The sequence below is a fragment of the Orbicella franksi genome, chromosome 2, assembly GCF_964199315.1.
Source record: "Orbicella franksi chromosome 2, jaOrbFran1.1, whole genome shotgun sequence".
In the NCBI taxonomy this organism is placed as follows: Eukaryota; Metazoa; Cnidaria; class Anthozoa; order Scleractinia; family Merulinidae; genus Orbicella; species Orbicella franksi.
In genome coordinates this window covers 15,767,039-15,838,149 of record NC_138146.1, presented here as the reverse complement: position 1 = coordinate 15,838,149, position 71,111 = coordinate 15,767,039, and the positions used below count along the sequence as shown (strand labels likewise).

Below are 71,111 nucleotides of genomic sequence, written 5' to 3'. Positions count from 1 at the left end.
GGAAATGGAAACCCTCTGAACCAACGGGTGGCACATCAAAATTATTTCTTCCAAAGTTGAAATCAGAAAGCATCCTGGACCCAGTGGTTATGGGTAATTAAAGGGATGTGATCCCACCCAGTCTGAATCAGGTTGAATTATGATTGTCGCATCCATAAGGAGGGGGAACTCTGTAGGTCAGTTCTCATCAGTTCTAAAAATTTGCTGACTGAAGTTACTGGAAAGCTTAGCCAGCTTCAAGGATGATAATTGCATCAAACTGGGGCTCAAGTAGTTTAGAGAAGTTAACAGCTAGAAGGGGCAGAAGTAAGGTATGGCATTCCATCTCTACCAAAATTCATGTTTTAATATTTCAAAGTTCTTGCTTTGTATTTCACTCTCCAGTCGCAGCATTCAATATTGTTCTTTATGCAACATTTCAGTATCAATTAAGTTTGCAAACTGTGTACAGTGGTATCAAAAATTTTTCTTTTGCATCAGTTGCCACCCAAGTTTTGATATTCAACATTGCATGACGGCGTTCAAAAATCAAAGTAATAACTTTGAAATCAAAACATGAATTTTGTCGGGATTGGAATGCCGTGGTAAGGGTAGTGAATGGTACATGTAATTTCAAGACTTTGTGAGACTGGAAGACTAGTATTTTTTTGCAAGCACAAGATTTTTTGAACCTTGCGAAAGAAGTTGTGAAAAAATATGAGATCATGAGGCTTGTGCTATTTAGCTAAAACTTATTTGAGTTGCATAAGTTTGGAAGGACTCAATCCACTTTGCACGACACACCTGGGGCTGATACAGGATTTTAGAGACAGGGTCCAGAAATTTTTGAAATTTGAGGTCCTCAGAAATGGTATATCCACCAATCTGAGGCAAAGTCAGTCAATGTCGCATTTTCTATAATTTAGGGGGTAGCATCACCAATTTCCTCAATATATATCAAAAACTCATTTGCAAATGCCCATCAACATTTCAAAGCAAGTGAAAAATATTTTACCTCCCATTATTGTGCTTGATGGGGGTACCCTCCAGTTCTATTTTCAAACCTGAGCCCAGTTGTCTGAAAGATGATTAAAGCTAAACTGTTCCCATTAGAAAGAGTAACACGTTTCAGAACAAAAAAGGAAATTGATAATTATTTCTGCTTCAGATTAAAACAGCTACAAAACAGTGGCCTTTGGGTTGCACGTAATGCCCCTTTAGTAATTGATCTGCTCGCTACAGACAAATCATGATATTTTGTTCAACCTCATCCAATAATTCTCAACTGTTTTCAATACCATTTTAAAGGACAGTACAAGGGTGTTTGGGCATGATTGTTATGCAAGGAACAAAATTTGCAAAATGGACAACTCTCTATGTCAATCCAAAAATAACTCTTTATTATTGAGCCCATTATTTGACTGGTACATAACTTCCGACAAGCGAATTCATCATGTGAATCACAGAGCAGTAAGTTAATCTCCCTGCGCCACGTTGTATTCACTCGTTAAAAGGTATTTTAAACATTTTCCAGTTAATTTTACAAACTAGGTTTCATCTAAAAAATCACTCTTGAATGAGTGAAGTAAAAGTCCTCCGTAACTGCTTTATTAAGTGTTAACAATGCGCCGGTCAGTGTGATGTATAGTATAGATGTTATATTTGGTTAAGTATGTCGCGTTGAAAGGAGCAAGATGAGTTTTTTACTGTGTCTTCTTCTCCTCTTTAGGGGCATCAGCGGTTTTGTCTTCCGCCTTCTTTACTTCAGGCTTCTTGGCGGCCTTGTCATCTTCTTCATCGTCATCATCATCGTCATCGTCGTCATCATCGTCGTCATCATCATCTGCTTTCTTGGTGGCATCATCCTTCTTCTCTTCTTCCTTGTCTTCCTCTTTCTTCACTTCTTTCTTCTCGTCTTCCTTCTTGCCTCCCTCGCTGCTGTCCTCGCTATCATCCTCATCATCGCCATCGTCTTCATCATCCTCATCGTCTTCGTCATCCTCATCGTCACCATCATCTTCATCGTCTTCATCATCTTCGTCATCTAGATCGTCACTCAACTCATCTTCATCGTCATCCTTATCCTTGTCTTCCTTCTTGTCCTCCTCGTCTTCTTTGTCGGCTTCTTTGTCTTCCTCCTTGTCGCTGTCTTTTTCCTCAGTTTCTTTGTCGTTGACTTTCTCGTCCTCCTTCTTCTCGGGGGCATCGGGGTTGTCCTCCTTGGTTTCATCGTTTTCTTTGGGGATTTTGTCCCTCTTCTCTTCATCGGTATCATCCATATCGTCTCCCTCGCTGCTGTCTTCACCATCATCTTCATCATCCTCGTCATCTTCATCGTCTTCATCGTCAGCATCGTCCGTAACGTCGTCATCGAAGTCGCCAGTGTCTTTTTCGTCTTCCTTCTTTTCCTCTGCGAGATGAAAAAAAAAAAAAAAACCGTAAGTAGCATTTACTTACTGACATATATTTTATTTGTATTAGCGGGGGAATCCTTTATAGGGAAATATTGGGCTAATTTAATTTTTTGGGAAGTTTTGATGGCTTGCGAGCCTAACATTCCGCCGTGGGAACTGAACAAGTTGAACTGATCCCGTATTGGCGCGTTTGCGGGTCTGTTAAGAAATCCGTCCTTCTCAAACCTGCGCGAAAATATGAAGAACATTCAAGAAACTTCGAACCGCTTTCTTGGAAATTTAAGTTAGTTAGAATGCTTACAACTTATTTGCGACATCGACATTACCGCTACAGTACAGATCAGAGGTAAACGACTACAGCACACACAAAACATACGTGAACTGAGCCAGACAGACGGAAGGCTCATGTACTTGACAACTCTATTAATTAAATAAAAGTCCCACATTCCAAAGAATAACGACTCAGCGACCTCCGAAAATAATTGACCAACGTACTTATTATTGACCGGTGGTACGTACATTCCGTAGCTTGAGATTTTAAAACGTAAACTTAGTTGAAAAAAAGAAAATCGAGTCTTTCCTATAACGTTTGCTGGCAATACTATCGTTTTTGTGCCTTTTGAAAGGTGATAGCCGGCTTGAGATCGTTCTCATGTAAAGGAATGAGGACAGTTTCTAGGCATGCGTGGATGACCTGAGCCTAGAATGGATTTGCGCATGCACAAAAAAAATAATTGTATAGGTTGACGTAGGCTCGACGACGCCGAGGATGACGCCTAGTGAAAAATGAATTTATATTTTACAAGCGAAGTTCGCGATTGTCTAGATCTGTTCGGTACACCAATGGCTCTAAAAACGTGCTTAAGCTAAATATGCAACGACGGCGTTCAATTCCAAATGGAAATACGAAAAATTAGCCGTCGTCGTCCACGTTCCGTAGACGACGCACAACTTGGACATTTCAGGTTGTTGTTTTGCAGAGGACGGCAAAGAAATGTACAAATGAAGATTTATAACGCACATGCCCAGCCACTGTACTGCTCATTAAATCTTTTGTTCAGTGACGTTCCGTTGCCGTTGCCGTCGTGGTTTTGTAAACTCCCTAGTGACCAAATGACCTTTTTTTTAGCCGTCAACATAAAAACGACAAACTTACAGTTTCAAATGCAAAATCAACCGTAAATCTCGTTTTATCGGAAAACAAGAACACCCCAGTCATTGCTTCGTTTCCGAAACGCATATCGAAAAAATACAGGCAGAGTTGAATTGGAAACGTATACGTGAGGGTGACGTTAATGTTATTGTTTCCACCCGCAGTTTGTTATCACTTTTTGACAACAGACCGCGTTGGCTGGTAACCCTGTTAAATTAGTGAAATGCTTGTAAACTTTATGGCAGGTTAATCTTCTTAATCAGTAGAGCGTTAGCTGACCACCTGTTCCCATCTCGTAAACTGTAGTGACATTAAACGCCAAGTTTTGAAAATGAACTGATACTATATGTGAAACAACTAGCAGGTAATTTTTTTAAGCGGGAACGAATGCCTCCCTTATCAATTACTTGACTTTAGGAGTTAAACGCGAAAATCCGAAAAAAATGAGAGAATTGATAACAGTCAGCTTCTTTGTTAGATTAGTCGTGATTTTCAAAAACAAGATGAGGTTATGTAATTCTGTTAAATTGAAACTGACGTTAAGGCGTTAAGATTTCTAAAATGTTTTTTGTTTCGGTAATTGAGGTATTTCTGTTACGATCTGTTCCTTCAATTAGAGCCGGTGTAACACCAATGTGACGCCATGAAATTCAAAACAACATTGTATTTAAAGGGAAAACTCTGTTACTTAACTTGCTTGTTTTATTCAAGTCTCTTGATTTGATTATTTTTGTGAAAACAAACAAGCACTATTTGCCATGGATTGCGGTTTTGCTAGTACATGTTTCAAAACAGTGTCAATTTTGTGTCGTCAATATTGAACGATAAATCTCCTGATATCATTTTAAATAAAATATTCTTTCAAGAGAAGTAATTTATAAATATTTCATGTTTCTCGTTATTCAGTTTCTAGAAAAGTTCCTTTGTTTCGTTGAAGCGTTTCTGTGGTCTACGACTTCAGAGAATCAGAAAGGATAAAATTTCACTTTTGTATGAACGTTTGCTTCTTATTAAAAGTACGCAGTTGCCCATAGCTGGCACTTAATATGCTACCGTTTAAAAAACCTTGGTTCTTGCGATTACTTCAATCTTGGGTGAAAGATATAGGGGTGGAGCTTAGCACGTTTTCTGGGTCTGCAGTTAAATGTTGTTTATCATATCTTTGAAAGAATGAAAAGCCAGACTCGCAATTTACGATTTAAACTCCATCTTTCGTGAAACGTTTAGGCTTACCGTCTCTTTGCTCGAAAAAGGAAAGCGAGGTAATTCAGATTAAAAGAAAGAACCAACTTTGTTTTACCTGGGGCTGGGGCTCCTTGTGTCAAGGCGATGCCAAGAATCAGGCACAAAAGAAAGAGGTATTTCATTGTTGTTTGGTGGTAAGTCTTCGGACTAGTGGATCTAAAAAGAAGAAGGTAGTAAACAACATTGACTAACAAAGTCTAGACAGAAATTCTACAACGTTAGTGAAAACCTCTACTTAGGACTTTAACCTAATTCAATTTTATTGCTATCCTTGACCTATGGAATATGTTTCTTCTTATGTTTTTACACTGTATCCACGATGTGACAAAGAGGAGATACTACAACATTCTATTATGACGTGGCTACATAATGAAAATGTTAAAGAAATTTTGACCTTCAAAGTACCGAATTAACTCCATGATATACTGATTTCGTTAACTTTTTGTTGACGTGAAAACGTGTTGGGTTCTACCTGGTTAGTTATCAAATTCAGCACAAGTCTTCCCATTCTGTAGAAATTGAAAATTCTTAATTGAAGAAAGTAACTATCCATAACTATAGTCTTGTCTTCTCTGAATAGCTTCGAGGGAATTTCTATCCTTGAATATATTTGATTGATTCTTCCTCGAACATGCGTGTGTGTCGTGATTATAAATCTAATCGAAAACGATCAAAGTGGTAAGTTGCTATAAATGGGATTGCATACAACCGAAAATAGTTCTATGAAGGGCCATTCTCCGTTATAAATCTTATTCAAGTGACCTAAACAGGATTACAATGATTCACACCTACCTAATTTCTCAAGCGTTGCTGGCTACCTCTCTGGTCGAGAACTCTTGTGAAGTGGATCAAAGATGATCTAACCGATTTTAGTGGTGCGAATTGATTAACTATTAACAACGAACAGTGATGGTGATTACGTTTCGCGTTAGCTAGTTTAAAGCAGGTTATTTACAATTCACATCCATAACACGGCATTCACGTTTGTGGCGTGATATCGCACGCTAGTCCGTGACTGGTTAAAGAAAACAGTTTGTTTAAATTATTAACCAATCAAATGAGCCCAGAGGTAAACATCAACTAATGAAACCGTTAGATAGATTTGTTTTCGTACCACGTTAGGTGTTTTAGTTTACTTCATAGCCTCACCAGCAATGTTTTACATACTCGAAAGCTGGTTGTCTGGGTAGTGTGATCCAATCAGTGGGCCAGTGCCCGCTTTGGCTTCCAAAACAATTGTTTCCAACCATTTTGGGAACTACACGTTGTGATTAACCCTGCAGGTGTTCTGTGATCAGTTAACATTTTTGTTATCAAATTGAATGCAATTTTTTACTTTCATAGACCATAGACCTAAACATACGAAGCCGTATGCGTTTTTCTTTAGTATATTCCGGCGACTAACAAACGACAAATGCAACCGATTGGTTAACAGGAAAAAGTCACATAGACTCTCTTAGTTGTACCAGTCCGTTTGCTAGTTTGCTTTTATAATTCGTCGCGTTAGCCAGTTTCAATCAATCGAATCGACAACGTGTTAACTTGATATACTTTGATAGCACAGGAAGCTCTCTGTATCAGTCAACTGATATAACGTAATCTTTTAAACCTCAGGCTTTTAAAACGAATTTAAGGGTAATATGTTTAATGTCACTGAGAGTCGAAACTTTGTGTCCGCGGATATTCACATCTTCTGGCTCTGTCACTGGAGCATTCGCCTTCATTGAAGAAGTTAGTTTATATGCTGGTTTTATTACTGCGATATTTGCATTCGAAAACTTGATAACAGACAGCACTCAAGTTAACGTGCAGTGGTAGTCGACAATGAACCTCCTCAGTACTCCCTAAAGGTGCGCTACCCTCGGTCAATGATGAGGGCCTCCCAAGGGGAATAGCATGTTCCCCTGTTCCCTTGAAAATTTCACCTTTTTCCCCCTGTTTCCTATTAACAAATTACATTGTTCCTTAATTTGTTTTGTCAAACTTCTCTTTAACAATAGAGAGATCGTTTTTTCCTTCAAATGAATCTCCAAAATATGCCTTGTTCCATTGAAATACGTGATCAAGTTCTCTTGATGTGAAGTTTTATATGAAATAATTCATATTAGAACTGCGGTTGTAGATGAAAGTGAAGAATGATCATCGCAGTAAATTTTTCAATTTAAGCCACTGGAAAGAAGAAGCCTGACAAAATAATGATTCTTCTAAATAATGATTCATTCTTCACATTCATCTACAACCGCAGTTCTAATATGAATTGTTTCATATAAAACTTCACATCATTTCACTCCTCACGGGAAGATATGAACTCAATTAGTTGACCTCGCTCCCAATGTGTGGCTTCATCGCTCAGTTGGTAGAGCATCGCACCGGTATTCGCGGAGGTCACGGGTTCGAATCCCGTTGAAGCCCTGACTTTTTTCAGGCTTCTTCCTTCCAATCGCTTAAATTGGAAAATTTACTGCGATGATCATTCTTCACTTTCATCATGTTCTCTTATTGCCCAAAACCCCTGTGAGGCCTGAGTGATCGCATCAGATACGCTTACTAAGTGGAGTAGCGGAGCCGCCCTCAGGCTTTTCCTTTAGCTTAGTCCCCACTCCTTTAACTAGTGATTTTTGACTTTCCCTGTGTTCTTGCCCTCTAATTAAACCGATGAACGAGTCATTGCTCTCCATGACAGATGCAATTAGTTTGACTGCAGGCTGCAGCAGTAGTTATGAACAGCAATATGCGCAGTTGGTGCCAAGCAATCGCGGATGCAAAAATGCATGACCGAATAATTTTACTATACGATAAAAGTCATGGGATTTATGTACGTTATGTTCGTGCGTTAATTTGTTAGCAGTGAAATATGCACATTTTGAAGCAAATCCGACATTAGATATAACAGACAGTGTAGAAGACATTACGTTTTGATTCAAGTTTTTCACTTATTGTTTTTTGCATGTCTCTGACTGTTCTCTCCAACTCGTTCCCAGTCAAAACATTCTGCAGTAAATATGCCTGTGCTCTCAACAAGCATATGAATTGCGTTTCTTTTGCCATTTTAAAGGCCGTTGCAAATGAAAACAACGTGACAACGAGAAGCAAACCTTTAAGGTTATGTTACACGAGCCTAACTTTAACGCTGGTTTTTAATCCATGTTACACGAGACAACGTTTGACGCAACTTTGCTGCAGCAACGGTCAGCGACGGTATACGGTATGTTACACGAGACGATTTTTAACGCAACTTGCAAAATTCTTTTGCAGGTTTTTGAATCGCGTTCAAAAACTTGCAACATGTTGCCCCAACGAGATGTTGCGTTAAAGATCGACTCTAAAAATCGGGTCGTGTAACATTACTTTAAAAGTATTGTCTAAATGTTGGTGGCCCGATGAAAGCCATCCGAACGATTTCTCAAAGTCCCGTTAGCGTTCTTTCTTAACTATCAAACATAAGATATTTAGTGCCTACCAGATGACACAAACGTACTTTTCGAAAAGGCCGATTGACCAAGGAGAGCAAAGTAGTAAAAAACCATTTTTTTAACTGTTTTCTACCGCTTTTGTGGTATAGCTTCGCATTAGACTAATTCTATGGTCTATTTCATCGTATTTTAGTTTAGTTCAGTATATTATTTATTTACTTTATAGCTCCATACGATTAGGATCTTTGCTATCTTTGCTGAGTTATTATTATAAACATTCTGAATAAACGACTTGCATCAAAATTAAAATCTTTGATCTTTCCTCTCTGCGGTACATCAATGAATGAGTTGCCTGTAATCGGATACCCGTGTTTGCGCAAACAACTCTGGGATCGCCAGGGGGCAAACATTGCAAGTCGCTGGAAGGAAATGTATGGCAAAAAGTTCTTTCGACGCCCAAAAACATGGTTCTGGGGAGAGATCAACGCTTTTTCGCCGTTTTTTTTATCGCGAATGGATTTTGGCAGTGTTGATACATGGAAAATGTAAGTTTTTGTTTGAATAACCGTGAAATAAGTGATGAAATTTATCGATAAACTCCCTTTGCTTGCGTGAGGTTTATTGTGAAATACATTGAAGAGAATATTGAAAATTTCAATACACGCCTGATCTCGAGAGGCTACCCGGAGCAAATGATAGAAAAGACCCTCCGAGAAGTTAAATATAAAGACAGAAAAGAAGCTCTGAAACAGAAATCGAAAATTGCAGAAGGAACTACTACCCTTTGTGTCGGGCAATTTCACTCAACCGTCAATACCAAACTTTGGAAAGCATAATCACGCACAAATGGAACTTTTAAATACAAATACTCAGAGATAATTTTCTTATTTGCATGATCAAGAACAAATCAGCGGGCGATAATGAATTTTTGAACATATGATCATAAAATGCTGGAGTTTGTGTTTCAGACACGGAACTTAATTCTTTTGTCTTCTAAACTTATTTAGTGACCATAGTTTTGATTGAAATCTAACGTAAAGATGCGCTTTGTTTTTATGGCCCCCTAAATGTGAACTGATTTAAATATTTCATCCTTAGTTCGTAAAGTTTTTTCTTAGGTCTTGCATACTTTTGAAGCATTTGTTATGTAGAAACAGTCTGTTCGTAGATGCCGCAGACTAGCGCATGCGCTAGGATTGTATGAAAGATTGCCGACAAGCAGTGAGCACGTGCGAGCCTACCACTGGAGTACAATATCGTGATTAAACAACCTCTTCTTACGATGCTAAATCCTATCAAGATTCTGAATACAAAATCTCACCTCCCTGACTTTTCCAACCTCTTTATTTTGTCAGCGCGAAACTGAGAACACGGGCTAAAAGAACTGCGAGTGAATAGAGTAAACAGAGCTAGGGCACGTGTCAGAGAGTTTTTTTTCCTTATGCTTGTAAGGAGTTATGTAACGAATGAGCGCCATGTACCTGACCATGAACATGAAGAAGCACCCTACAGGAAGAACTTTAATCTCTCCTGTTATCACCAAAGCTTGGACTTGATATAACCAGATCAATTAACACCTAGTTGTAGAAAAGTACACTTATTAATGTACATTCAGTGCAGGCGAATTGTTATATTAGGATTCGTTTCGTTACGCCGCCCAACCCCCCAATAAACTTGTATTAAGTAAGTAACAGAATAACATTATTTCGTGTATATATTTATTTATCATTTGTTATGTACGTAAACTAATTGACTATTTGATTACGAAGGAAAAAAAAGAAATAAACAAATGGCGAGGAAATCCAATAAAAACATTCTGTAGGTGTACCAAGAAATCCCTTTCATTATTCAAATTCGAGAAGTTCATGAAAATATATGGGATCTCCTGTTATCTGGCGAAAACCGACTCTTTTTTGACAAATTGAGAACGTGGATTAAGAGGTGCTATTAGGGGTTTATGCTAGCTCTTTTGTCGTAGCTTTTTTCTCTTAGATAGTGAACTTAGGTGTTCAAAACACTGAAAACATTCTCTCACGTACGTGAATTGGGTGACAACGTTAGTGACTAATAAATGAGATAAGTTTTTGGCGTTAAGCCTTCTTCCACCTTGTAGACAAGTGAGAATTTTTGGGGGGAGATTTTTACGTCGTTGTACTATTAATCCTAAGGAGACTTACTCACTGTAATCATTTCTATTTTTATTTAATTTTTGTTTCATTTCCATCAAAATGTAATTTTATATATTTTTTGTTAATACAAAAACAGTTCATTACGTACACGTACAAGAGGACCACACAAATATATCCTAAAGCTTTAGGAGAGAAAAGTACTTTGCGATAAAACATTAAATTAAGACAAATTTTCAAGGTTGTATTTTAATGAATAGCTTACTGATAAACTCGTGAAGGGAGATGGCCTTGCTATTTAATTTGTTTGAGTAAATATAATGGCGTATAAATAAGGTGGTGTAGTTAAATTTTCGTATCATTTTTTTGACTTGGGAACATGAAGTGGCATGGTAGATAGCCAGATATCCTCTGGTAGGAGAAATTTGGTGCACATTCGCTTGCATGGTTGAACCAGTTCAAGAGGTTTTTGAGTAAACAGCTAAATGCATAAGTGAGATATTGTTTGTTGCTGATAAGTACGAAGGGGTCTCTTGGAATAACACTTATGTTCTATGATGTTACTCAATATAATAGAGCAAAGGTCGGCGATTGCAGATACTTATGCGGCGTTTTACAATTGTCAGCTGGAGAGGTCGAACATAGTCGTCTTGGGTTCTTGTTCTACATTTTCCATTTGTCATTGTTTTAACTTGGCAGTCAATTTGATTCTGCGTCTTTTTCAAAACAACGAAGCGTCCAGCATTTGCTCCGACTAGCAAATGTAGCATACTGTTGATTACAACTGTGGACTATGGGTGGGCGGCCGATTCATTTAATCGTGTAACAAAATGCAGCAGACTAGTTTATCAGTGTGGCACACTGTTGATAACAACTTTAAACTGTGGGTGAGTTGGCGCATCATCTAATCGTTTAACAAAAAACAGCCGACTTCCGCTACTAGGTATGCATATAGGAAATCAACTGCATGTCCACGGAACTCTGAATCGAAGGAAGTACACCGGTATGGCAAAACTTATGTCTGCATATAATTTCGCCATTTCTTCAACATCAGAATGAAATTCTGACACTATAATTCTTTCAAAATTGCATAAAACTTAACAAAACTGCACTTGCCTTTTTCAGTTATACTTTTCGCGGAATTTATGCCTACGCAATACATAACCTACCTGTCGAAGAACGGAAATTCATTTTAAAAACTGAGCTAATATCCTAAAATGAGATATATCGAGATATATGAATGGCTTGAGCTCCATTGGTTATAGCAGACAGTTCCATGCTTAATTATCATCTAAAATTGAGAAATTTGGAAGGTTGGTGATTGTTTTATTAATTTTTACGCCTACTTAACGACACTTGGTGTTCGAGTTTTAGAAAACAAATTATGCACTAAAAGCTTTCAAATAACATTTTCAGATGTAGCTCTGTTGTGATTGGTGCAGCTGCTTTGATAGACAGCGGTCGTGTAGGATGCTATCTCGTTGGGTGTTTAGAAGCTTTGACAGGTTAAAAGGTGAATTGAAATTGTCGACTATTCGGCCTGTCATCGTTTGAAAAAGTCAGTTTAACACCTGCAATAGGTTTAGCCTTGATATTTTTTTTTTTTGCCAACCAAACATTTCAAGTTCAACAGAAGTGAAGTGTATTTCTGTCAGTGGTTGTTGGAAATGTGTTTGGTAAGTAAGTAAGTACGACCTAATAAATTATGCTTTCAGTTTTGTCCTTGTCGAAGATATAACATCAGATAGCGAGCTTCCAATTGGTATGGGAAAAAACTCCCCGAGGCAAATGACTTTTACAGGAATGAAATTCATTACTTCTATCTGCTCAACTCCATCAATATGGCTCGCATATTTGAATTGCTTTATCTAAGTCGGTATAAACAAAATTTAAAACGAGGACATCTGGAGAAAAATCTCAAAAGGACTAGTTGTTTTATGTTAATTTTCTAAATTGACTCTGCCACATTTCACGGGGAGTTTTTTATTTTACGCGAACAAAATCAGGTCTTAATTGCACCAGCGTGAACACAGATATAGTATACATATATGTTTCCCATGTCAACCCTGATGTCACTGTTTTGTAATTTTAGATGGAAAGCGCATTTATCGGTTTTACTGGCTACGCAGTCAATATCGAAAATCGCAATCAGTGTAAAACAGAAACTAATTTGATTTCTCTCGGAAAGTGAAGTTTATTCATGCGACAAACGTTCATGTTTACTTTGCGCTCGCAAAATTGATAAACGATAAATTGGAAAAAGTGTTGCTATCATAAGATGTCGGTTTCTTTACGTTCTAAAGCTATCACAACAAAATATTAGAAAATTTGTAGATACTTTCTTTGACGTAGAATGAAACCGCACTTAGTCTGTAAATTGCGCGTTTGTCTTTATTTACTTTTCATCTGCATGCAAGCGGTAACTAAAGACCAGTGCAAACCTTTCTTATTCGTGGATAGTTTGGGCTGCGCGACACTATTTAGTGATTTATAAATAGGGTAGTAATTCTTTAATCTCGTGATGAAATTGAGAAATTGAGAAATTTCGAACCCAGTGAACAAGTAATTATATTTTGGGGCAAACGAGCTCGTTAAAAAACCAGATGGTCATCGTATATGGTAGTGATTTGTTCACTGTTTTGAACTTCCTCAACTGCGTGCGGAAACCTATCACTGAAACAATATCAATACACTGTCAAACAGACACAGTTCACGAGAGTATGGAAAATCATAAATTAGATCGACCTCTTTTGGTACTGCATCAAATTCTCAGAGCTGCATGAAGTGAAATTTCACAGTTACTGAGAAGAACTAGTAATTTTTGCTTGAGGGTGAAAATTTTGAAAACCAAACAGCTACAGACCCCATAGCTGATGGAAATAATTAACAACCTCTTCTACGTGATGTGTACTATTTCATTTTCGAGAATGCAAAGAAAAGCAAACAACTGGCAAAGGAAACAAATTATTCCTGACGCCTTACTTAAGGTGACGTCACAAGGTACAAAGCCAGCATTCCTGGTTTCTGGTTAAAGTGCTTAAGTGAATCAGATGGTCTGTGACATTAACTATTTACTCGCTACAATACCACATTTAAAGTTATTGTGACTGTTGTTGACAGTTGGCAGCGTTTTGACCGATTCGTACAGCTATTAAAGCGCCCTTAATGACCAAAAGAGCCTGCTTTCTTCCCAATCTCAAATCGAATTGACAGATTGAAGAGTGGTATTTACGTGCAGTCGCCGCTAAATTCAGACTGAATTTTTCCTGCGAAAACGTTGAAAGTCTTTTAAAGCTGACGCTTTTGGGTGAGTTGCGTTTTGATTCTGTTTTGGCGTAATATTTACTGACACAAGTTGGGGGTTTTGTAATATTAATCCAAAATTTCCAAATAAGAATCGCGCGGTCGAGTTGAGTAATAGGGAATATAATTTTAGTATTTGTGTAGTATTTCAACGATTTATTTTAGATGAATTTAGTTTTAATTGTCTTGGCTTCATAGTCACTCAGATCAGTTGGGATTTTTATGATATTAATGCAAAATTTCCAAATGACCATCACTCGCTCGAATCGAGTACACGAACAGGAAGTGTCTTTTTTGTGGTTGTGAAGTATTTCAACTTTGTAGATGTCGAACAATACCAAATATATTTGAATTTTCGTTTTTCAGTCAGTATATCAAAATGCCACTCCCGTCAATAAAATTTTGCGCGATTTTTTTGGTGATTTTTCAAAGGAGAACGATACTTAGTTTGTTCCTAGCATATTGGCACATGAAGCCAAAACATTTTAATATAATCCGCCCGTAATTTTTAGATTTGATGGTCACTGCATAGCTTGTAAAAGTATTTTTTGAAAATTTAGGTCCTTATTCGTTCAAGTATATCACTTTTACTGACTGCCAATCAATAAAGAAACTACGTATCATAAATTAGTTTAAAAAAAGAAGATGATTTCAAATTGGTTTTCGTGCATGCGGAAATTGTATCTTATCTATGTAAATATCATTTATCTTCCTAATGGCTCACAAACGAAAATATATTAAATGTTAACAGCAGTTCTCCATTCGTCAATTTGTTTTCTTTGCCAAGGTTGAATGGCACTGTGTGAAATATAAAAGAACATTAATTTAGAATTTTAAGGGCCGTATTGTTCGCCTATATCCCTTGTACCGTTAAACTCCAGTCGATAAATGTAGTACGTATAACGATCATACAAAATTGAAAAGTTCCTGAACCTTTCGAAATGGGTTTACGTGCAGAAATTATATTTTATTTATATAAATAGCATAAACAACATTTATCAAATTTACGCTCACGAATTAAACGATAATGGCTACTTTGCAATTAGAATTCGTCGGTTCTCTTTGCGTGCAAATGAGGGCTTTAAAACTGTCTGTGAAAGTTTTGGTTGCGACAGTATTTTTCTCATAGCTACACAGCAGAATATTACAAATGGCTTCACCAGAAAAGCGGTTGTTGTCTGGAAGGAAACAAATTCGATTGTTCAGGATCAACCTCTCCAAGACAAATATTAAAAAAACAATGATTAACTGGTTTATAAATGGAGCATTATATATTTAATTTTTTCACAAAACTGAGACATTTTGAATCAACCTAAAGCATAAGAAGTCGTGAAATAACCAGATGTTTATAGTTCATTCGTCCGTAACTCACGGCCTTTTGGGCGAAACTCAATCAACAGAGCCTGCCTCAAGGCTAATAACGCACTGAAATGCAACTGCGTTTCTTCGTTCAGTTTAAAATCATCTAATGAATGACTTGATTGACGACTAGATTCTCTTAACAAACATTGAAAAAAAAGATATCACAATGTGTAAGAGGAATTTATGTGTCGGGCTTGAAATTGACAGGCCTTAAATAAAGCTATTGACCCTTTAATTATTTGTGCAGATGCAAACAATCTCTTCCCCACGGTCTTTTTTTATCTATTTTGTTTTCAAGCAATTAGATAGAAAGTTCTGGGGAAAGCACAACTCCTGCATGAGGCGTTTAAGGGCACACGAGAGAAAAAATAAGTCACTAAAACATAACTCTAAGTGCATGGAGAATCCCAATTTCGAGATTTCTGTTGAACAGAGTTTGAATTTGGAAAAGGCATCATTTGCAGCGGAAGAGAGCTGTTTTAGTTGGGCTCTTAAGAAGATATTTGGCGGACGGATCAAGGGACGATGGGTTTTAATTAGACTGATGCTTTCCCCAAAGGCTCTCAGGATAACTTATTTTTCTTGGCCAGCAGCATCTTATATGTAGTTTTCGAACGGCAAACGGGAAAGTAGTGCCATTTACGCCGGAAGAAAGCTTCTCTTTCATTGGACGTTTGAGATGATTTGCGCGACAGATGAATCAGTGGATGATGATGGTTAATGATACTGCTTATTAAGGCTGATATTTTCCCAAAAAAGCTCGAAGGTTACCAATTGCAAGAAAACGAAGATTAAGTCAACATTCATTTTAATCCGTCAAGTTTTGACCATGATTTTTTCGCTCTCGAGAACAACTAAAGTCAAAAACAGTGACAGAAGAGAAACATAGATTAACTCAGAACGTTTAAATCGTGTGAAGATCAGTTACTGGTGAGTACTTTTACGCGAGTTGGGTGTTTGATTTCTGCTTGGCATCAACAAAGATTTGGGGGAAGTTACAGTGTTCTTGTAAATGCATAATGAACGTTCACTCATAGTAGTAAGCTACTCGCTTGGTGTTTGAAGCAACGCTTGACTTCTGAATAGGGTCGTAGTATTCTGGTGGTAAATCATGCAGAAAGCGTCCGTGCAGCCAGTTCCCTTACGTATCAGTAACCAACTATAAATAGAGTTGTTAGTGCATGTCTTATTACTTACAACAGGCGAGATGATGTGGGGAAAAACAAACGAACGAACGAAGCCCTTGCCCTTAATTTTAAATATAAAAGAACGATTAAATGGTTTGACCGTCAACTCGATATTAAACTGCTGACAGTCAGTTTTTCTCACGAAATCAGGCAGGGATTATGAGGTGAGACATGTCAGACTAGACACGTTTGGGACGAGAACCCCACGAGGGGTACGAGTGGATGGGGACTCAGTTATAACAAGTACAGTATCAATGTTTAGCTGCGTATTAAGATAACTGCTCCAGATTTTACTAACATCCCACAGGAAGCACTCTTAAACTCTTATCAACAATGTGTGCATACCAAGAGCGTTTTCTTTGATTGAGCACTCATAAAAAGAAGAGCGTCACTGTTTTTTTTTTGGTTATTCACCTTGAATTCTCAGGGTTAAAAGAAAGCACTCTCAACACCAAAACATGCATCAAGAATTCCGAGTAGAGAGTGTGCATTTGATAAAATGTGTCAGGTTTTACTAAAAGCGTGCTTGAAGTGATGGTATTCAATAAAAAGTAGTACTCAAGTTTAGTGTTTGATGAATCTAGTTTTCACTGGTGCATCAACAGAAGCCGAAACCGACACACGCAGACCCAGAAAGATGCTGATATATAGCGCCTTTCGTTAAGAAAATGTTTTAACGAAAGACGCTACTTAACAATACCTCACAGCGTTTGCGTATGTTGCATATGCTTATGCTTGAGCGCTAGCAGGGAACCAGCCTTTAGTCTTGGAGGTTCTTATGTTATTGTCAGTTTGATTCAAGCTGTAGGTTTACAATTGTCGGCAAAGCGCATGCATTGCTCGCAGAAATTAGGAAACAAAAACATTTTGAGGGATAGTTTTGCCTGCTTTTAATCTTAATTTGATGAATCTTCCGTTGCTAAAAAATGATTTCAACAATTCCAAATTAAAGAAGCAAACACTGTACAGGAAGCAGCTGCCATTGGGTGACTTGATAAATACCGAAACGTTACCGAGGCAATACTCAATCAAAATCACAGGTTTGGGATAGACCGCGGCGAGTTTCTGAAAATTGATTCTATTAATCAACTAGTATTAATAAAGGCTCTTTTGCTGGCCATCAATCTCATTTTGATTCTCGTCATGACACCTTGAATAGACAAGCAGCTTTTTGTGTCAGTTTGACAAAAAGAAGAAAAATCGTCGAGAAAAACGAACAGCTCGCCGGCAAAATTTAAGCGAACTAACGGATTAGTAAACAAGATACTTTCAAAAGTAAAATTTATTTATATTTTACCATGAAAACATGTATAGATACTTCAGACTCGACGCCGTTTTGCTTCATTTTAAAAAAATGTTTATCAGGAAATAAAATAGCATCAATTTGATTTGACTTTAACCGTGACAGTACGTTTTCCATTTCTGAATAAATGGTTTTAAAACTGTCAACTTAGTCTTCATAGAATTGTTTGTGAACTCACAACCGGCAAACCTAACGGGCCATCTTTTCAGCCTTAAAAATCATGATTTGAACAAGATTAGCCAAAAACGCTGTTTGGCGTTTATGATTTCTGGTGGGTTTTAGGTTTGTTAAACTTTTTCGGCATATCAGTTAGAATTTTCAGGTTGTTTCACGGCGAAACATTTCCCTAGTGAATCATCCAAGGAAGTTCCTTAAATAAATGCCGCAGGACGCGGGCTGTTTGCAACTGAGCTCTAGTGGAGACAAAAGTCTGGGCCATTGTTACCCACACAATATCGTCTCTTTTTTCCTATTTCAGTTGTCAGTTTTACATTCTATCGTTAGGTAATTACCACTTGTTATAACTTCCTTCCTCAATCTGTTAATCTTCGTTCGTAAAATCAAAACAGGCAAGGCTTTATTTTGTACAAAAGAAAACCAAATCGCAAATAAATTATGGATAGCACTAAACCAAAATAGAAACCCCCAAAGTATGGAATGTTTAAACTTTAGGACGCCTTTTCTTGAAATTTTGATAGTGAGAGACTTGATTAATTTACAATAGGCAAGCGACTTTCTGTGTCCGTTTGATAAATAGGGAGTGCACTGAGTAGCTAAAATAACGCAAACGGAAAATACAAACAAATCTTTTCATAAACCGTAAGATCCACCGAATGTTTATGTGACAAAACATCTTACGAAAAGAAAATTAAAATACGTTTACATTATTACAAGTAACATTCATAGAGATTTCGGGCTTAGTCTCGTACCTGCGCACTTGTGAATTTCATTATGTCAATATTACAATAGGTGGTTTTTTGAAACATTAGTTAATTTGAGAGAAGATGATTTATTTAAAGTTAACGTGATGATTTTAAACTGTCTCATTTTGTATTCTTAGACTTTAAATTACTTCAAAAGCGTCTGTGAACCTGAACATCGCTTCTTAGGTAACAACTGACGAACCAACTTAGCGATGCCCATTTCGTAGTCTTCTTAGTCTTCGATTAGCCTTAAAGACATGCAAAGATGATTTGGGGAGTTATTTAGTTTTTCTTTGTTACCTAGACGTCAGTAGAACGGGTTTTCAGTTTCTAAACTGGGCGAAAATGTTCCACTAGGAATTATTTTAGAATCTTCCCGGTGTGGGTTGTTTGGCTCTAATGGCGCCGGCAAGTCTAAGAACTTGTGACCTTGCACATTGACATCTTTTTTGCCATTTTCAGCTGTCAATTTTAACATTGGGTCGTTACACATAATTACGACTACGTATTGGACAGAATGCCTTGTATTGCATCCAGTTTTCTTTACAAACCAACCTTTTATTTAACTCCACAGAAGAGGAACTTAGAGGGAAAATCTCAACCACAAAATCGCTGTTGTGCAGTAAGTCATTCTTGTAGCTAAAATAGGGTGTTACAATACTTACAGCTGGGTCACGCAGCTTTCGAACCAAAGTTCCTTTTGTCTTTTCTTAGATGGTCTGCGAGCGGGCTCTTCAAGAGGAAGGAAAGAACGAGAAGCCAGGAGAGGCTCCTTCCCTTTTCTTCCTTTTTTTGTGCGAAGGGCCGGCTATTTCTCAGAATACAATCAAAACTGAGATTAACACCAGAGAAGCTAAAGCGCTAGTAAATTTGTACTGGAATTGAAGTACTTGTAGATAATGAAAAAGCTATAATGCGGTAGGATTCGTGAGAAATTAAGTTATTTAATAATTACATTGGGCAAGAGACATGAGCGAACAGTCATCGACGCCGTAGCCGAGTTGGTTATTGGTGGCAGAAAATTAATTAAGGGATTAGTTTTATTGTTTTAGTAGAAAGCTCTGTGTTGTATGACTCAAAAATTGTATTACCTAATTTTCCAGCAAAAATGAAAAGAGATGCCTTGTTTATATCAACGCCACGCGTGTGCGAAACTGACTATCGGCGAATTATTTAACAATAGCAGAGCCAATCATATTTACGGACTCGCAATAGACTATGCACGCGAGATACGGGACTAGATAGATAGAAATATAAAGGTATCTTACGTGAAAGTAAAATTCATTGTATTACCACAAATAATATGCATGGAAGTATTTCAGAATCGGTCGCCCTTTGACGTGTTTGTGAAAATGATCACTGTTGCCAAGGATGCGAAACCTAATTCATCATTTTGCATCCACACTTTTTCTCGGCCTCTCTACTGGCCTTGCGACGATGCTTTACGTCTGGATAAAGGAGAACGAACCCACGATTAATCCAAGCAAACTTCAAACATTTGATTTGCACGAACATGTAAAGTATGAAACCGCTAACTCAATAATACACTTTGGGAGTAGGTTTTGCCATCACTAGAAGGAAAAAATGACTACAAATCGCGACAAACGTCCTTGTGCATCTTAATCCGACAGACCAAATGAAAATGTGTTGGCGAAATGTTTCCACGCAAGAGACTGCTCTTAGTGCTCATCCTGTCTTATTTAATACCAATAATTGTTGAATCCTAGCTGATTGATAAAGACTAGTAACTTCCCCCCCTCCTATAAAGTTGCACACTAGCAGTTATTACTGCTTTCCAATATATACACTACATTGAAAGGGAGAAGGAAAGAAACATATAGATTTAGATCTTATTGATTTGTTTATGTGTTAGGTCTTACTCGTTGAAAACGTTAATAAATGTCCAAGACGGCTTTTGTTTTGAAATGTGGGTCAGATCTGATAGTGAGAAAACGGTAATTGATCTCTGGATATCAAAAAGGACATGTGAATCTCTCAGACTTTAAATCTTATCTAGACCAGCAATGATGTTACACGTTTTGGTTTGCGAAGTAAACTAGAAGCTCTTTGGTGCATCGGCAAAATGTCGGCACTATGATTTCATGAAACCAGTTACAGGTTAATGTTTTATGACTGGAAAAAATTCTGGCCTTAATTCCAGCTGCAGTTTTTGGTTTTGGTTTTTAGCAATAACGGTAATCTTTTTGCAACTTCTGACTGAAGGGCAGGCACGCGGAAAATTGATAAAAATGATGTACTGGGAGGATTCCTAACGGTTGGATTCAAGGATAGGGTCTCTTTCTCAGTTGAAACTCCCGGTAACTTTATCGCCCCAGAGCCATATCTTAAGATGTAAACTAAGGCCGGAATAGTAGTGTGGATTTTAGATCAAAAGTCAGTCCATTCTCTCTCGTTTCCTGACATTTTTATTGTTGTTTGAATTTCAAAACCATTGAAGTTTTCCTTTCTTGAATGTAAAGACGGCAAACAAAAAAACAACTTTTCGGGACCGCTAACTACCGCAACTTTCGAAATGGGGTCCAAGTCCCACGCAAGTTGTGCTTCTCGCATATGTATAAAGTTCTGTTTAGTGCCTATCCTATACAAATTTACTAAAAAAAAAAAAAAAATGCTAAGTTAATAGCGCTAAGTATTAAGGGTGACTTTCTATAAATATTTTGGATAGGTGTGCAGAATGAAAAAATCGAATTTCCCCAAACTTTGTCCCAAGAAAGCCCTCCTCCAAGGATCTCCTCTGTCACAAGCTTAATCTGAGATTTTCACTTCATTCCCGTGATCAAGCCCTTCTATCCGTGCCAAGAGTGAAATGCACCCACTTTGTTTTCGCGCCTTTTCTGGTTCGGGTGCATTTTTATGGAACAATTTGCCCTTGGCCGTACGATCAAGCTCGTCTTTGCACATTTTTAAAAAAACGATTGAAAACATCTTTTTAAAATCCCTTATGACTGTTTATAATTTTTGTAAATCTTAGTTACACAAGCCGTTTTATATTTTTGTCTTTTTAGCACATTTTATGCTTTTTATAGATCTTTGTTTTCTTTTGTTAGCTTCTTTTTATATGTAAAGCGCTTTTGAATATTTCATAGTATTAGCGCTATATAGATGTATAATTATTATTATTATTATTAAAGCCCTCTGGAAACTATTTAAGAAAAGACAACTTTTAGTTCTTGTGGATTTAAGTTTTCCAACTAAAGCGATTTTCTAATTTTCACCCTTGGAGAATCCCTCGAACCACTGAAAAATGTGCTTCGTATTTGCGACGTGTGTAAAAAAACGAACACAAATGCCAAAAGTGTTTCGACATTACACAATTTAATGACCCTACCTTTGCAAAGTTCCGTGATTAGAATCTGAAAAGATTCAAACCTGAAGTTTGAAAAAATATACCCACGTAAACAGCATTATCAGAGCTCGATTTTGGCAAATTTGAACGGCAAATATCCCTACCTGGTACATGGATTCCGTTGTAGAGTTCCAAAGAAAAAGTAAGGCTTATAAACAAGTTGGAACTCCTTTTTAGGGTAAAAAAATATTACTTTCGATGAAATTGCTGAGAGAAGATGAAGAATAACTATAAATCATTAAAATGGGGGAAAGGGTCGCATTCAGGCTAAAATTTCAGCTGCTGTTTAGGTTATCTCTTGTATTCATGAAGACAAATGTAAGTTCAAAGGTCATAAACTTCAAGCGAGTACTGTAAATATTTTCGATCGGCTAAACTCGCAGTTTGAATTGCCCCAGAATTTTATTTCACAGAAGAATAGAGAGAGCCTTATTCTTTCTTTGGAATACCATCTTCACAACGGAATCCATGTACCAGGATTTTTGCCGTGGAAATTTGGCAAAATCGAACTTTCTGATAATGCTGTTTACGAGGGTAAATTTATTCAGGTTTGAATCTTTTCAAATTCTAATAACGGTACTTTGCAAAAGTAGGGTCATTAGATTTCCTCCACAAGTAGCAAATACGAAGCACATTTTTCAGTGGGTCAGGGATGGGAATTGAAAAATGGCTTAGTTGCAAAATATAAATCCACACGAACTAAAAGTTGTATTTTCTTAAATAGTTTCCAGAGGGCTTTCTTGTGACAAAGTTTGGAGGAATTCGATTTTTCCATTGTGCACACCTATCCGTAGTATTTATAGAAAGTCACTCTTAGGTTTTATGGTTCAGAATTGACTGCTGAGTTTTACAATGAGATGTGTTTGGGTTTGCTTCCAAATGTGGAGCAAAATGAGGAGTGTATTTAGCATATGTTTATTCTTGCTAAGTTGTAAGCTATATTGCCGGAGATCTCAGTTTAATGGGCCCCTTGGGGTTAAGTTCGAGAAGACGGCTGGCACTTCAGACCGGGTAAATTTTAGTATGAGTGAAGCGTTCCCGAAAGTGCGAGTATTCGTGGGGTTTTAAAATTGTAGTTTCCGCTATATGTTGCATGTTAGCATTGAAAACTGCTAAAGTACCAAAGCTTCGAACGAAGTTTATGAAGTTCTTTTCCAAGGCTCGGTAGGTAACATTGTAGCCGATAGGGTGTCTTAGTAAAAGGATTCCCTGTCCGCTTTAGTTCATTTGTAAACCAAAGGATTTACAGAAAGCCTCGGTAACTTTCCATACGATAAAAGCAGTTGAGTTGCCACGAGCAACTTTCAGTTTGGAATACTAATTAAGTGCCGACTTACTTTTAAACTACCGGTACAATTAATTTTGGGAAGAACAATAACTGAAAACACATTTGGTTTTGAATTTGTGTTTCAATAATTGCGTTTTCTCAAAGGTGCTAGCAACACGTTTTTATTCACAATTCGGGAAATGAGGGTTCGTCTTCGAAATATTATAGACCTTATATCTGGCAAAATGATAAATAAGCTATCAGTGCTTTTCTGTAGGCTTTCCTAATTTTTCCCCTCTGGTCAACCAGCGTGTAAAGCTTGGACAGTCTATAAATGGAAAAAATTCATGTATTTAACATAAGGCTTCGCAGTCACAAAGTCTATTTCTCAACTGCATGTTATTTTCTCCGTTCTCGATCTTTCACCAGCAATTTCAACGTTTTTGCCGAGAGTTTGATAGTGGCTTTAAAACGTTTCTGTATCGTAAATTCGATTTGGTCCTAGCAACAATTAGATTTCCTTGGACTCAGTTTAACTTCCTCAAAATCTCGTGTTAAAATTGGTTTTGCAAGTCAAGCTCGTATCGTTTTGTTTTCCGGTTGATCAGCTTATTATCCCTTGAGGCTTCTGTTGATCAGCATCATTGTCCTACTTGTGCTTCGAGTTCTTCGCGGCACATGGACTTCACCGCTCTCTTCTCTCCGAGTTGAAGCCTTCGGCCGACTTTCCGGTGCGAAAGATTCGCGCCATTTCTGAAACCCGCAAATCAAGTCAAAGGCGAGAACAAGATATAGTAAACAGACCAGCGCCAGAGCAACATCCATAGGGACTGCTGGTTCTTCGTGCGTTCGGCTTGTTCCGCGTTCAGTGCGACCTCTTCAGAATGTCAAATCAATTTGTGTTTTTTTTTGTCTTGCAATAACTTCGCTTCGCGTCAAGACGCTGGTGTCGCACTTATTTACCAGTATGCTGATGCCACTCGTATGTATCTTTACCGCTCTGTAAGTGTTAGATAAAAAATGTCAGGTTCGTCAATGCGAGGTAATTATGTTCCTCCTTCGGTTTTGTAAACAGAATCAGAATTTAAATGCACCGAACAAATTTCGCGTCAACACACGTTCATTTCCTGTCGTAATCCCATGACTAGGAAATGGTTTGCCGGGATAATCTTGCCTAATGCACTTCATAGGCAAGTCTCTAAGCCATAAATTAAAGTTCCTGTTTGAGAGACAAAGAAAATATTTCCTTGTATTGTCTATTCTTGAGGAAAGTATAATGAGAATTAAAAATTAAATTCTTTGCGGAAGTCGGCGGCTGTACTGATCTCAGTTGGCCTTGATGCAGCTGGTCAATCCAGTTTCAGAAGCTATTTATCTATGCTGGAAAACAACTTTTTACATTAGCGCGTATTCTTTTACCTGAATAAAACTGACACTAATTTGAAACCAATTTGCAAACGCGAAGAAAACCCGCGTGAGGCAGGTCTCAAAATTTAATTAAGTATTTTCGAATTGTGAATTTACTTTTGACTACTTTCTTGCTAAATATATTTGTTGGGCAACAACTTCATGATACGCGTGTTGTCTGCAATTTTATTGAGTTATACAAAGCACACACCTCTTAACTGTTAGAGTGATCAGAATTTTTTAGAACAGGTTTTTTCTTCAAATATTCGCATTCCCAAGACTCTTTCCCAGATGAATAAAAAAAGCCAAACTGTCATGTTTTTTTCACTAGTGATTTCAAGTCCAAATTTGAGATTAACCGCAGCCAAATATAAATTAAAAACACCCTGGAAAGGAATCATTGTTGATAACTCATAAAACTGTATTCAAAATTAACTTTTGTTAAGCCGGGATCAGATTCAGTTAATCCTGCTGTTAAAAACCGCACCTATCACGGATAGTAGTTTTAGCCAATAGGTAACGAGGAGTAAGATCAGTCCATTTGCCGGTTACATATTTGTTGATAGAGATTTGCTTTTACTGTTGAAAACTGAATTGTAAAATCGTACTGCGGCGGTAGACGTTTTTTAAAAAGAAGTTGTTAAAGTAATGGGATCCGTGTTGTGACCAATAATTACAGCGCTTCCGTTAATGGTAAAATTTACCTTTCGGTGTTTGACGGTTGCTAAATTTAAGCCAGTTTAACTCTTGTGGTCATTAACTGATCAAGCGCAAAATTCAGACATTTGGCTAAGCAAGAGCGAGCATGGCAGGATGAAGATGTCGGGTGTCGAGGTTTGTGGCAGTAAAAGGTGAAATGTTTGAGAGGCTGCTGAGAAAATATACTAGGAAGAATTGTTTCACAAGCTCATTACTCGAGGTAAATTCCGAAACGTTGACGCGATACAGTCTTTAAGACGTTATTATCAATTTCCAGAAGTAAACAAATCATTACAGGAATCAGTAATACACCACAGCGGTAAGATTTATATATATATGTTTTCAATTTTCATCTTTCTTACTACTTAGAATATTGTCGTTGCATTCTCATAAAATCTCTTAAGCTGTGTTCACACTAGACCGAAACATGATTAGTCTGATCACGAATGAAGCATGTTTCGTTATGAAAAGTGTTCACATCAAGACAGTACATTGCGCGAATCATGGTTGAAACATGATTATTCTGAGCATGATTAAGACAACCTCGCGAGGTAGTTTCAATCATGATCAGACCAAACACGTTCAAAATGGCGGATGGATGCGCAGAGGAGGCCAGTGCCCAAAAGAACCAAAATTGGGGGTATTATGAGGCCAAATGTCTAGTTGAAATGTGGGCCGATGAAGAAATACAACGGCAATTATCGGCGATGGGTAGAAACTGAAGCAGAATATTTAGGAGAACATTGCCGGAAAATTTAATGAAGTGTAAAAAATTTATGCGAATACCATGAAACAGCACAAATCATACAACCATGCATGAAACGTATTGGAAACCGACATCTGATGTGAACAATGCAATAACAAACATGTTTAGGCGAAACATGTTTAGGCGAAACATGTTTCCTTAAAACATGTTTACTCTAATCATGTTTCGGCTTTAATGTGAACACAGCTTTAGACTGTTTCGACGTGATATTAAACACTCCCAGCGTGTGGTTTGGGAGACCTGTGGTCCCAATGATTGGGACCACAGGTATCCCAATAAAGATAAGACTGCTTTTTACAGCGAGTGTTTTATTCAAGTATTTTCAGTGATAACCCCGTGATTAATAACGTCATAACCGTTCATTGTGAAAAGTATTGTACGCATTTTATGTAAACATTTACATCGTGTAGAATTGTACATGCTGTTATTCTACACAATATAAGTAAAACAAGTCGTTTGTCACGAGAAATCACTGCAGGTCAATGTTCCGGGGAAGCAAGAAAGTATACTCTTCTGGGTAGGTTCATATTATGATTTTACACCGCTAATGAAAAAGAACGACAGTGTAGTTTCAAATTATCCACAGCAACTCAGAATAATTGAAAATTGAAAGCATCAACCCCAAAAAGATAAGGTGTGTTCAGTTTTAAAGGGAGACGTTAGTGGTGATTATGAATTCAAAGCTTGCCTGTGATTCACTCGCCAAAAAATTTCAGTCAGATTAGAAAATGTTGTAAGTTGGCAACCACTTACCCTTTGTTCACAAGTGAGCTTGAAAACCCACAAATATTGGTCGCTTTCTTTAATCTTTCTCAGCTTACTACCTGGGTTTACACTGTGCTTAAATCTTTTGACGAAAGGAACCCGTTGCTAAGCAATTTCGTCTTATTGCTCGGTGTTAGTGAAACTTGATATAAATTGGTTCTTGAATCTCACATCGGTGAAATGGGATAACTCTTATTCATTCGCCTCTTATCTTGGAACGTGCATTATTTTGGTCATTGTTTTTCGAGAGCAATAATCGTAAATCATTTTGCATGCACTTTCTGAACCAATAGAAACAAATGATATGATGCTGTCAATACTGAAGCAGTCTTCTGAAAACCATAACGCCAGCGCGTTAATAGTTTGTGAAAGTAGATGACCAGTGAAAAGTCCTCGATAACAAATCATTTTTTAAGGCATGTTTCCATGTGACTGATATGATCCCTACGATCACTATACGATCGCTGCAGATGAAGTTGAGCGATCCTTACGACTACCGGTTTCCATAATATTACGATCGCTTGCTACTATCGCTACGATCGTCGAACGAGAACAAGGGTCTATCTTGGCGATCGTTGTCGCAACGGTCGCTACGACCTCTCACTGGAGGGTGGTTTCCGTATTATCGCGACAATTAATGAACTTTTTTGACAGTTAACGTAGCGACCGTTTGAAAGAAAAGCAACGTTATGGGAAGAAGTAAGGTAGAATCTAGGAAAGAGCCGTAGAAAGAGTATTAGCTGTGTTATTTATGTTAATAGAGACCACAACTATTGTAAAGTTTGTCGATTTAGATACAAGCAGGATCACCTCCCCCGGTTGAGTGCCAATTTGCACAAACTGTGAGTAATCAGTTGGGTTGGGCGAGTAAGTGGCAAGAAATCTAACTTGGTGACAGCTCCAGGTGTTCTGTTAATTAGCTGTTTTACTTTGCTGACCCAAAATGCGGCATTTCGGTGGTTATGCGAAGAATACCGCTCAACATATAGCGAAAAGATGTTTTCAGGTGTTTCTTCGTTGGTTAACCATGCAATAATTCTGGGCCCAAACCTTGCGTGAAAGTAGATTACTAAGATAAGACACAACGTCTTGCTGAGAATATGGTACTAATTTATAGAGTTATATAAAGTGTGTACGCGACAAGCTGATGTTGGAATGACTGCAAAACAAGCGGTAAGGTAAACCTTGACTGTAAGGATTTCAAAATGTTGAGAGCTTATTCCATTAACGCGATGTGATCTGATATCTTAGTGTTGTTTTGAATTTTGAAGCGTCCAATTTGAAAAAGAGTCCAACAAAGAAATGCATTTCTCTGGCCAAAAAATCAATTCATTGCTTTGTGTGAATTAGAAGTTATGAAGTGTTTACGTAAAGGATCGATGGATAATTTAACTTCACTCCCTTTGAATTGTTTCAACCTGCGTGAATTTTGAATTTATTTATGTTTTGTCCGATAGAACGATTATTAGAGTAACAGTAGGTGGCTTTTAAGTGTTTCAATCTCAAAAATTCAATTTTGCAATCTGTCTGGATCGGAATCCTCCAGTTGCTGCTTTGCTCGAGCTTAGCGACGCGAATCTCTGCCCGTTGTTTACCAATTTGTAGAAGCATCCTATCCCGAGGTCAACGGTTCTTTATTTCTTCCTATCTTCGCATTGCCAAAATGTGCCTTATTGTTTTTTTGCCATAGGATTGTTAGCTCAATCTACAAATTCCATACAGGAGCAAACTGTAACGCTATTGGAAATTGCATCTGATGAATCGAGCTGTCGACCGTTTTTTACAGTTATTTCAAAGTTTAAGAAGTACACAGTCGTCTTGGAAGGTAAGTAAGCTGGTATCGTTGAAACATGATGAAAAATCCACCTCTTTCATTCAAACGGTAATGTGGGCCTTTCCGTTAGAATAAATTAGTATTACCAAATAACAGGTGTAATACAGCAGGATAAGGATTTTGTTGAATTTCACAGCACCTTTAGCAAAGGCGATTTCAAGTTTCCCTTTGATGCATCGTTTTTTAGTGAGCAAGAATATAGTCATTTTTTGTGGAAATTAAACCTGATTTCTTTTATCGGTAATCATAACTTATGATAAATCCTCGATGCAACGCAGTGGGTATTTTATTATCATCTAAACTTGCTTGTAATATTTCCATAAATCGACAAAGGAGTGATGGTTGATAGCGTAGATATTTTTTGTCTTCTTTTTTTCTTTCGAAAATCATCCCGCGACTTAATCCTAAAAGATCTTAAAGTGATATTCTTCCTCTGCGTTTCAAATCAATGAGGCAGCCAACGTGCGAGATGCATTTTATTTCGATATAGTTACAGGCGAGTCATGCACTCGTACCATCATATAAATCCCGGTTGGGTTTCTTCATGCCATTATTTTTGTCTTTGATCCAAAGTTCTTTCAATTATACCGCGAAAAACATCAGTAGGAAAGCAATGCCGTGGTGTCTTATAGTTACCTTTACAAAATTCTTCTGTTCCTTATCAATGAAAAACCGAATAATTTCTACCGATGTTGCGCGCTTTTAAGAACACTTCGGGTCTGACCGCATATTTGCACTTTGAATAAATCCACTCGCCAGTGACGGGCAGAACTATCAGAACATGGAATCGGGACAAAATGATTTAGAATTTTACCTCAATAACGATTCTAAATCGATATTTTTATCAGCATCCTTTTCTTACTCCTCGGTTCTTTTTTAATGCCACAAATGAAACATTGTTACTGTTACATTAATTTCACAGTAGCTGGTTTTAAAGCGAATTAGGTCGGTCTCCGCAATTTTTAATAGCTCCAGGGCTTGGGTGAATCATTAGCGAATAAAAATTACATTGACCGATTCGATAAAATATTTATCCCTTTGTAAGTGCTTGTAACGTTCTTAATTTTGTAGGTTAGCGAGTAAATCGATTTATTCCAACTAAATCCAAGGTATGAAAAAAATAGAGAAGAGAACGGAACCGAAAACGAAAATAAACAATCAATAAAAGTGATAAAATAACTCTGCTTCGTATTCAGTCAGCTGACCCCTTTTTGGCGCTGAATATTTTTTTGGATGTAGACATTTTAAAACCTTTGGTGATGTATCAATATCCTTTGTCTCGATCAAAGTATAATCAATTTAAGTTTCGCAGAGAGCGATATTTACATTTTCATTTGACACCTGCTGAGTTTATTTTCCATTTGACCGGCCTTACCTCAAGAGTGGATTGTGATGGAAGACCTTTCTACTCGCCGCTGTTGCCCAGCTTCTGAAGAATGCCCGACCTGATCAAAGAGCTAAACCGCAGATACACACTTTGAGTAAAATATACATACTTCTTTATTCAACCTTGTGCTTACGAACTGCTTGTATTTAAAATTGATATTTTCATCGCTGTTTGCTGTTATTTCTCGGCTTATGCTTCTTTTTCAGTGATGTTGTGAGACATTTTTTAGTAACAAACAGAAGTGTCGCGGAGTCCTTGTGCAGCTTTAGCGACTTTAAAAGCCTTTTAACTAAGAAATAAGATCATATGAAATTTCCACCGTTCATTTCCGTAGCTAACCCTCAATCCTTCTTAAGTCAGGCTGAGCTGTTACCTGACTATTGGTTACAACTCGCTTCAACCAATTCTGAAATTGTCGTTACTCCATTAGTAGATTGAAAGGACGATATATTGTTCTTCATGAAGACACCTCTGTCCTTTTGTCGTAGGCGGACCGCGTGGAACTGTAACTGAATGTACCGTCCCCAGGGGGACTCCCATATAAAGTATATAAACAAGACGGGGATGCTTGTTGGAAATTTCAGTTTGAAAACAACTCCAAAAAAGTACCAAGATCCTGTTTTGTGGGCGTGGCTTGAATTTTTTTCACCCCTTAGAGGTACCAATTCTAAGCAACAATTAATCTGCTCTCACATTTTTTCGGCCCAATACCCTAAAAGGTACCGCCAAAGCTCCCGCTGTGTTCCTTTTGAGGCTGAACACCCTAAGAGGCACCAAACCGCTTTTTTAACCCCTAAAAGGACGACGAGCACCCTGCCCTTTTTATATAGGAGCGTGGTAAGCGATTTTCGACGCTCAGTTTCTAAGGAACTGTTCCGTTCCGCTGCGTTGGCGGACTAAGTGAAACACTGGCCGTCATGGTTACTTGGTAAAGTCCCCTTGAAGTTCCAGTGTGTGACCATGTGGAGGATGTAATCAACGAATTTTTCTTTTTTTCAGTAACTCTAAAATCTCATGAATTGTTTATTACTGCTTCCTGTTTTATATTTTCACCGAAATTCTAAGCAATTAATTTAGCTGCGACGTCTCAACTTCTTTATCCTCGCGATAATACGCTTTTGATCCAATTTTACAATCACAATTAACCAAAGGAATTGTTATTCAGTTGCAATCAGATTATCCTTCTCGTTTTGTTTGATATTCGTTATCCAGGGTCCGACAAAGACAGGCCTCCTGGCCTTAAAGGTCAGCACGATAGACTAGTATAGATCGAACGGTTCAGTTCGATATGTTGTGGGCCATTTTGTTGTGTGTTGGGTTCGATCTCTCACAGTGCCCCTCTTCACCCAGGAGTATTAATAAGCGCTGGCATATTATGGAACAACATGACAATATGCTGAGGGAGGGAAAGAGGAAGGGAGGAAGGGTGGACGTAACCTGCTTGCAACTAGCCTTCCGTCAAGGGAAGTAGCAATTTTCACCGGAGATAAGCTCCGACTCTGTGGGCCGCTTTGACCCAAGTACAACACGTTTGAATAATCAGAGCATAATTAAGACTTCTATACTTTTCGCTTACCTACAGAATTTCAGTTTCTCAGCTTGTAAATCTTCTAGCACTAGGGGGCAGGATCTAAAGGTTGATCTAACGACTTCTTGCCTACAATCTTCAATCTTTTGATGAAAGGAAAAAGGTCCAAATGGTGTGGAGTAGCTGCGCTCGGTGGTCTTTGTAGCCAATCCGATGATTCTTGGTAATGACGAAAAACTGTCTAAGTATACAGTAAGATCTGTAGGAGAAATGGAAATCCTATACTGTGGCTATCGGGGAACTGAAGGAGGGGGACCACGAGGAAAACTGGGAGATGAAATACGCTTTGTGTCTGTGTAGGAAGTTTATTTCTGCTGAGCATTCAAAATAATCTTGTTGGTGGCGTGCTTGAAATATTTCAGTCGCTTGTGAACTTATTCTGTCGCTACTCTGCTTTTTTTCATGGTATGTTTTTCAAATGTCTTCACCTCTTCTGAAAACGAGGGAAAAACGTCTGTTAGATTATTAATAACCTTACGATGGTCTGTGTAGCTAAGTCAGTTAAATTCCGAATATCATATAAATGTCCATTCAGTCTAGATAAATCTTCGATTGAAGCGGTCTTATAATACGACGTGAAAGTTCGTTCCAGGTTGATTTTTTTAAGAACAGTCGAACCTATCCTTGCATACTCCTCCAGAATACGACCCTCCTAATATACTTTGTCCCAGAGAAACCAGAGAGCACATTGCCTCTAGCTTCATAATACGGACATCTACATAGTGAGGACACTAACAGACATAGTTTCCATATCAAAGAAACTCGACTGTATTTCCCGAACAGATACGTACATTTATTAAACGTCTATGTACATTTAATTTCCACCTAGATGTAAGGAATAACGCTGAAAAAAGAGGAGAATGGTTGTTATACGTAACATGATCCGTCAACAATAAAAAAAAAGGTAACCTCATTTTGGAGATTGTTTCTGTCTGTTTCTTTAGATTATGAGATTTTTTGGGGAAGTTTGTGTGATCCTAGCATATGCCCGACATTCCGGATCCTGCAATTAACTTATATTCCGCTTAAGTTTGCTAATCGAGGAGTCTTCATTACAACCTCTAGATTTGTTCTAAACTTATATAGAAGGTTACTCTTTCATCAGTGTCAACTGTTATGTACCACTCTCTCTAAATGAATTGCTCATTCCTTCACTCTCTCTAAATGAATTGTGTATTCCTAAAGTATTGCTGCTTCTGCGTCTTTCATCAAGGAAGATTACCCCGGACGAGAGCAGGAGAGCAGATAATACTTGTTAAAACATTCAAGGAATCGCCACCCCTATAGTATGATTTTTATTTTAGTTCTGATGTTCTGCAAAGTTCATTTGTCATACCCGTCGCTAATGTCATCAATTGTCTTGACCTTGGTATTACTGCCGTGAATAAGAAAGATATTTAAGATGAAAGTGAAATGATCATCGCAGTAAATTTTCCAATTTAAGCAACTGGAAAGAAGCCTGAAAAAAATCAGGGCTTCAACGGGATTCGAACCCGTGACCTCCGCGATAAAAAATCAATTTTTTTCAGGCTTCTTCTTTCCAGTTGCTTAAATTGGAAAATTTACTGCGATAATCATTTCACTTTCATCTACTACCGCAGTTCAAATATGAATTATTTCATATATACTTCACATCATTTCACTCACGGGAAGATATGAACTCAATTAATTGACCTCGCTCCCAATGTGTGGCTTCATAGCTCAGTTGGTAGAGCATCGCACCGGTATCGCGGAGGTCACGGGTTCGAATCCCGTTGAAGCCCTGATTTTTTTCAGGCTTCTTTCCAGTTGCTTAAATTGGAAAATTTACTGCGATGATCATTTCACTTTCATCTACTACCGCAGTTCAAATATGAATTATTTCATATATACTTCACAAAGATATTTAAGTGACTTAACTTGTGGTTAAGGCTTTGGTGACAGGCAAGCATTCCCATTGCGTTGTGTCTGATGCGTGCACTGATTCCTACATATGCCGATAGGTAATTGTAGTCCTTCTTTCTATTTGCAGCATTTCAGTTGATTAGCGTCCCAAAGGTTTAATGGAAAACTCTACAAATCAATCGCAAAGGGCGGCTAGCCAGGACGTTCTGATAGAACCAAGCTGGGCTCATGGTGGAGCCGTGGTGTATTCTGCCCTTGTCTTCCTTATTGTCACAGGTTTGTGCCTGATGTAACTCTTCGATTGTAAGCATGTAACTATCCAGTTTCTACAAATGATTGCTTGGATAATGCTAAGCCGTTAGAAGAATTTTGTCTTAGATATGCTGGATCAGTTTGAAGTCTTATTCTTATTTTCATTTCGGCTACCGGAGGGATGGGAAATTAAAATACAGATGAAAGGGTTGAAACTTGGCGGACGCCACATGTGGGCACACAAAGATATAGCTATTATGCATGTTCTTCCACGCGGGAAATTTTAATAGGATTATTAGGAAAACTACTGAGGTAACTGTTCTTTAACCTTTTTTTTTTTGGGGGGGGGGGGGGGGGGGAATGATACTTTTTCTTTACCCTGAAGATTTCACAGATACACCGACAAGAAAATATCACTAATTATATCAAGCCGTCACGTATTTCAAGTAGTGTCTCCCCTTTTTTTATTTTTTTATTTTGCTACATTTTAATTGTGATCAGCCGTTCTTTAACACTTGAAAAATAAAAACAAAAGTAATATAACAGGCATGCATCTGCGTGGTACGGGAAACGTTCTTTCAGTAAAATTAACATGGACCCAAGGTGATAACAATGTCATAGTGACTTACGAAAGATACATTTTGTTAAATAAGGTACTTGGTAGCTATAACACTCCAAACCTTAATAAGATACGTTTCAATCCCATTGTTGTTGTTGTTTTTTTTAAACGTCAATCAACAACAGGACTAAAGACTAACTTTGTCAGTATCTTTGCCCCTAACAAGCAGTATTGTTTCCTAAACGTTCATGATGACACCTAATGCTTGATTAATCAAATCAAGATTATATATGATGTCGCTTTCTCTTTAAGGGAATTTGCTGGTCATCATCGCCTTTCTTACGACCCGCAAGCTTAAAACGAAAACCAACTACTTCATATTTTCGTTGGCTGTGGCTGATCTTTTGGTCGGGTTATTTTCTGTTCCACTCTGGATTTACTATATTCTGACGTTAGACTTCATGAACACTTTGTATGAGTATTACCAGCTTGGTGACATAGTGTCAGGCGTGTCCTCCATCATGCATTTGACCTGCATTAGTGTAGAGCGCTGTTATGCCATCGTAGCACCTCTGAAGCACAGGAAGATCAGCAAAGGTTGGTAAAACTCCTTTTCAATTGCTACAAATTTCTTCCAGCCTCTGTTTGCTTTCCATTCTCAATAACGAACCAACTAGCCAACAAAGTAACCAACCAACCAACAGCCAGCCAGCCAGCCAGCCAATCACTCGATTGCCGGATAGATCGATCAATCAATCGATTAATCGATCAATCGGTGAATTGGTTAGTCGGTCAATCGATCCATCGTTTGTCAGTCAGAAAAACAGAGAATCAGATAGTCAATCACGAAGTCAGGCATACATCTAGTCAGTCATACAGTTAGACAGAAAGAGAATCAGTCAGATAGACAGACGGACAGACAGGCAGTCAGCTTGAAACATAGACAATCGATCATTCAATCATTCTTAAGTATAAAAATCGAAGTTGCGTGCATACGTTGAGCACATTAGCTGAATTGTAATTGCAAATTAAGGAGGGAAATGTGAACATGTGAAAAGCCCTATACACTTTTTTCAACTTGACGCCAATATCGTCCAGCTGCGTAGCAACAAAAGATGGTAGGTGGCATGCAGATGGTACTTTGATCTGCTACAAGTTTTGTTAATAAGAATTAGGAACTCTCCGTGGATTTACTTATAACGTCTCTTATTCGACCGAGAGTTTCTAGTAAGCTTTTTACTATTTCAACAACCTTTTTATGTGAGTTTTCTTCTTAATTTTTGCACGCAGCAAAGATTTTTGCTGGTATTGCCTTATCCTGGTTCCTCGCCGTTCTCAATGCACTGCTGAAGAAGTTCATCAAATGGAAAGATGTATCCGTCTTGAATACCTTCGCGTTCTTTGTGGTTCCACTGCTACTGATAGTCGCTGCCTACATCGCCATCTTCTTCGCCGCTAAAAAGAGCTTAAAAGAACACCGAAGGCGTTCTTTAAAGAAGGTAACCTCAACCTTTTTAAAGGTCACTCAGAGATCGATCGTCTCCTTAGTAAATACGACATGTTTAAACTATTTAAATTTTTCAGTCAGATGATAGGGAGAGGGGGTACTCTCTAAATGTGCGGCTGGGACGCTGACACCTATACCCTATACTAGAACAAGATCTGCTTGATCTAGACTAGGCACCAAAGCCTGCTACCTTATCCAACACTAGCTATTCTCCTTGCAGACATTTATCACTATCGTAATCCAACATAGGCTAATTAAGCCAATATTTTACAAGTCACTTTCGAGTTTAAATTTCTATCATAGAACCCCGTCTAAAGAACCCTGTTATAAACTAAATTTTTCGTACACTTGCCACCTTTCCTGTAAATTATAACCTATTCTACACTAAAACTGTCTGATTTCTATACCCTATCTCAGACTGAACTGCCTGAAAATCATACCCTTCACAAAGACACATACCCATACAGCTTATATATGGGAGCACCCCCTGGGATTGACTTTGTTAGTGTTACTGTATCTTTGTTTTTATTTTTGAGTTAAAGTATTTTGGAAACGATCTACCAGGTCCGTCGGTCCTGTTGTACTGTGTCGGCGGGGAAGTGAAACGTCTTTTTCTATTGACTCGAAGTTGATAAACAAGCGAGAAAGACAGGGATCTCTCTTGTCTCCGCACAAAGCATTCACTGAGTTCCGCTCGATTTTGTAACTTCTTTTTATTGAGCTTGTCTATTTTTGTACCGTTGCCAACCGTTTTCCTTTGCCCCGTAGGATCTTCATGTCGCCTATACTGTTGCCTTGGTAACTGGCGCTTTCGCCATTTGTTGGCTTCCATTCTTCTTGTTGATCTTGATCTACAAATGGTGCGCCACGTGCTCATTCGTGTGGGACATGCGCGTCCTCATGGTAGTCAAGTTACTCCACTATGGTAACTCGGCTCTAAACCCCATCATTTACTCGGTCAGAAATCGGCGGTTCAACCACGCGTTCAAGAGGATTTTGCTGCGCCTTATTTGTCGTAAACTGGACACAGGCTATTTTGGCAGGAACTCTACTACCCGGCATACTCAGCAAACCCGCGTCGACGCAAACACCATAACGATGATGGAAAGGGGTGGAAAGCCGTCCCCTAAGACCAAGGGTCGCTCAGATGAATCTTGCTCAGTTAAACTGGTTTAAACCCTACCGAACGAGACAAGTTTCAACTCACCCTATGGTCTATTTTACAAAATAACTTTTCTTCCCCTGTAGGCACGGCTGTCTTATGGTTAGCGCACCGGACTCCGGATCAAGTGGTCTGGGTTGGAGCCCTGGCGAGGGACATTGTGTTGTGTTCTTGAGCAAGACGCTTCACTCTCGCAGTGCCTCTCCATCCAGGTGTATAAATGGGTACCAGCGAATTTAATGCTGGGGTTAACCCTGCTATGGAGTAGCATCCCATCTGGGAGGGGAGAATAGAAATACTTCCAGTGGCTCCATGCTAGGGTAACCAGGGAACGCTCGCTGTATGGGCCACTGACGCAAATTCTACCCTTACCCTCAACAATGTCTTTACAGCGGAGTTTGTCGTTGGAGCTCGCTTCTCTAAGGAAAGCTCATCCGTAGAGCAAACCAGAGAGACATACACCTTACAACACACATTCGTCCACTGGGAGAAGCAAGCTTTAAACCTCACGAGAATTGCAGCGGCTGGTTTTTATCATTTTTCGTTCGACTGAGTTAGGGTATATAGATACGTTTTTAGTTCAGTTTTTTATTATTGCAAACTATTTACAGAAAAACAATTTAACGTAAGATGGTTTACAATGATATAGGAAAAATAAATACCGATAGAAATTAACTAGAAGAAACAATATTTAATTGTGTACAGTGACTAAAGTAGCCAATGAGCTTTCGAGTTGGTCACGGATAAGGGAAGTGGATAAGGGAAGTGGATAAGGGAAGTGGGTTACAGAGAGAACGCTGACCGTGTGTATTTTGTATGGGCATGTAGTGTGGGAGGATACCCCAAGTTAACGTGAACCAAAAAGTATATCCCCTTTGAACTAAAGAAATATTTAAGTACCCTGGCCGCCCTCATCTAATGGATATCGAAACGAGTCTGCGCCTCCCCTGCCGCCTGTCATTTTAGCACACTACTTTTTAAAATTTGCTTTATTTTACTCGTTATTGTGCTGGCATAAAATAGGAACAAGAAATCATGATCAAGTGGAGATTTCTTTTCACTGAATTTTCTACCGACATTTTACGATAGACACTGTCTTTTTAGGCCCCGCCGACACTACGCCGGAGGAATTTGAAAACGAAGGTTTCACTCTGAAAACTCATCAAATGTTTCCCATCCACACTATGCTGGACAAATTATAAAACGCAACAATCACCGGTCATTTTGCATTTGTGTTTGAGTAAAACTCATTCAGGTAAATCACGTGATTATCATGACGTCATCGTTTTCGAAAAACTTCGTTTTCAAAATGTTTTCCGTCCACACTAAAACGCAGAGCCGGCGTTTTCAAATTCCTCCAGTTTGGAGAGCGTTTTTGAAAAGCTCCCTTTTCGTGACGAATTAGTGTGGGCGGAAAGCCTAACCGGAGAAATAGAGCTGAGTTTTCAAATTCCTCCGGCGTAAATATTATGTGAACTGGGCTTTAGTGGGAACACATTATTTGAAAACGGCCCCTTTCAGGAAAAACTCCGTAAAATAATAACCTGGGTGATTCCGCAGAATTCAACTAGTGTAAGGAAAAATATGTAAACAATATGATAGATTCCTTTTCATATTCTACTTCTTGAACAATTAAAATTGTATCCGCACCGATTTTTACGAGCCCATGTCTTTTTCTTCGTAATCACGTATGCGCAGCCGGTTCTGTCTCTCACACACGATTTAGTCGACTTATCCTTACGACGAGCCAGTTCCTATACAGTTTTTCTTCAAAACGTGGCATGACTATTTAACCAAACATTCCCAGACTTTTTAATCATGTTTACCCACAAATTGACGTAGTAAGCTGTTTGTCGTAATTTCAATCTTTCATTTGCTGGAGGCTTATTTTTGATTTAGCCCATTTTACACCGAACCCAGGAGGATCAGTAGTTCTTGAAGTGTGCGATCGTCCTGGTGACAGAAGTCACTTGAGAAAGTCTCTTGTTTGTGGTTAGCGTTCTGATAACCCGAGCAGTAGTCATGTTAATATCTCGAGTAGTGAAGGGTATGTGTATTATTTATAGTATTTTTAATTTTTAAGCCCGCTTCTATTTTGTCCAAATTTGATTGGACTCATGAAGTCTCAAACAGGAGTTTGGTTAGTTGTCGTCAGGTGTGGCTGAGCGTAATAATTCCGTTACTGGCCATTGTAATTGCTACATTAAAATACGGCAGACACTATAAAACGAAGTTACTACATGCATCTTATGAACGACTGGGTATTCTCTACCTCGAACTCTTGGTTCAAAAGACAAACAGCTTGATTGAGCTAACTTTTACTTGACTGTCTCTAATGCCTTGTCTAGTTTCCTGGCCCCTCGACTTATCTACGAAAAGAAAGCCTGGTTATATTTGCCCTAACCCCTCCTCCCACTAAAATTTAATGAAGTACAGTAATTGCATCTTGGCATTCTTTCTCAAACGTTTAACTCAAGAATAAAGGCGACAGTTTGACCAACTTTCCCGGTAAACTTTCAATGCTGTGTTTTCAAGTCCACCAGAACCCCCGGGGGTGGGAGTTACTCCCTTGTATGGGCTATATAGTTATGTGCGGCCCCAAAGAGTATGGCTTTTCAGCCGTCATAAATAGGGTATCGATTTTGGTCTTAAATAGGGTATGGTTTTAGCACTCTAGTCTTGAATTGGGTATATTTCTTAGAAGAAGCTACTTTTTCGTCATTATCAATAAGACCGTCAACAAAAGCCCTTTATAACTTATGTTTAGGGCAACTGTGCCAGCCGCAACGGTCGTAAATAGAGTATCGAATTTTTGGCCAGGTCATAAATAGGGTAGGGAAAAACGCAGATTTTGGTCATAAATAGGGTAAGAGTTTTGGGAAGGGGGCCGCACACACCCACCCACCCAACTTTTCTGGGAGTACCCCCCCCCCCCCGGGACCAGCACCAACGCGGTTCATCAAGCACCCACTCATCAGCCAGTGAGTCAACTTTGGACAAAACGGTTCTGACGGTTTCCGTTGAGACCGGCAGGAAACAATAGTTCCTATTTGAACAGCTGACTCGATGTTGTGTCTAATATTAAAATTGTTTTGTTTGCTTTACGGCGATCGAATAAGAAACAGCTAGGTTTTTGTCAACTGGGAAAGGAGGTGCAACTAGGACGTGACCTAACTTCGCGTATAAAGATCTCACGGTTTCACTAAAGAACAGTAAAAATGACAGGCTCTGGTATCAACTTGCTGTCGTGAGATGTTATGCCTATTCTTGAAAGGTAAGGTATCTTTCACATGAGTTCTTTCGTGGCGCAATCCGGCGCGATAATATTAATTAACAAATCATTATAAAAGACTCATTTGTCGATTTGAGACTCAGATTACTAAATGCAGAAGGTGTTGGCAAATGAACCAATTCATTATGTATTGAAAAAATTGACCTCGCTCCCAATGTGTGGCTTCATAGCTCAGTTGGTAGAGCATCGCACCGCTATCGCGGAGGTCACGGTTTCGAATCCCGTTGAAGCCCTGATTTTTTTCAGGCTTCTTCTTTCCAATTGCTTAAATTGGAAAATTTACTGCGATGATCATTCTTCACTTTCATTATGTATTATGCACTATGTTTAAAAGCGCGCCTGAAGTTGGATGTTGTGTATGATTAATGATGGTTTATGAAACTTGACTTAGCATTTCAATTTCAATTCGAGTTCCGTGGTTAGTATTATTTCCACATCTATAGCAAACCGATAAGGGAAAAAAGTCCCAGTAATTGTCTAAAAAATGACGCTTGGAGGGTCCGTATTGTAGACATCTGGATATGAAACGAAGGTGTTTGATATGACAAACTTTGTTCGTTGTAACTCGTATAACAAACTTTTCAATCTCTTTCTGTGCAAAATAGCCGTTATATATCCGAAGTTGTCTCCCTGTACTAAACTTAGCCGAAACATCAATACATTATTTATTAGTATTGATGAAAATCGCTTCAGTTATTTAAAACATTACCTACGGTCCCATAACAACAACCGAAGGTCGATATGAAGGGTACGGGTGGATATATTTAGACGTCAATCAACTGTCACTGAATTTAAATAAAACCGATTGTCACTTGACATTTTGGAACGCGATTGTGTTTAAAGAATTTCTTTTAGACGGGGTAATTTTCTCAATGTCAGTCTATTTGAGTAATAAAACTTTGGCCTCGGTTATTAGACTTATAATCGGGACTATTTCAAGCAGAGTTTAGCAAACACTGACCTAGAAGAAATAACTTCGGCAGAGTTCTATACTAGTCGTGCCGTTTTTCACTCCTCTGCGGAAATAAGCTTAACGGTTTCTTTGTTCTCAATATAAGGTCCACGCAGATAAGTATGCTTGCAAGATAAACTGCGCAGGGGTTGACTGTAATGCGTGCTCTTTCTCTTCTTTTGGAAGAGAAAGTAGGCGGAATTCAAAACCCGTCTGCGTTCGCAGGTTACCCGTTTGGTAATGGTTGCCCTCTGCACACAAGGTATACACAATCTTCTTCGTGTTGAGGTAGCACACGCGAGGGTAGCACATAAAGCCGTAACAAACGCTTTCCAATACTGCCTGTCAGGTCCAACAAACCTCTCTCTTTCCTTTTTCCAATGATCTTCTTCATGTCAGTTTCCGTCGTCCTCCTTCAGTCCTCTTCCCTGCCGTAGTCCATCTCATGGCAACCCCGAGGATGACTTTCGGGCCATTCTGTTAATATTTGCTATCCACCGTATCTCCTCCTTTTAATTGATAGTGGCAGGAGTAATGGGCTCCTGAAGTGGTGCTGTATTTTATCTGGGGTATCATAAAGGTCTTCATTGGAGATGGTTCTTGGCCAGAAAATCCTGAATATTGATCCTGAGACATCTTGGTCAGGAATACATTTATCTTGTGGCATGCGGATCGTGATACCTTCCAGAACTCACTCACTCTCTCTCTCTCTCTCTCTCTCTCTCTCTCTCTCTCTCTCTCTCTCTCTCTCTCTCTCTCTCTCTCTCTCTCTCTCTCTCTCTCTCTCTCTCTCTCTCTCTCTCTCTCTCTGCAGATTGCCTTTTAAAACTCTGCAAAACAGCAAAAGAGACTGAGATTAGACTTCTTAGAATCGAAGCCAGATTAAGCCAGATTTAATAAGTTGTGCGCTCTTCAACTTTCTCGTCTCATCAGTATATAGCCTCTTCCAGACGTCCAGTTTGTTGCGGGGCAACGCGAAAAACTGAGAGTGAAAAAATAAGGGAGAAGCGCGGGGAAGGAAAGCGAAAGAAAGTTCTTTCGCTTTCTGTCGCCGCGCTTAGCTTCTCCCCTATTTTTTCGCTCGTCGTTTTTTCCGGTTGCGCCCCAACTGACTGAACGCCTGGACGAGGCTAATCAGTACATAGCAAGAAATCAAATCTCTTGTGTATAGATAATTGTATGAATGAGAGTACAATTAAAGATTACACCAACAGCGGTATTTGAAAATCTTTAAAACTGGCGGACTCCCTTGCTCTTTCACTGGCCTTTTTCTGGGTTTCTCTCCAAGTAGATGATCGAATGCTGGAGCCGGCTAAGGGAGGCAGATGATTACGCCATATCTATAGAAGTTTCGAACGAAGAATATTAAGTCTCCGCCATTCGTATAAGTGTTCTTAAATAGCCTGTGAGCAGGACAAAATGCGTTGCGGCACGAGAACTGATGACCCAAACACTTCTTTAAGTGTATCTAAATTGTTTACAAGAGATTTGACGGGTACCCGGATTGCGGTATGCTGTTCACGACAAAGTGACAGAATTAATCGTGTAAAGCCTGCATGGTTTACACTAAGACATAAGCACAAGCACAAGCAAGACGCCCACAGCACAAGCAAAAGCCCATAGGCATGCGCAGAATGGATAATTACCTTAATTTCGGTTCCATACCTCCGCGATGCAGGAGAACAAGGTGGTGGACGATGTTTATGCTTATGCTTACAGCAGGGCGTTTTCACTTGACATAAGCATAAGCACAAGCACAAGCACAAGAAGAACAAAAAAGTTTTGTTCTGCTTGTGTTTGTGTTGTGGGCGTCACCACCGCGTGTTTGTGTTTATGATTACGTTGGGGGCTCCCTCACTACCGTCCTGGTTATGTTTGTGCTTGTGCTCATGTCGTAGTGAAAACCAGGTTTAATCGTGTTTCAGCAGAGAAATCAATTAGTGACTTTTCTGGTGACCAGGAGACTGTTTCAAAGAACTAGAAATCACGATGATAAATGGAGATAACGAGTGCTACTTTAATGCTATACATATGGCACTGCGGACATGTAAAACAATTTGATCCTGCTGAAGCCCTAAACAGTAAACTGTGTTGAACTGGTTTCAGTTGTTCGTAGTAAAGAAGTAAAGGTTATATGAGTTAGCTCTCTGCGGCCGAGATTTAGCGTCCCTTTAACCTGTGTACAGGCTCTCTAGTCGAGGATGGGGCGAGGATAGAGCGGGCAGAAAGATGAATGAACTTCACTCTAAGCCAGTTCTTTCTCGGCCCTCCAAGCCGCAGTCAAACCCTTCCAGCCGCAGCATGTGTACAGGTTTGTGTCCCTTGTCCTAAAGGGGCAGTCTCACCAAGACATAGTGCTACTTGAAAATCCAATGAAGGTGTTGGTATTAATTGGAAATCCACTAGTAGTTGCCTAACCTTGCTAAAATGCACCATACTAGTCACGAACGTTGTTCACAACTGTTGTGGTTACGGACGAGTAGGGAAGAAGTGGTCTAAAACTTGAAAACGTCGGGCCTACGTTTTCAAGTGTTACTTGGAGGAAAATCACTAAAAGTCATTGATCTCTTAGAGCTTGAATTTCTGTCTTTTTTGTCGTTTTAAGGTTATTTTTTTGATCAGTGAGTGCACCTTTATAATTCCAGCATAGTTTGCACAATATTCTAGTTTGCAAATTTAATTTTTGCAAAGCACGTGACCCACAGCTATATGTACCTTCTATCGCAAGAAGAGAGGTGATACTTGTAAATACAATAAATACTCGGCTTGTTTTAATGACGTGTGAGAATACTCACCTTAAACAAGTAAAAATTTATCCCCCTTGAGATCATTTCCGCCTTAAGTCTGTTCAGACCTGTTCGTGATTATTACTTTTTTTAGTTGGTACTATTTGTAATGACTCCAAGCCAAGGTAGATATTTGTCTGAGGTCTCGGCGGTAGAAAACGCGGCATTCATCAAAGACTTTTTCGACACTTAAATTAGGAGAAAATGAACAAACGTTTGCCCTTGTACATCCGGAATGGTTCAACTTTCCTGTGGAGAAGAGGGTGAGCAGACTGTTATGAAATCTCGGTGCTGTTGTTGTTGTTTATGTAACCTTCGCTTAGGCCGGCACGCAAGGAAACCTGTAAGTTTGCTTTTTGTCGCCTTGAAAGCGGTAGAGAGCGTATTGTTGATAGTGGATTGTTTTACGTTTTGTTTCCTCTGTACACACGGCTGTCAAAGACGGAGTTGAATTAGCATACGATTGAATCTCGGTCTGCAAACAAGACATTCTTTTGCAACATTTTCAGGGTTGTTTGGCAAACGCACAGTCCGTTTGTCTGATTGTATATCGCAAAGTCAGTCACATGAACAGCAACTTTCTCGCATTTAATACCATGTACCAGTCGTAACAGAAGACCACAGCTCCCCGTGGTAAGTCCTGGACGCTAGAATTGTGTTTTGGTTGTGAAATACTTTAGCATGACTTTTTGCGTTTGTGTTTGCAAACATCGAGAGCCTGAATAAATGCTCTGCGTGAATAGACTTAAAACCTTTTGTCAGAAAATAGAAACTCTTTTCAGCGCGAGACCTGCAAAGGCTAATGTGTTTCTCTATTATTCGGTACTGATGAATAGCTTTGTTCACGAATGTTGTCGATTTAACTCCAGAAAATTGAGATCAATCGATTACATCAGTCGAATAGAATAAGTGCTTGCGAAAACCAAACAAAAATCTCTTTTCATTTACATCGAGCAAAGCTGGATAGGATCAGCTTTATATGCAGCGTAGTGCATTACAACGACAAAGCTTCACGGATAATTCCATTGCCATCTGGCAACTTCATTAACTCTTTGTACATTTTCCGTGGACAGATCGCATCGACACCTTGGTCTAAAAGGATTTGTTTGTTTTTACGGTAGAGTTTGGCGTGCGGCGCGCTCGCTTCTGTTGTTTCACAGAAAAGTCATCTAAACTAATCTCTATAAGAATAATTTCCAGGGAAGTAGGAGGTGTTTGTTTTGTTTTTTAACTCTATTATGTTCTTCTTGTCATTCTTTGCAATTCACCTCGAGAAAACCAATTTTTTTTGAAGCAATTCCACCATAAAAAATTCCTGCTACGCAAGCTACGTCACATGTTATTTATTTTAATAATGGTATTTTAGTCACTTTTGTCCGACTACTAAATTGAGCTACGAACGGTTTAAGTGTTGTACAGTAGGTTAGATAAATTAATCTAAAATGTTCTAAGAAGCTATAGTCTTCTCGTATTTCTTGAAAGTGTAAAGTAATATTATGCTCTCAATTTTTAAATTAACTGCGTTTATAAAGAAACGAAAGCACCCTTGAAGACATGAAACTCTTACACCGTCTAGCCAAGGCAATTGGTTTAGCTAAAGCAGCACCGTAATTAAGGGAAACAACGCCAGGCTAATCTGGAAAATTATTCAGATAAACAACTTGCAAGCCTTTTAAACTGAAATCAAATCATTCTTTAAATACCAACCGACTGATAAGTTCTGCCAACCTTTAGGAAAGTGTATTTTTTTTTTTTTTTGGTTAAAGGATCTTTTCTGTCAAACTGACCTATCGTACAAGTTGTGGTACAAGAAGGGGTGAGATCTATTGCATAAATATTAATACAGTCTCTTTGTAAACAGCTAGGTGTAATCGTGATCCTGTCTCTTATGTTTACATGTTTTGTCCCGTTTCAGACTGTTTCAGTCTCTCAGTCTGGTGGTGGACGAGTGTTAAATTAACGATCCATTGAACAAGGTAGGGATGAACAATAGTGCATACAGTACAGTACGTAGAGATATATAAAACCATAAAACTAGGAAAAGTTAACTATTTCTAAATTTACAAATTAATCGACAATGATCTTCACAGTAGAAACTCTAATGTAGTAAACGTGCGGTGTTCGTTGTTCAGTGCCTGGGCGAAGTGCCCAGTAAAAAACCTGTGGAGCAAGGAGGCAAAATGAATTTATGCGCCGAAAAAAAAAAACAACCTGACTTGTGCACCACACCACAAGTATGTGATCGCTGACTTCAAGCTTTTTAGAAACGGTGACTGCGAATCGAACGAGAACAATATGTACCCTAGCCTGTTCCAGGCTCTCGGTATGTCCTCACACCTCGGTGTTGTAACTTGGTGCATATTTGATCCGTTTGGACAGAAAAGAAAAGTGTCGCGAGACAGCTTTATGATGTAGTTTATGCGCTACACAGGATATGAGGCCGGTGAGTCGGACATAAGCCCTTAAGTGGGCCAGGCTTTCTCAAGATGCTTAATCTAACACATTTTGTTTGCTCCAGCACCCTCAGTCGTCTAGCTAGCAAGTCGAGTCAATTTGAAATTTTGATAAAACTTAACTTATTAAACTTAAACAATTTCATCATCATCATCGTAGTCCTAGCTCTCCTCTGGGAGAATAAGGTCATAAAGCAATTTACTTATACAATTTACCTCTCTTAAATTATGTGAAAATTTCGCTCCCGAATCGGAAAAATTAGAAATTCCCGCGTAACCTTGTTTTGATATCGGATTGTTAGACAGCCGGCAATTGTAAGTATACGAGATTTTCGCAGTAGATCGGGAAGCCGGACACATGAGCGCTACGGGCGAGTATAGGGCCTCCTGTTTCGCGATCTACTCCGAAAATTTTGAAAAATAATCCTCTTCCGATGGTAAATATAAACGTGACTCGGTTTACAGTCGTTTCTTTCCCTAATTCCCCCTTTCCAATTCTTTCTCTCCTCTTGTTTAATCGGCTCTTCCTTCCCTTTCCGGCTGTACATCCATTTTATCTAATTAAACGGTCCTTAACAGATTAAGCGAGATTAAAACTCGTAAAAAGGTAATCGATCATTCAGCAGATTTTTATACGTCTTTTAGGCTCTTGTGTTGAATAGCGTGACAACTTTAAAGACACGTAACAAGGCTTTCTATTTATCAACGTTTCGTTTTAATAAAGCACTTGTCTGGGCAATGAAAAGAACTGAATAGGCAACAGGGTGAAGAGGGGTGAACCCCCCACATCTGACAGGTGTTAAGTAACATTTCAAAATTCCTTTTACTCCGACAAATCGCAAGCTGGCAAAGGTAAACAGAATGACAGTTTTTAGTTTACATCGTAAGACATGCAATTTTCAACGCGATTATCTGAAACTAGAAGTTTACATTTGGGCTTGGTTGACTAATGGCTCGAGTCGCCCTTAATTTAACCGTGCTAAGATAATAAATATATAAAAAGAACCTCACTAAAAGTTGATTAGCAATTATGTCGCTGGGTTTTCTGCTTGTACATTATGAAGGCTACTTGATAAAGTCAGTTTACAATACTGATTCAGTTTGAAGCCGCCCTACTGATAGCTCCGGTCAATAGAATTTGCTCGTTCGCGCTCATCAGGAAGCTGTTCGTGTTTCATCAGTTCCATGTAATGTTACCTGTTCGGCTGAAGAAGGCTGTATCCCAGGAGTGTATCGCCGGGTTGCCGATTCTCCACCAAGCATGGCGAACTTAACACGGAGAATGGCAAACTCACGCACAAAGAAAGCAAGAGAATGATGCCAAAGTTGCTTCATAGAAGTATCTAGCGAGAAAGACGAAATTAATCAGGTGAATTGCCTTCATTCAAATTAAAATGAGAAGAACACGCGGTTCCATGTAAGCGCTCTCATTTACAATCGATACCAGGCACTACTTAGTCGGCTGGTCCTGGATAAAAACACACTGATCGTGAGAAACTTGGGGATCCCGCAATTGGTGACCCGTGATCCTCGAGGGTTCCGCAGTTAAAAGCTGATCTTATAAGTGGACAGGTGATGGGAATAATGAAATCATGACCGGGAATAATGTCTTGATGTGCGATCAAAATCGCAGAACTGGTATTCAAAGAAATGTATAGGATATAGTAGCGAGAATTGATGCCTAGAGCTAAATCGTTGATTGGAAAAATCCGGCGACAGTAGCAGACAGTAGCACAATCTTTTTCTTGAAACCGTAATTATCATTCCATGGAAACTGAGGCAGAACTTTCCTACTAAACTGTTAGAGAGGTTTAGTGTATGAGAAGAAATTTTAGAGCAGTCGGAAATGTAAAACGAAAGAAGTAAAGTGTATTAAAGTGACCTGAATTGACGCAGTAGAAGCCATCTTTACAATGTCAAATGAAAGGACAAGTATTGTGTTTATTATTTCTGTCTGAACCAAACATCAAACAAAGTTAAAACAAACGTAGTATAAGACACGAAAAAGGGGCAACACGAGCATTTAGTCAACGGCAAAGTTGAAAAAAGCCTGGCGATGGATATTTTGGCGCTGATGATTTATCAGTGCATGGATATAAAATGGTGATGTTCCTAAAATAGAATCTAGTTGATTGTTCAAACAAGCGCGCAGTATATTGCTTATGTCGTTTGAATTGAGTTGAGTTAAAGGAAATAGGTCCTGTAGGTTATACTGTTCTTTAAGAGCACGCATATATTTTTTCCGGCGAATTTATCTAATATCGTAACATGTTTGGCCGCGAGGGTTATTGCATTTTCGTTCAAAGATACTGCAATATTTGAGACGTTTGAAAAAAACCAACGTAACTAAATTAAATGTTCTGTTCGCGTTTCTAATTGTTCAACCAAACAAATCTACTAACGAGATTTAAACAATGAAAGCCAGCTGTCGAGGAAATGAATGAGATTTTGCAATTCGCTAATATAAATACACACAAGAACATTGAAATGATCTTCCGTATTACATAGATTGCTGATTTAGTTTATTAGATTTATGGAGCTGTCAGTTTGAGCGATGTACAAGAGCTTCAGACATTTTCAGTATTAAAAAGTCTTACTATGAACAAGAGACTCTTAAATACGGATCTTTAGCACCTGGAATCAGTGATATTTAACCTTGTCCGATCTCACTCAGTATATTACTCCTTGTAATATATACGTTTTAGGTCATCAGAACATCGATCGAGAAGAGATACAGACCAGAAGAAAGCTTTACCGCGACAGACAGGTATGCTAACAATTCTCAGTTGTGTTTTATTTTCCAATCAAATTCAGAGGTTAAGTTATGAAACTGAGTAAATTCTGTAACAATAACAAAAACGGTCACTACGTGTTTTACCTTGTACTTCATTGTTGTGTCTGTCCATTTTCAACTCAAAATGCTTTCCTTCTCCGATGGTTGTGGTAAATCTAATGTTGTAACACACAAAATAAGCGAGGCCTATTAGACTGCTAGTTTACAGCAATGACAAGGAACTAAAGGTACAATTTTTGGTTGTGTTTATGTTAAATAAGCGTCTCTTTAGTTTCAACCTAATCTATTGCCAGAGTATGTTATTGCTCGCGGTGATTTCTAATCGTTTTGTGAATAGAAACTTAATCGGATCTCAAACTCATGTTTAGAATCATGCACTATATTACTTTTCTACGTTTGCAATTGGATTTCAACAAATCGACAGATATGAATTACGTCAGGCATGTAGTGATTACATTCATAAATTTTCCCCAAAAGCTCGGACGTGATTGTCGGCCTTCTTTTCTAAATGGTTCTTTCTGTAATCGCAATTCCCCTACCTCAGTATTTATTAATTTTAGGTTATCGGTCCTCGGTTCGCTTTTTTTGATTTTCCTTATCTTCCAAGACCTGTGACGTGCGGCGACAAATGGCTTCTCTTTCAGAAGTCACGTCTACAAATGTGTTATATCCACCTTCGGGTCGAGTAAATATCATCGCACGAGTTTTGTTTTTACAAAATGAATTTTGCGCTTTTCATTGGTAATTTCAAATTTGTGGGCATCCGCGGATAAACGATTCTGCTAATTCAGAGACGAACACAACTCTGGGCCTGAGCATGAAAAAAATTGACAATTTACAAGGCGCTGTTATAGTCTTTTACTATTGATATCTTCTCTTATTTTCGTTTTTGATTATTCAACAAGACTGTCGGCTTTTCACTATTAGCAATTATTATAGCCAAAATAGCTGTATACTGACCCAAGAATAGTTTGCGGAAAAATTAAGCGACATCGTAAAATAACGAGATATTTTTTTCTTTTGTAAGGTGCGTGATAGAACTTTGGGGGTTTCTGAAGTGTGAGATCAGTTATGGACTATTCTTAATCGGACTAATTCAAGGACACAACACGACTCTGGGTGTGAAAGGAATTGATCATTTTCATAGCTTTCTAGTCCTTTCCGATTGATTTCTTCAGTTATTTTGGTTTTGGTTTTTGACTATTCAACAAAACTGTCGCTTTTAGACTGTTTAGTTACTAATTGTTACAGCCAAAACAGCCCAGCGTAGAACCCAAAAGAATAGTACGGGGAAAAATTAAACGTCTTCAAACTTTCGGGTTCTTTTTCTTTTGGAAAGCACGCGATGGAATTTTGTTTGTGTTTGTAGAGTGAGATGATTATGGGCTAATCGGCAGTTTCTTTGGTCATTTGGTTGTACTTAAGTTAGATGAATCAACTATGAAAAGTAACCATATAAGATAATATAGCCTACAAACACAACGAGTATTCCGACCTTCCAAGGAGTATTGCATTTGCTCTTGATTACAATACCACTTTGATCATCCATAATGAATGCATATTCAGTGATAAAGTGAATTTGTGATCTCTGGCCATCGTGTAGCATCCGACTGTAGTCTATTTAAAAACCTGAAAAAATGTAATAAACAGTGGTATGAATATTTAACCTGAAGATTGCGTCATAAAGGAAAACCGAATGCTTGGACAGAAAATGATAAGAAGCGAGCACTTCTTATGGCAAACTCACTCGACCTAGGGGCAAAGCCTTGCACGAGGAGCGCTGCGAACGCAAATCATCCATTATAGATGCTGTGCATTCAGGGTAGGTATATATAGCACTTGGTGAGCAAAGATTTTGCTACTCGATAAATTGCTTGATCACCAGCCGGATTTTTTTAAGGATTCTTTTCTCTGTCTATAATCAGTAGATTAGTAGGAAGTAGTGTACTTCTCCGCCATATTGCTTTTGTTAAGCTATTCTCCATCAGGTATGTTTAAAGGGAAATGTTCATGCTAGCACTTCATCGATGGTAAAGAGGTTGTTTTGTAATATGTTAGCAAATTTTTTCAGGTTATTAATTAATATTTTTCTGGTGGATGGGTAATTACTTGAAAACACGACTCTATTCACCTCTTCCTGCAGTATCTGAGTTCCCTTCATAAGCAGCTGGGATTCTTGGTGTGTGTGTTCGTGTTTTCTAGTTTTCCTCTAATTTGCTTGATACAATAGAAGTTATAGTGTAACATGCCACCCTGGGTTGTTATTCATCACATGGATATGAAGTGTGGGAAATAACTCTAGCCTAGGACAAGCTTTAAAACAAGCGAATATAAAAGCGGACAGGATCGAGTCCAACTTTTTAGCTTACCCTTTGGGTGGGAGACTGACTCGCAAACCTCTTCACTTTCGCGGCGTCGAGTAGACGTTTATTTACCTTGGGTGTTGTTGCAATTCATGACGTGGTTATGAGGTAACGGGAAATCGCTCTGGCCTTGGGCATGAGGAGATAGAGGCGGACAAGGTCAAGCCCGACATACTCGTTGGGTGAGAGAGTGGCTCGTCTACCTCTTCACCTTCGCGGCCTCGACTGGAGTAATGGAGTCAAACACGTGTAAATCGTTTCCTAGTTTCAATTGAATTATCCCCAAGGTACAATTGCAAATGGAAATTGAGTTTACAGAGAGCAATAGGCCAATAGACCGTTTTCGATATATTAAAATTTAGCTTGGCTGTGAGGCTTAGAGGAAACAAACAAAGGAATGGCCATGTTTATTCATTTCTTTTGTTTGTGTCCTCTAGGCCTCACTATCAAGCTGAATTTTAATATATCGAAAGCGGCCTATTTCGATATATTACAATTTTAACTTGGATCCGAGGCTTAGAGAAATAAAACAAGAGAAATTAATTATTCATCCCTCATCCTCGATGCGATTTCTTTTGTTTTATTCCCCCAAGCCTCGGGGCCAAGTTAAAATTTTAATAGTCTAGTCTATGTCGAAAATTGGCCCCTATGTCGAAATTGGCCCATTGGTAACTGATTGATCTCTTATACAATGTTCAATTTATTCCTACAGAAGTCGCATCGAACAATGGCCGAGAACACTACATCTTTGAACACGACAAAAGAAAACGCGACGATCACGATGCCCACCCCACCCCAGCTGACCGTGGAGGACATAATCAGTGACGTTCTGTTTTGCCTGCTCGCTGTCATGATCGTGTTTGGTAACTCCCTTGTGATTGGTGCATTCAAAGTCAACAGACGACTACGCACCACCACTAATTTACTGCTAATGTCTTTAGCAGTTGCTGACATGCTGATTGGATCAATCTCTATGCCGCTATGGGTTTATACATCCATAACGTTGACCCATGAAGGACCAATCTACATTTTTTATTTGATATTCGATGTAATCTGTGGGGTTTCCTCGATACTAAATCTCACAGCCATCAGCCTGGAAAGATGTTACGCGCTTATTGCTCCGATAAGACACCGGAACATCAGAAAACGTACGTCGCTATTCTCAACATTTGTTCTACTTCTACTTCATAACAAAACTACTCATGTTTTAAACAGTTCTGTTTTAGATGAACAAACCCCCATTATCATAAAACAAACTTTGTTGTACGCTATGAGGTTCAAAACGATCAAGTTAAGCTGAAAATTCTCCTTGACGTACTGCCAACTCCGCCGTAATTAATGTGACTAATGGAATCTTTGGTTCGCCTACTTTAATGTTTCACTTTTACAAATAAACTACCCTGGCATACACTGCAGGAATGGGAAAAAATTTGGCGATACAATATACCCCCCAAAAATGTTCAACAATTATTATTATATGGCTCGCTCCGTGAGCGGGCAAAATGAAGCAAATGGTGATTGGCTATCCGATGTGGCAAGATCATGGCGCTATGTCCCGCATGAAAATTTTGCCAGCAACCATATAATAAATCCTTTATTCCGTCTCGGTCCATAAACACGAAAAAAAACTTGGCCAGTATCCAGCCATCTTGACCAAGCAATTATGCAAGCTTGGCCAATAACCCATAAGTATATTCTCAGTTGTTTTAGAGCTTTACAGTTTAACAGTAAAATGGTTTCAATTCTTACGTTTCTCTTGTTTCTTTATTGGTTTACAGGAGTGGTATTAACGATAATCTTTGTTGCTTGGGTTTTAGCAACATTGGCTGGAACGATGAGCGAATTTTTAGACAAGAAGGACAAGAAGTTTTATGGCGTAATAGTAACGGTTAACTTCTTTTTCGTTCCACTCACCATTATTCTGGGAGCCTATGGTACGATTTTTCGCATAGCTAGAGCGCATGCGCGAGGAAGAGGAGTCAGCTCGTTCAAAAAGGTACATGTACTTCTTTTTCGTCTTGACTATCAACCTTTTAAATGGTGCTCGAGAACTCGTCACTGCAAATATCGAAATGTACGAAAGTTTATTACTTTTTGTTCGAAGGCCATAAAGAGAAGAGGAGACAATGTTTTTGGTATTTATATTAGGGCGGGTTCCATTCAGTATTTCACTGGTTTTTATGCAATAAAAAACATTATTTTCGTAACCGCCTAATTTGCGTACATAACTGCAATCTAATGATACGGTAAATTGTTCGCAAAAAGGAAGCGTCCATATTAAAGGGATCCCTGTCCGTATGGAGTATTTCGACTGTACTATGTACCGGTCTTTCTACTATATAGTCCGGGTTATTTTCCAACCAGTCTTTTGACCGACCAAATAATATCATTTTGCTTTGATTTCAGGATCTACGCATTGCTACAACAGTGGCTGTTGTCATCGGTCTTTTTCTCATCTGCTGGACACCTTTTTTCGCCCTCAATTTTGCGTATTCCGTGTGTGGAATCAAAATTTGGATGACCACTGGATGCCAAGGGCTCATGAGATTGCCAGGAGTGGTTCTAAAGATAAACAAATGGCTTCAATATTTGAACTCTGTGTGCAACCCGATCATTTATGGCCTGCGAAATAAGGACTTTCGGCGAGCATTCCGCAAAATGTTGCTTGGTATGTGCTGCAAAAAGGTTCGTATATCGGACTACAGCAAGAGCGCTTACGGGCGCACTGTTCGAAGCGCTTATCTGCAACGCGATTCAAGCTTTGAAAACTCGAGATCAGTTATTTATCCGCCTCAGGTTCCCTCGGGAATGTTTGACATGCGAGAAAGCTACCGCAAAGCGATTCAAAGTGGGCGCAGCAAGCCTATCAAGCTGAAGTTCACTAAAAAGAGTCTGGCGGACGGCTTGCTAGCGTTGAACGTTGATGCATTTCACAGCCTTCCTACGATCGATTTTACATCGACTTCTCAATTGGCTTCCTCGTCAGGCGATACTGTCTCTTCAGCAGAGCTTTGTAACCCTGGCTTCGAAGAAGATCAAGCAGAAACTGGTATCTACCCTATCGAGCAAGCTATACCAGAGCAGGACTACAACGACAACGTTTCGAGCTCCAATAACTCTTTTCATAATAGTTCTCCGAAGGCTTCCATGCAGAATGGAAAAGTCCGGGTTCATTTTACGCCTTCAAACAACCTAGAAAATGACGACGAAGGTGAATCCAAAACCTCGTCTAGACTGGCACCTTTTGACAGAAAACGCTCACTATCGGAAATATTTGTTCGCCCAGGTAACCCAGAAACGGACAGTCCCAAACAGAAACTGCGTTCCTCATTTTCTTAGTAAGAACACTTGTCGGCGAAAGCAAATTCATCCGTTGGCAGACGTGACGGTTCCTGGACTTGTATCAAACCTGTTTTTGACTCGAAATGACGTCCTGGTTCACCGTAACCGGCTGGGACAAGCACTTATGATTGCTTAATATTGTAACTGGTGTCCAAAGCACTAAGTGCAGCAGGTTTAACGAATAAGGCTCTTTCCCTTAGCTAAGTACTAAATGTAGCTTTCCTCTTGGGATTCCCAAGGAACACTGAGGGAGAAGCCCCTTAACTTGAGAAGGAGCGTGTAAAGCTTTAAATAGTTGGGAAAAAAATGAACATTTAATCATGAAGTTATACTAATTCTCGTGAAAGTCAATCGTTGCACGGAGATACAGGAGGACTTGTCAATTTCGTGTAACAGTCTTTCAGCGACACAAATTACAGCTCCTTTAGTTGAAACTAGTTTGATCTGGGTTCGAGGATAACACCTGGGGACAAATTGAGCTATTTTGAGTCCTGTGATAGCGTCCTGCTGATGACCAAAGCGAATCAATTTCAGCAAGGGTTTTATTCCTTTTCAGATCTCTACAACAGTTACTTGTATGAACATTTTATGTACCGTAGACTATTTCTCAGGATACTGCAACTTAATTATGTTATTTTATAACTTTGTCTTACTTCGTAGGTTGTTACTAAATGAAGAATTCATGCATATATTTTAATCTCTGTGTAAACTGATTCTGCTTTGGTCACGTTCATTAATTATGTAAGGATACGCGCCCACACTACGCCAGAGAAATATGAAAACGCATGGAATGTTTTCCGTCCACACTCGGTCATTTTGTTTTTGTTTTTGAGTAAAACTCGGGCAAGGAAATATCGCGATTATCGTAACCGAAACGTTTTCGAAAAGTTTAGTTTTCAAAATGCTTTCTGTGTACACTAAAATGCAAAGCCAGCGTTTTCGAATTCCCCCTTTCCCGAAAAGCTCTGTTTTCGTGACGGTTAGGTGGACGGTAGGCCTAACCGGAGAAATGAAGCTCCGTTTTCAAATTCCTCCGGCGTAGTGTGCACGGGGCCTCAGACTGCCCCGAGGTGGCAGGCACTTAAATTGCTATGTAACTTTCGCTTTCTGAAAAAACTAGAGCATGTCTTCGCCGTTTCTGAAGCAAAAAGCTGTGTTCTCCGTGTTCTTGTTTTCAGTTCCAAGATTGACTGAAACTAAACCTTACTGATCGCAGTACAAAGGTTTTAAAGTAAGCTCTAAAAATTTGATAGTATAAATCGAGACAGTAGATCTCCGTGGTTGATGACCTTTAATATTGCTAGGAGAATTAGGCCCTGATCTTTCTTGGACCCGATTAAAGATTAATCACCTAATAAATGTGTAATAATATCGATAGCGAGCAAATTTGGTCCTGTTATAAACATTGTTTCACTATTATTGGCACTTATTTCCTCATTGCCTCACCTGGGCCTGAAAATCGTGCCCCGGCTTTTCTCTTGAAGTTTGGAAACCTTCAAGTGAAATGCCCTGGGCACGAAGTTGGGATATGACCAGTCTGACACTTGAACTTTTGCTAGCCAGTGGTAATGCATCCGACAGGCCTCTAGTGCCTAGAGTGATCAACTTCACGTCAATTATTTAATTGATCAACTACTGCCAAGTGTAAGGTTTAGATTTTTAAAAATTGTTGAAGATTTATCCAGGGTCTTAATGAAAGTCATGTTGTAACTAATTGTATAAATAAGTAGATTAATTACTGGTGCATTAACAATGTGCACGTAACACTATGTAGATAATTATACAGAAAAACACGACCGCGTGATGTAGATCATGCGCGTAAGGTAACATTGAAAGAACCAGGAGAATAGGTTTGGCATATATAGCGCATAGAAATTTTTGTACAAGGACAATAAACAAAAAAGGACCCATCCGAGTTGCCGCGGGACAATCTTCAGAGCGTGTCGTAATAGAAGAGGTGGTTTCGCAGGGAACCTGGTGGAGCGCGCTGCCTGTTCGCGCGTGACTTAATGTACAGTCACGACCGTCTTCTCCTAAAATCACCTGTTTTACAGCCTGGACGTTGATGAGAAGTGTGAAAATCGCGGAAGAGGAAGAGAGTGGGGAAAACGATCTTCATAAAAATATGCACGTATAGGTCATGTGTCCGCTCTCGACCATCTCTGATCATCCCTTATTTTATATATTCATTATCTGTTCCTTTGATTGGATAAAGCATCTAAAGACAAGAAAATTAATAACATTATTATCGAAAGGCACCGGAAAACTGCATTATATCTTCACCTTTTCCGATAAAGAAAAAAAGTCTATTCACTGAGTTAAGTGGGGTATATAAGAGTGGAACTTGTTAAAGTGGCACTGGTCACTGGTCAAAACTCGTGAGTTGTTGATTAATTGCCGTTGTTATATCTCCCAACTCAAATATGTTTTATGATTGAAGGAGAACGTGTCACGTGTCGTGGGTCAAGACTCACTAACTCCCTAGGGCGAATAAAGCTCATTAACTCCTTGCTTTTCAACTTCAACTTCAAATTTTGTTATTGTGTACTATTTATAGCGTTTACATTAGTTAGTATTTTATATATATATATATATATATATATATATATATATATATATATATAAAAGAGAAGTATTTGTTACATATGGGTAGAGAAAAGACTAAAGAGATATGTGTGGCCAGGCCTCGAACTCGAGTCCTTTTACTGGTGTATCGAGGTTTGCTATTTGGTTAACTATTAGGTTACCGAGTCTTCCGCCGAAAGGACAACAAAAGTTTTGGTCCATCAAATAATAGTCCATTAAGACCTGTCATAGTTGCCTTATTCTTGTTGATTGAACTGAGCAGACACTCTGTTTACATCACCAAGTCACGTAGTATTTAGTTTTTCTTTCTTCCTTTGCACGTGAGCCGTATACATAAACTCTTTAATTTTACCATTTAAAGAATAACGTTTAGTCGATAAAACTTTTAAATCATCCTTTACTACCATGAAGGTTTGTCAGTAATTGTTCAGTATTTAATGTATTTATTCAACCCGGCCCCGAGTAAAGTTACATGAATAGATTGTGATCAGTGTTAAATACTTTATTGTAGGAATATTAATTAAAGGGGATCTAAGGACTTCCTCCTGAGAAAAATCGGCCATTTTTCTATTTTTTTTTCTCGTTTTTCCTACGGTACATAACCACAATAGTTTTCTTTCCTTTCCAGCTTTTTAGCCTTCACAATTATCATTTTGATGTTTCCTTCAATTTGACAAAAGAATTAAAGCATCGCAAAAATGACTTAAAATATCATGACATACCTACTTTAACGGTACGTAACTGTGACAACCAGGCAACGTTTAATTAGCTTAAAACCTTTCTGTTCACTAGGTTTTAAGCTTCCAGTTCTTGTGTTCAGTAGTGGTTGTTGAAGGACAAGCAGGAACCGAATGTCGAAGAGCTAGAAATTAGAATCATGCTTTCAGGTACGTACAACCCGGCTGATGTACAGTAAGGTATCTCGATCGTGCAGTATGCGGTACAAGGGCAAGAGTCTTTCTGAGTGAAATAACTAAAGCCTTTGCTTTTCAATTTTTCTTTGTACCACAATCTTATTGCGACACCTTTGTATCAAAAAACGTATATCTGCCACTGACGACGAATTAATTTTCGTACTGCATCCAATTCAGTGATCAATATGAGCTTAGCCCAGTAGGGGCACCCAACGACGGTTTCTCTCAAACGCAAAATAACACATTTTTTCAGGCTATCTGGAGTGCTTTTAAAGCTCTGTAGGCTAATTTAAGGCTGCGCTATAAATTTTTATTTCTTCGGTCGTTCATTCTAGGGGAACGTGAGTCTTCTCGAATTTATTAGAGCTTTTTTTTCTTTTTTCCTTTTTTCATGTGTGCGTTTTTACATTTACATATTCTAGGGGGTAGTTGCGTAAGTAGCATTTAGTCTAAAACAAACATGGTGTCTCGTGTCGTAGTTTTCTACTAGACGGGCAAATTCTGTACTTAGAACCAAAACACACATTTAAAGAGTTCAAAATGCAAAGGAATAAACATCAAGAGGACTCGAACGATGGTAAAGAGGGCGATAACGGCTTAGAAGCAATGATACCGTCCTTCGGGTTGAAAGAAAGTCTGAATCAAATGTTGCCCAATTGCAACGCCTTTCCGGTTAACGTACATTGACGTCAGGACATTACAGTTTGTCCTGCCTTCTGAATCCTGTTTGATCAATTCAGGTTTCAGGCGCGCCAGCCGTATCCAAGGCGTAAAATTAAGTATTGACAAGCTAAAAATCACCATGGCGTTGATTTTCCACATACGTCATAGTTCATGCATTTAGCCTAAATAAAAATTCCGCCCGTGCATATGGCCAGCTGCATTAAATGCTAAAAATAAAGGACACTTAAAATACTTTCCAGGAATTAGTTTAAATCACTTTGAAGATCCATACATTACAGCAAATTTTTACTAAAACACAGGACCCTTGACACACTTTTTCTTATCTTTTTGGATCATTTTGAATCTACTGCAGTAACCCTTCAGTTGTTTTAAAGGCAAGAATTTTTATTAGTAAAAGTTAGAGTTATACTCAGGTCCGTATTTCGCTGTCTTTGTTTCCAGCATTGGTGTCCGTAATCAAAGGTAATAAATTTATTTTTCAGACGATGACACCAGCAATGGTCGATAACACGACATCCTGGAACCTGACAAAAGACACAAGCGGTACGGGGCATTGGCCGAGTAGCAAGTCTCCTTCTCGCCAAATGAACACAAAAGAAATCGTCGAGATTGTTTGTTTTAGCGTACTTGCCGTGTTGATCGTGTTTGCCAATTCGCTTATGATTGGAGCATTTCACGTCAATAGGCGACTGCGGACAAGAACTAACTTACTATTGATGTCTTTAGCAGTCGCTGACATGCTGACTGGAACAATCTCATTGCCGCTATGGGTGTATCTATCCGTAACGTTTACCGATAAAGGACTAGTCTACAGTTTGTATTTGATGGTCGATGTCATCTGTGGGGTATCATCGATACTAAATATGACAGCTGTTAGTTTGGAAAGATATTACGCACTTCGCAGACCGATAAAACATCGCAACATCAGAAAAAGTATGCCAGAATTTTTCAACATTTTAAAGCCTTTTTCTTTGATAAATCGATACGTCCCCTCTTTTTCAGTTGTTAAATGATCATTAAAAAAATACACTCTGTCATTGGTGACCGAGTCATGGTCATTTTCCTGACATTACAAGTTATCAAAAAAATGCTATAGCCGGTTAAAACGCTCTTAAACCTATGTTAACGCCAACTACGACTTAGGTGACACGCATTTATACACTCGAATTGTAATGAGCAGGTCAAGATTCCACTTTCCACAAAGTTTAAAAAGAAATTATCACAATAAAACTTAAACCGGCTAGGAGCCGGTCAGCTACAAATGATATGCTTTTATGCCGGAGAAAAACGTTCTATGTCATTGATTTTTTCAACTTCATTTTATTCATATATATATTTTTTGCCCTATACTCGAGCTTATTCTGGCATATCATTACGTAGTCATAGGGGCGGATTTTGGTGGGAGTGGTTTTGAGTGGCTAGCCACCACTCTTTTGGAGAAGCAAAACACAAAAAAAATTGAAAACGGTAGTGAATGTTATGGAAACGCTCTGGACAGGTACGTTTGTAGTAATTTCTACTTTGTAACATTACTAGTGTATCTGTTGTAAAAGTTTTCAATTAGATTCCAGTTCTCAAATTGCAGTATTTTGAGGGGCATGCCCCATTGCTTCTGCAACACCTAGGTACCAGCCTATCCCCCTGAAAAACCCTGGATCTGCCCCTGCAGTCAATCAACTAAATATTAAACAATAATATATTTTACTTGTTCTTTTGCAGGGGTATTCATAGCTGTAATCTTGGTTGCATGGATCTTGGCGATATTGGCTGAACGTCTACAGAATTTTTGCGCTCGAAATACTATCGGCCGGGTGTAGTATTAACTGTGGCCTTCTTTTTCGTCCCACTCGCCATCGTCCTGGGAACATATGGTACCATCTTTTTCATAGCTCGTGCGAATGCGCGTGGAAGAGGCGGAAGCTCATTTAAGAAGGTATTTTAAATTCTAGATAGCAGCAGATATGTAAAGATTTTAAGGAAAACGACCACTTTTTTAAGTTTAAAAGACATGTTTCGACAGAACTTCTGTCATCTTCAGTTGAATGAATGATTACAAAGCAAGTTGAATAATAAGTAGGCAAAAATGCTAATTAAGACAAATAGTAACAACAGAACGTGAAAAGGTGTACATTAAAAGGATAATTTTAGATTTACATGGTGTAATTGCTGATTGAGGCAAGGTAGTTCTTTTTGAATATGGATAGCCTCCTTTATCTTGAGTTGAAAGCTGGTAGTGGCGTGATCTAAAATATGAAAGCAGTCTATTGAACACAATGAGCGACAACGTTCAGAATTCTGAAGATGTTTGAAGATGTGAGAGGCCCTATCAACGGCTAAGTGCTCACGTACGCGTGTGGAAAAATGTCGGGAGGTTTCGCCGACATAACAGGCATTACAGCCCGCACATGTAAACTTATAAACTACACGTGAACGAAGCCCGCCGGGGATAGGGTCTTTCACACCAAAAAGGTTACCTATCTTAAAGGAAGAAAAAACTAATTTGATGTCTAAATCATTACAATAGCGCTTGATTAAGTGTCGAATCTTCTTCTGAGTGATGACAGAAAAATGGCCTATGTACGGCAGCTTAAAGTAAAACATGGGCGAGGTGGTAAGGGGGTAGCCCCGGGGACAATGATTGCTATGGGCCCCAGTGATGTAACGGTTAACCACTTTTTCAATTAAATGGGCAGGGAAAAGGTTCTTTTTGAGAATTTCAGTAAGCTTGGTTATATCCTCGTGTAACCCCAACCAAGTGTTGTTGATCTTGTAGGCCCTGTCAACAAGAGTCCTAATGAGACCTACTTTGTATGAGTACGAGGTGAAGCTAAAATAATTAGTTAATAACCCAGTAAAGGTTTTCTTACGGTAAACCCTAGTGAGGAAGGAATTAGTGTCACTATTATCAATAAGAACATCTAGAAAGGGTAATTTGCGATTAAGTTCTTTTTCCATAGTAAACCTTATGTTGGGGTGCCTAGAGTTAATGTAGTCAAAAAATATAACAGCATCGTGCTCCGAGTGAAATAAACAAAAAGTGTCGTCAACATACCATACCATACCATAACCAAGCTTACTGAAATTCTCAAAAAGAACCTTTTCCCTGCCCATTTAATTGAAAAAGTGGTTAACCGTTACATCACTGGGGCCCATAGCAATCATTGTCCCCGGGGCTACCCCCTTACCACCTCGCCCATGTTTTACTTTAAGCTGCCGTACATAGGCCATTTTTCTGTCATCACTCAGAAGAAGATTCGACACTTAATCAAGCGCTATTGTAATGATTTAGACATCAAATTAGTTTTTTCTTCCTTTAAGATAGGTAACCTTTTTGGTGTGAAAGACCCTATCCCCGGCGGGCTTCGTTCACGTGTAGTTTATAAGTTTACATGTGCGGGCTGTAATGCCTGTTATGTCGGCGAAACCTCCCGACATTTTTCCACACGCGTACGTGAGCACTTAGCCGTTGATAGGGCCTCTCACATCTTCAAACATCTTCAGAATTCTGAACGTTGTCGCTCATTGTGTTCAATAGACTGCTTTCATATTTTAGATCACGCCACTACCAGCTTTCAACTCAAGATAAAGGAGGCTATCCATATTCAAAAAGAACTACCTTGCCTCAATCAGCAATTACACCATGTAAATCTAAAATTATCCTTTTAATGTACACCTTTTCACGTTCTGTTGTTACTATTTGTCTTAATTAGCATTTTTGCCTACTTATTATTCAACTTGCTTTGTAATCATTCATTCAACTGAAGATGACAGAAGTTCTGTCGAAACATGTCTTTTAAACTTAAAAAAGTGGTCGTTTTCCTTAAAGTATTTTAAATTCGTTTGTGTTAAGTTTAGCAAAGAAACAAAAAATAATAAAATAAATGCTATACCTAAACCATTTCTACCTCGTCGACAAATATGGCAAATAAACATGCCTCGGGCATATTTCGTATTGGAACGCACAAAAATGACTGAAGTCTTGCCGCCCTTCGACTGGGCAGTATAATACAAAGGATTTTCTCTCCAATTAGGAGAAAGCGGTCATAGAGCCGCTTGGATCTGGCCCGGTGAGACCCTGTCTACAGAGGATTCTTCCTTTCTCTACTACTCATACTCGGGCGCGATAGTTTCCGTCACCGTTTCGACTTTTTCTCGTCCCAATTAAGAGTTTTAGCCGATGACAAAGGGAACGTCAAGCTAAGACAAGCTAAGGTTTCACGAGCAGTACAATGGCTGTGCACGTGCGTAATAATTACATAATTATAAATTCAAAAGTCTTCATGCTCCTTCATCTACCTTCATCTACTTCATCGGTCAAACCAGCCTTTTGACCGACCAAATAATGTCATGTTGCTTTGATTTCAGGATCTGCGCATCGCTACAACAGTGGCTGTTGTCATCGGTCTTTTTGTCATCTGCTGGACACCTTTTTTTGCCACCAGTTTTACATTTTATGTTTGTGAAATTAAAAAGTGGATGACCATTGAATGTCACAGGTTCAAGAAACTGCTAGAAGAATTCGAATTCGTTGAGATAACCAAATGGCTCCAGTATGGGAATTCCGTTTGTAACCCCATCATTTATGGCCTTCGTAATGAGGAGTTTCGACGAACATTTCGCAAAATTCTGCTACGCCTCTGCTGCCAAAAGTCGGGATAACCGAATATAACAAGAATGCACAAGGACGCATACATAAGCCAGAAAGAGCTGTCCTTCAATGTGAGGAAGGTTGTGAATGCGTGCATCTGCGATCGGTCACCCCTTCGTCCCAACCAATGCGAGAAGGCTACTGTCAAGCGATTCAGCGTGACCACCTAATTAAACTGGAGATCCTGGCAACAAAGAGTTTGGTGGATGGCATTCAAAAGGAGAACGAGGATTGCGCACATCACAGCTTTCCCTCAGTTTCTACATCGGCGTCCAAACACTTGACCACAGTATTAGCCGTTGCTGTACCTACAACTGAACTTTGTGACCCTGCCTTCGAGCCCGACCTAACGGAAACTGGTGCCAGCAACATGACAGGTATACATGCCGCGTGAATGTTACACGGAGGCTTCCACGCAGAAAAAAGAAGCCTGCGTTCAACTCACAGATTCAAAAGACCAAGGAAACGCTATTCAAGAATCCAAACTGAAACAATCTCTACTCTAGCATCTCCATTTAAACTTTGAAATATTTTTCTGGCCAAGAAGTGGAGAGAAAGACTTTAGAAGACATTAGATGAGGTCTCAACCGATTCCTCTTCTCCCGTACGTTAGTGGCAGTTTTGATTTAAAAAGCGTTCTTGTAGAACTTTGTCGAAGTTCAACTCGGCAGTATTGTAGTAATAGACCGGTTCACAAACTGCAACTGCAAGGTGCTTAAATCTAAAATCAATACATGTAATTGTATTCAGAATGTTTTAAACTTCGCCGGCAAACAGTTCTTTCAGGCAGCGATGCTACTCTGTAAATTCGAAGGTAAACTAAGTTTATGAGAGGCCTTTCTTCAAATATCCGGATAATTTATGGGAAATTTAGAAGTTTCTGAGATATATAGAAAATAGTAAAGGGATATTTAGAAATATTTATAGCTTTTCTTGGTTGAGCCCTGTGTTTTCCACTAGTACTTTTCCTCGCTACTTTCTTGAAAAATGTTCAGTTGCCTGAACGGGCAACCAGTTCAACGGTTAATATAGGCCATATCATCGACTAAAAGCACCAAGACCAACTAAAGCAGCCTTTTCCAAAATGGCGGGTGCTGGTAACATTGATGGACCTGAATCTTCTTGCTGTACTCCTTCTACTACTGCAATGTAGAGGACTAGTAATGTAGATAATCTGTTACCTACTTTTCAACTCGCACAAGTGAAAACTTTGGCCGATTAAACCTGATTAAACCGTGAGTCAAAATCCATTTTCAACACAAAAATAAGCATTATCTGGAGGTTTTTTCGAGATATTCAGATAATGTTTTTGACAATTTCTGGAAAGAAATTTAGGTTATTTTACGTGATATTTGTGAGAAGGCCCAGCTTATGATACAGTTGATGATAATGGTAAAGATGTACATCACGCAATCAAGTGTTGGAGGGAAGATTGCGTGACAAGTCAAGTTGGCGTGGTTACACATTTCCAAAGAGCGCCAAATTCGCTTGTGACAGCCACGAATGTTTGTAGAGAAAATATGGTTTATTTTGTCTTGAGTTTAAAACTCAACTCTTGCCAACATAACCTGTTTGACATGATGAGTGTTTTATTTACCTTCGCCATTGTTTTAGTGAATCTGGAGAGGATTTGTCGGTAAGTTGGACGGCCTGTTTTAGCGAAAAAAGGAACAAATCTGTTGTAATTACCGTGGAATTCACTTTTGCCCTTGTCTCTATCGATAGCTACAGCTGCCATCCTTCTCCGAGAGTGTTGAAATTTGAATTAAGAGGATATTCTCCACATCTTCCTAAGTCATCACAGTGGGAGATTGACGCAGTTTCGTACGATCGTATATCTAATTTAGGAAATGAGGTCGCCCTTGGAGATTCTGTCATTGTTCAAAATAAGCTTACACTTCTAACCCAGTGTAGTGCTTCTCTCGATCGTTCCTCGAATACAAGCAAGTTTATTCATTATTTTTGTCGCTGGATGAAAGGAAGGGATACCGGTTAAAGGTGAGAAGTTTATTTAAGACATTCATAGTGCCTTTTAGCACTGACTCTCTTTGATTTACATGTCGATGTTTATATTGACAAAAACATTGGGCCCTACTTGTACACGTATACTTGGAGTGGCTAATAACAACGTCGCATTTTCCTACAGAAGTTACGCTAAATGCCTTCCAAAGCATCTGAAAAGTACTCTCTGGAAATATTCATACACTGTATATGTATCTTCAAAATTGATTCGATATTGTTTTAGTTTGATGTGCCCGACGATTGCAGTGTGTTTAATAATTATTTTCCCGTGTAAGTCCCATGATCGTAAAGAATCACCTGGCTGTTAGCAGGTGATCACAGTCATAAATATTCGATGTGCAGTAGGGCTGAAGATATCAAGCTTTATTATTAAATTTACGAATTTTCTTATCTCAGTGATTTTCGATTTTAACTATATGTAGTTCGTTTTCTTCTTGTTAACCTTTCTTTAATGTATCCTTAGTTTATTATTTAATTGACTAGTGACAAGTAAAAAATTTAAAAAAGTGACTAACTCGAAGAAAACTAACCACACATTGTTAAAATCAAATATTAACTGAGTTCAAAAATTAACTTCAGCATATACATGTATTTATTCAAACAAGATTTGCATTGCAGAGTTCTCATGTAAAAGAGAATATTTCATGGCATAATATATACAGAGGATATTACAGGGTGGTGAGAAGATATGAATTTTATGTTCGAGTAGCAAGAGCAATATCTCACGAGTGAGATATTGTTCTTGCTACGAGAACTTAAAATTTGTGTCTTCGAGCTAACATGTAATGTTCTTTTTATTATATTGACATACTGATGAAGGTGTATTTGATGATTTTCCGAAGATTTCCAAACACTTTCCGAAGATTTCCGAAGATTCTCCAAAACTTCTCCAAAGGTCACACAGATGTTGCCAAGCATTTTCCAAAATTTCCAAAGATTTCCGAAGATTGCAGAAGATTGCCAAAGACTTTCGAGGAAGACCTGAAGATGTTTCAATCATACACCAACAAATTTAAGTACAGTTTAAGAGACCAACTTGATATCAGTGAAATCATCGATATCTTCACTAGTGAGGATATGGAAAATACACCACCTGAGTCCTGGATATGGTTTTGTATGAATTTTACGATTGGTGTATTTTCCAGTAAAAAACCTGTGTCTTTATGATAAATGGTCAGTTTATAAACTGTGTTTTTTACATTTTATTGTACTGGCAATAATATATTTCATAACATATTTAATAAAAAACCTGGCAATATGTATATATGCCAACTCTCCCAGATGAATATTTATCCAGAAGTCTTCCTGGATGCAGACCAAGGCTAATTGACCATGTCCCATTTAGGGAACAGGTGCTAATTATTTCTGTGCATCCTGACAGTGCTGGCAACTAAAGGCACAATGTTATGCCTCATCATGTATCAAGGATGCATGCTAAGAAAGCAAGTAAAGAGCAGTTCAAGTTATGTAATGAGTTTGCTTGTAGCTTACTCTTGAATGGTCCATGGCAACCTAGTTCCCAGGGTCTCTCATCTTACCTTTCCTAATGGACCACCCACCCCCTCAATAATTTAATTGTCATCTCCCAGGTTCTGGGAGACACGTGACCAGACCCAACCAGGGTCTCTCCTCGCTTGCTCTAGGGAGCCCGTAAGATGAGAGATCTTTGAAACGAGATTGGGTGCATAACCCCTACTTTATTGGATAAATAACTTCCCTTTCCAGTGCAACAACAGAATTCTTTTAAATGAACAAAACAATCAATTTGGGTTCAGTGAGAAATTTCAATTTTTTTTCTGCCTACACTGTATTTAATCCTGCCATCTTGCATTTGTTAAGCCAGGGCAAATGAATACATGCGATTACTAAATGATTAGGTTTACTCACTTTAGAGACCATTGGAACAGTGACCTTTCCTTTTGGCAAATTGTTTCTGAACACCTGTTTTATTGTTACAAAACATGTGAGTTCCCTGTTGTTTCCGTGCAGATTTTCTCAAGAAAATGCTGGACTGACTGACAGTACATGGCCATGGAAAGGAAGTCTAAATGTTATTGTGGGGAGATCAAAACCTCACTGTGGCATAGAGTTGCAAAATGTTGGTCTCTTTAACACACGGAAAACAGTCATTTCCACAATAGAAATGCCTATGTTAGGTATTTTTTGTTTTGCACTCTTGGGCTCTGCTTATGGAATGGCAGGTAAGCTATTTTTTAAATTAAGTATTTAATATAAAATTAATGTAAAATAGTATTACTCAGACATAGCTGTTGCAACATGATATGAGTGGCCTGTGACCATTGAGCCATTGAGGTCTTTTTGACTATAGATTGCAATACAGTTAAGATTTTAGGTGAAATGCTGTTGCAATAGTATTGCAATAGTGGTGATACTATTGCAGTAGTATTGCAATGCTATGACAGTTTGCAAATGTATACATGTAGTAAATGTATAGTGTTGTATTTTTATTTTGCCTCTGACAATAGTCAACAAATCAAGATATATGCATCTCTTTGCCCCCTTCCTTGTGAGGGAGGGGGTCAAATACATGGCAAAGAACTGCTTCTGCACTAAAAGTTAAACATAAATAGTTGAGAGTTTAACACAGCTTTTACTATATAAATGGGGCTCTTTTAGCTGATCCTAGTATTTTTGTAATAGCATGGAAAGGGCTCTGTCTAATGTATACAGTTGAATTAAACATTCCCTAAAAATTACACATACAAGAATTAATGATTTCCTTTTATCAACATTTTAATTTGTTACATTTTTCTTTTAATGTCACAGTTCCACAATTTATCCAAGCTTCATTGCCTCATGTTATGGTAATATCTGCAAAAGTTGGAGAAGGCATTGAACTATATTGTTCATCTGATGGTCATGCACACCCAGAAGCACTCTGGTACAAATACAATATCCCTCTATTGGATATCACATATCGTACATTAGAAGGCACACTAAAGTTCAGGAAGCTGGTGTTGAATAATCTACTACTGGCAGATGCAGGAAATTATTCTTGTTGGGTGAACGACACACTGGGTTCAATTAACAGGACATTCATAGTATATGTATATGGTGAGTATACGTGGTACGTTTTCAGTCACCCAATGTCATATAGCTTATCTTGTGGGAGGTGCATTGGCCTAATGGTAAGTGTACCGGACTCCAGATCAAGTGGTCTATTTCCAGGCATTGTGGTGTGTCTTTTAACAGAAGAAACGTTACTGAAACAGCACCTCTCTCCACCCAGGTGTATAATGGGAACCAACAAATTAAATGCTGTTTGGGGAACCCTTCAGTGGACTATCATTCCAACCAGTGGAAAGTAGAAATACTCCTATTCGCCTTTTGGAAACCAGAGAAAAGTTGTGCCCTATCCCAGACTCAAATGCAGACTCTACATTTTATCTTTGCTTTTTACCTACCTTCCCAGTGTCTTTCCTTTTTATATATGCCTCTCTCTGCTCAGGGAAATAAATCATACGGGTATCAGCCAATTGTGTAGCAACTTGAGAACATTCTGGAGTGGGTGGGCTGGGTGGTAACCACTGTCAACTGTCGTTCTAATCAGTCAAACCACAGCCTGATAAGCCATGACAACCCTTACTAACAATAGGGCAGCACAGAAGCATGTACAGCTCTAGGGGGTACAAGGGCAATCTCGTGACAAAAATGTTTGACCACTCCAAATATCTTACTGTTTTCCATAAACACGCTGGAAATCAGATTGGGATCTGTGCTTGAAGCTGTTGTGTGAAATGCAAAAGATGAACTTTTGTCAATATCCTTGACATCTTTTAGAATCTTCAAACACCCGTCCAATGATTCTCAAGTCACTGATGACTAACAAGACGACAGTCCTTGGAAGCGAAGCCAGCTTTCATTGTCACGTGGCCAGCGAGTCGGTGACATACGTCCGGTGGTTCTTCAAAAGATATACCGTTGAAGGGAATACTTTTGGCAATTCAACGCAAGCAACAGTTACAGAGATTAGGAGCACTGTACCAGTCAAGGTTTCAAGTTTTGTTGGGAATGGATTAAATGGTCACCTTTTCAAAGGCGAATCAGTATATCTGGTGAAAAACGTTTCTCATCATGATGAAGGCGAATACATTTGTGAAGCATTTAATGAACGCGGCAGAGTGAGATGGGGTGCGTTCTTGGTGCTCGTCAAAGGTGATTTTCCTTTTTTTTAAAATTTCTTTATAATATTATGACCACTTGACCACTCTGTAATATCATGACTGTGACTGACATGTCTCGGCGCGCCCTCGTTTTCGGCCAGGGCAAAATTAAACCGGGAATGATGAGCGAGGAGTGAGGAGTGAGCGGTATTGGTGAGCCTGAATAACATTCTGGTTATGCTGAAGAGCACCCCAGATGGTAAGCCTGAATAACGCTCAGGTTAGCCTGTTAACAGTTATCTCTCAATATATTAATAACGGTAACGGCAACACTCCTTACCCTCAGCCTCCTTTTAGACCTGCCAGTCTGTCCAACGTGAAGTAGACGTCTGAATTCGAAGCTGAAAAACCTCGAACTGATCTATATGCCTAGTGTGTCTCTTAATTAACTTAGCAAGCTCGAATCTCAAACTTCTTTTTTGTCCTTTGTGGAGAACTGAATACGTGCACAGTTGGAGAGCTTACTCGCTTTGGCTAAAGACTTGGAATTTTAGTTGTTTGGCGAGTGATGAGTTTTCTAATCCATTTTGCACCTTGGGGAATTTTCATGGTTAACAGGTTAATATTTGGCATATCTCTTTTGGTCTTCTCCTTTTTTGGTCTTGCTCATTAATACCTGATTGGTTGAGAATTTTAAAAAACCAGCCAGAAGGTATCGTACATACAGATGTCAAAATTTAGGCGAGCAAGTTTTGACAGTGTCGGGTGCTTCGTTGTGACTGAAATCTCTATTTCTGAAAACGAGTTGTCTCCATTAATTAACATTGCTTTTGTTGTTGTGTTCTTCCAAGCTCCTACATCCTCAGCTCACGAAAAAGAAGCCAGGTATGCTGCTCTGTTTGGACAGACACAAGATCTGCCCTTGGCTGTTCTTGTCGCTGTGCCTGTAGCCTTTTTAATCATATTGACGGCGGTGTTTATCAGGGCTCTAGAGAAGGCCAAGCAAAAACATGGAGTCGGTCTAGTCAAGAAAACAGATATGAATGGGGATGCGGTGGTGATGAGCGAGTCATGCAGTAACAAGGAATCTAGTAATCAGGTAATCAGGTTCACTGAGTAGCAAATTAGAGAAACATATTTCTTGTGGTCTAACTTGCGGATTCACTGGGAGTCACCAAAATACTGTAGAAGAGTCGACCGAGTCCGTTTGAAGTTATCATAAAGGTGAATAAACAGAAGCCCCCAGGGATAATCGAAAGGCCGTGATAAGTGACGTTCGAAATTACTGGAATCTAGCGG

At 38.8% G+C, this 71,111-nt stretch overlaps 5 protein-coding genes, 1 non-coding gene and 1 pseudogene across 10 annotated transcripts in view; 6 read left to right on the top strand and 1 right to left on the bottom strand.

Moving 5' to 3' along the window:
• LOC145478236 (uncharacterized) overlaps positions 1–1,791 on the top strand; it is an 18,137-nt gene extending 16,346 nt beyond the window's left edge. Inside the window, exon 3 of the mRNA XM_081456180.1 lies at positions 1,709–1,791. The gene's annotated coding sequence lies outside the window, so the exon portion shown is untranslated. The remainder of the gene's footprint in view (positions 1–1,708) is intronic.
• On the bottom strand, positions 1,394–5,262 carry LOC145478237 (uncharacterized). Its single transcript, XM_081456181.1, has 2 exons — positions 4,847–5,262; positions 1,394–2,389 (listed from the first exon to the last, which is right to left on the bottom strand). The coding sequence occupies exons 1-2, from the start codon at positions 4,911–4,913 to the stop codon at positions 1,683–1,685; spliced, it is 774 nt and encodes a 257-aa protein (XP_081312307.1). The 5' UTR covers positions 4,914–5,262; the 3' UTR covers positions 1,394–1,682.
• A 19,640-nt stretch (positions 5,263–24,902) lies between these two features.
• On the top strand, positions 24,903–38,834 carry LOC145478235 (octopamine receptor beta-2R-like). The gene is made up of 7 exons (XM_081456179.1): positions 24,903–25,467; positions 28,370–28,504; positions 32,318–32,392; positions 33,500–33,648; positions 34,496–34,780; positions 35,474–35,682; positions 36,459–38,834. Exons 4-7 carry the CDS (start codon positions 33,531–33,533, stop codon positions 36,864–36,866), a joined length of 1,020 nt encoding a protein of 339 aa, XP_081312305.1. The 5' UTR covers positions 24,903–25,467; positions 28,370–28,504; positions 32,318–32,392; positions 33,500–33,530; the 3' UTR covers positions 36,867–38,834.
• Positions 38,835–39,784: 950 nt separating this feature from the next.
• Positions 39,785–57,353, top strand: LOC145478233 (D(1)-like dopamine receptor). Of its 4 annotated transcripts, XM_081456177.1 has the most exons (6): positions 44,003–44,515; positions 45,798–45,858; positions 49,041–49,102; positions 52,205–52,640; positions 53,271–53,488; positions 53,899–57,353. In XM_081456177.1, the coding sequence occupies exons 4-6, from the start codon at positions 52,220–52,222 to the stop codon at positions 54,829–54,831; spliced, it is 1,572 nt and encodes a 523-aa protein (XP_081312303.1). In that variant the 5' UTR covers positions 44,003–44,515; positions 45,798–45,858; positions 49,041–49,102; positions 52,205–52,219; the 3' UTR covers positions 54,832–57,353. The 4 variants fall into 4 exon arrangements, with proteins under 4 accessions (XP_081312302.1, XP_081312303.1, XP_081312301.1 ...); XM_081456175.1 differs by having other exon boundaries at positions 49,041–52,640; XM_081456178.1 differs by having other exon boundaries at positions 45,798–49,102.
• Positions 40,305–40,377, top strand: Trnas-gcu (transfer RNA serine (anticodon GCU)). The gene has a single exon. It is a non-coding gene; the product is annotated as a tRNA-Ser (tRNA).
• A 3,144-nt stretch (positions 57,354–60,497) lies between the features above and the next one.
• LOC145471024 (uncharacterized) lies at positions 60,498–64,060 on the top strand (annotated as a pseudogene). The gene is made up of 3 exons (XR_014042630.1): positions 60,498–60,516; positions 60,738–60,951; positions 63,384–64,060. The product of XR_014042630.1 is annotated as an uncharacterized LOC145471024 (transcript).
• Positions 64,061–65,098: 1,038 nt separating this feature from the next.
• Positions 65,099–71,111, top strand: part of LOC145478229 (fibroblast growth factor receptor-like 1) — a 6,690-nt gene continuing 677 nt past the window's right edge. The window contains exons 1-5 of the mRNA XM_081456172.1: positions 65,099–65,664; positions 67,678–67,889; positions 68,476–68,763; positions 69,490–69,864; positions 70,664–70,911. Of these exons, the coding sequence (XP_081312298.1) occupies positions 67,832–67,889; positions 68,476–68,763; positions 69,490–69,864; positions 70,664–70,911 (969 nt within the window). The 5' untranslated portion in view covers positions 65,099–65,664; positions 67,678–67,831. The remainder of the gene's footprint in view (positions 65,665–67,677; positions 67,890–68,475; positions 68,764–69,489; positions 69,865–70,663; positions 70,912–71,111) is intronic.

Excerpts from the sequence above, each read along its gene's own strand:
- LOC145478237 (XM_081456181.1), bottom strand. The coding sequence starts at position 4,913 with ATGAAATACCTCTTTCTTTTGTGCCTGATTCTTGGCATCGCCTTGACA. Across the intron at positions 2,390-4,846 it reads ACAAGGAGCCCCAGCCCCAG|AGGAAAAGAAGGAAGACGAA; the intron begins GTAAAACAAAGT and ends TTCATCTCGCAG.
- LOC145478235 (XM_081456179.1), top strand. The coding sequence starts at position 33,531 with ATGGAAAACTCTACAAATCAATCGCAAAGGGCGGCTAGCCAGGACGTT. Across the intron at positions 33,649-34,495 it reads TGTCTTCCTTATTGTCACAG|GGAATTTGCTGGTCATCATC; the intron begins GTTTGTGCCTGA and ends TTTCTCTTTAAG. Across the intron at positions 34,781-35,473 it reads GCACAGGAAGATCAGCAAAG|CAAAGATTTTTGCTGGTATT; the intron begins GTTGGTAAAACT and ends TTTTGCACGCAG.
- LOC145478233 (XM_081456176.1), top strand. The coding sequence starts at position 52,184 with ATGTTCAATTTATTCCTACAGAAGTCGCATCGAACAATGGCCGAGAAC. Across the intron at positions 52,641-53,270 it reads ACACCGGAACATCAGAAAAC|GAGTGGTATTAACGATAATC; the intron begins GTACGTCGCTAT and ends ATTGGTTTACAG. Across the intron at positions 53,489-53,898 it reads GAGTCAGCTCGTTCAAAAAG|GATCTACGCATTGCTACAAC; the intron begins GTACATGTACTT and ends CTTTGATTTCAG.